At 33.4% G+C, this 72,089-nt stretch overlaps 1 protein-coding gene across 2 annotated transcripts; it reads right to left on the bottom strand.

Moving 5' to 3' along the window:
- Nucleotides 1–16,566: 16,566 nt before the first annotated feature.
- Nucleotides 16,567–66,902, bottom strand: LOC118197647 (uncharacterized). Of its 2 annotated transcripts, XM_035369185.2 has the most exons (13): nt 66,778–66,902; nt 60,364–60,394; nt 60,177–60,255; nt 49,391–49,535; nt 32,957–33,373; nt 32,257–32,308; nt 27,743–27,777; nt 22,834–22,881; nt 21,634–21,731; nt 21,389–21,518; nt 20,897–21,107; nt 19,799–20,065; nt 16,567–16,730 (listed from the first exon to the last, which is right to left on the bottom strand). In XM_035369185.2, exons 1-13 carry the CDS (start codon nt 66,788–66,790, stop codon nt 16,703–16,705), a joined length of 1,554 nt encoding a protein of 517 aa, XP_035225076.1. In that variant the 5' UTR covers nt 66,791–66,902; the 3' UTR covers nt 16,567–16,702. The 2 variants fall into 2 exon arrangements, with proteins under 2 accessions (XP_035225076.1, XP_035225078.1); XM_035369187.2 differs by lacking the exons at nt 21,389–21,518; nt 21,634–21,731.
- Nucleotides 66,903–72,089: the final 5,187 nt, after the last annotated feature.

The raw sequence follows: 72,089 nt of genomic DNA, 5'->3' as shown, positions 1-72,089 counted from the left end.
ATCTGTTGAAACATATAATAGTAAAAACCTTTCTGCAGTACTAATATCAGTACTTTCAAAATTAAGATACCTCATACAGATTAATAACTGTTCTTGATGGCTGGCATCAGGGGGTACAATCAAGTAAAATAGAGAAATACTTTGCCCGTTTGACCTTACTTAAAATAATTGGCTTTATATTATTCCCTAATAATTTGTTTCATATTGAATTTTATCTGAAGCATGTTTTTAGTTTGAAATATATGCAGACATGATAGGATCAAATTTTGTGATCATTTCTATACACTTTAAAAAATTATTATTCCTTTCGAATAACTTGATACTGTAACCACGGAAAGGAGTAGAAGATACGCCTGTCATTGGCAACAACCTTGAGCACCTTATAAGGGACAGCGCGTTTCAGCTCTGTTTCTCCCCCCAATTTTGATGAAGAGCATCCTGGGGGCACGGGTCCGAGCGTCTCCCTCCCCTACCATCAACCTTTCAAGAGGACTTTCGCTTCGCATATTTAAAGTGCCCCATACCGCACAAACATTATACATTTACAAACATCCATGCCTTCTCCGAGATTTGAACCTGGGACCTTCGGCACCACACTCAGCAACACTAACAACTATACAGGTTGGGCGGCTTTTTATAACATAAATGTATGTATATTTTTTTCAATAGAGTGTGGGTTTTAACAAAGCACAAAATGTTTGCATAGTTAGACAAATTAAAAGATAAAATGTACTTTTTTTAAAATTTTTCATATTATGTTCATACTGCTCCATTTTAAATGCTAACCATAAGCAAAAGGCGTCACTGCATAAAGGCGCTCGCTAGATATTTGCACGACGACAACGATTAGGCTTGACTCTAGGTACCGTTGTTTTATCACAATGTGAGAAACACATAATTTCTGCAGATTCTTCATTATTTAATTTTTTTAAATATAATACACGGCTGTAATATTTGGTGGCAATAGTTTGAAAAGTGAACCGACACAAAATGCCAAAACGAAATTAATAGTCCTTCTGGACTAAAAATGAAGTTTTTGTCAAACGATTCAGGGCTGCCTGCCTAATGCCCATGCGCTACTTGTAAACATTCTGCTTTGTCCGAAACAGACTGGCGACAGTATTTTCTACTAATATGAAACACTTATTTCCTCAAATTTCATTAGAGATGTCTTTCTCATTCAATTATTTCACTTCTCACTTCCCGAGATGGGAAAAATTATTAAAACAGAAAATATCTTCATTATAATTTAAAGATATAGAAAAACATAAAACACCAAATACAGTTAAAACAATTAAAAATAGTTTCTGCGCAAAACAAAACAGATTTTTCGGTGCACAAAACTGAAAGTTCACTTTTGATCTCACTCGGCAAAAAGACATTGACTTAATTTGTTGTGGACGCTTTGCTAAGTCAATGTATGTAATAACTTCAATGATAATTCCAGAATGCGTTAAGCATAATTTATTTCTCAATAATAAACTTTGTTGTGAATGTTACTTTGTTGTTGTGAAGCTTAGTTTCTCTAGATTAGCAACAAATCCACTATTCTGCCAAGTTTCAAATGTAAGCAAATATGGCTGCTATGACAAAGAAAAATTAGGCTTAGCCGCACTTAACCCTCCGAGCATTACGGGTTTAGACCTGAAATTTCAAAGTTCCTCAAAATGTCATGAATAAGTGGTATTTTCTTATTTTTTTAATTAAAAGACTAGTCTCTCACTTTGTACCTTGATTCCTTTTCTTTCAATATACATCCAAACTGAAATCGGATACATTAAAAAATCTAGCAGAAATTTTCATGTGTAACGAATAAAGAAGCCAGCCTTCTATACGGAATTTTCCGGCCGTAGCTTTGAGAGGGAGTAACAACTTTTAAATTGTTGATACTTCTACAACTATCAGGTTAACTATAGGCACACAAACCTTAATTGGAAGATAAAAACAACATAATTCAATCATTTTTAAAGCAAAAAATGCATAACTGACATATATATAAGCATAAAGAAATTGAGCAGAGTAACAGTGTGTGTATATATATATATATATATATACTTTTGGTGTGGCCGATTACAAAAAAAATTGGAGGTGCACATCTACATGGTATAGCAGTCCTATGTATAAAATTTCAACGTTCTTGAGGCTACTCGTTTTTGAGTTATGCGAGATACGTACAGAGGCCACGAAATCTCTTCAAAGTTCATTTTAAATCAGTTTTATAAATCTTTTTTTCGGAGGGGGGTTAGAGTCCTTTTATTCCGTCCTTACGTACAGATGTCACGCAAAAACATCGTTAAATTGCATTCGATAGCGGTGAAACTGGATATTTTCCTTGAAATACGATGCCTGAAACTTTTCGGAATTACAATACTTCCTTTTTACTTCGCGCAAGGAAGTAAAAAAGGAAAATTTTCAAAGTATATTTTTTGCTTTGAAAAAGTAAAACTTTAATTGCTGCAAGAACATTGGTCTAAGGAAATACACGCGACATGCTTTTCTATTCTATTTGTTAATGACATACACACTCATAAAACACAAAGGGAAAAAATAAAAAATTTTGAAGAAATGAAAGTTAAATTGGAAATCGTTTATTTCTGTCCTAGGATGTGTATAATCATAAAATGAAAACAGAAATGATAAAATTTGAAAACCTGAAACAATACTATAAACTGCAATTGAAAATGATTTAATATTGCATTTTATTTTTTTAAGGCATGTTAAATGATAAAAAAGAATTAAATCGTAGAATTAGTAAATCTTCAACAACACTGGAACCTGCAACCGAAAATTTAGATCTATACGATGTGAAATAGCTGAATGGGCAGAAAAAAACGAATAAAATTTTAAAATTCAAAACAGCATTTTGGCATCAGCAAGTAAGAAAGATTTAGTCTTCAATTTTATTTCTTTTTCCTCTGCATACCTGCCAACCTCTAAAAATAAAAATTCAGAAGAACATGAAGAATTAATATCATGCTTTGATATTGAAAAAATAACAATTTATACAAATAGAAAAAAGAAAATTATAATTACATTAGTAAATCTCATTTAAGTAGTAACTAAAAAATTTATTAGGAAACATAAAACAAGAAATTAATGTTACAAAAAAAATTATTGCAATGAATTTAGAGTGCATTTTTTGGCTTTAGCCAAAAATTCTTTGGAAAATTCCTGTCATAACAATTAGTTTCCTCACAACATTTAGCAATTAAAATGTTTTCTAGAGTTTTTGGTGAAATTGAAAAACGAAACATAGTTTTGTTTTTCTTTACAACACTGAAGACTCTCTCGCACTCAGCATTACTGTGTGGAATTACGAGAATAGCACATAAAAACTCTTGCTAGTCTATCATATTTTGGTGTTCCATGAACTCTTTTTATTCTTTTTAAGGCACCAACGAGGACATCAAGTCTATCTTCTCCAGAACTGGCAAAGTCTTCAAACTGTGCAGCAGAAAATTGGTTCTGTAATTCATCTAAAGCATCATTATGGCATTCATTTTCCTTAATTGTTAACAAAAATGGAAATTTATCAATAAAAAAAACGAATCTTTTCAAAAGATGAATTTTCAATTTGTCAAAAGATGAAACATCCATCTGAAAAGTTGACCGGCATGATCGGCAGCGCTTAGCGGCATGTTGTGTTCGATGAGGAATGCAGTAAACAAACACTCTGCCAAAATGCATCCGAATTCGTAGCCAATTTGAAAAAAAATCATCCACTTTCTTTGACGTTGTCGAAGCCGAAGCATTAACTTCATGATTTTTAGACTTAACATGCTTCACAATGTCGCTTCTTCCACCGTGACTTATTATGAAAGCGCACACGTTGCAAAAATGCATAGCTGAGTAACTCCCTTGCTGCTGAAGCGAACGCGAAAAAAATAATCTGGCGCCCACAAAGAAAAGTGTGAGAGAAACAAGTTCAGCGCATTGTATTGGCTGGTTAAGCGGCGAGTTGGGAGAAACCGCAGGTTACTGGATTCGAAGTAGTCGGCGGTAAAACACGATGCAATTGGCAAAAATCGCTGAATTGGCGAAAAATTCTAAAATTTCGACCAAAAATCACTAAAAACACTTGAAAAAGGAAAAAATCGTAAAAAATAGATTACGATCATAAAATCGTAAAGACAAACGCATTTTCGTAAAAATTACGAAAAATTCGTAAAAGTTGGCAGGTATGCCTCTGTAATCATGAAAAACACTAAAATTTGAAGAAACAACAACGGAACTTGTATCCAAGTGTTTCGGTCTTCGAATTTTTCACATGCAAGGCACGTATAGTTATTAAATAGGAAGAGGGCAATAGCAAAATTTAAAGACTGGAACAAGCATCCGGAAATAATTTTTTCTTCGATTTCATTTGTTTTTAGGGCATGTGCAATCATGAAAAAAAAAAAAAGTAAAATATAAAAGGAGACAACTTTAGAACGGTTTAATTCCGTTTTTCAAAATGCTTCTTGTTCCCGCGAAATCGGAGAGTACAGTCCCCCTCCCACAGCTCCTCAGGGATGTCATTAAGAGGTGGGCAGTTTCTTTGTGAATAAGTTAGTCTTCACATTGTTAGACTAAAGATGCGTCAGTTTAGGCTCCTCTCCAAAAATTTAGCTTCATTCTATATGCAATTCTGTTACAATATTAATTGTTATTTTTGCATCTTATCTTAATCAATATGGGTTTTAGACATTATTGAAACTAAAAGGAAAAACCTTTAGCCCTTTATAAAGTTTATCAATATCGAATTCGGAATAGAAATATTTATTAAATAATCATTTCTATATTCATTGGATTTGCGAACTACATTTGCAGATTAACGGGAGGAAAAAAAAACACAAATATTTGTAGCAAAAACAAGAGTGAAAGAAGAAAATGTTCCATAATATTCTTAAATTTACAATGTAGAAGTTGGAAAATTATACAATAAAGGCATTGACATATTAACCAGAAATCCGCAACACAAACATCTCTATATAAATATAGAAAAAAGTGCTGAAGGATATGCTCGAGAAGCTACTTGTAGCAAGATTTAGAAATTCCTAACGAATTATTAGCAAAAGATGGTAACTTTCGTTACTCATTGTTCGATGAGTTAAAAGAGAGCTGAATTTTTTCCTGTGTTCTTTTGCTTACTCCTCGAAGGCTTCAGGAGATAGGGCTGTAAGACGAGACCCACACACTGCAGCACACAAAACGGGAGGAATAGCGAGAGCACTTTTAGGGAACAGTACAAAAACATGCACCATTCTTCTTACAGCTGAGTTGAGATTCGACCTGAACCTGATTGTCGGTGTACCTGTACCGTAGAGACCGGAATATACCATCCCTTCCTTACCAGTGAAAAGGATCAATATAATAGTGAAGGTGTAATGGTTTACGCAGGCATTATGTTAGGGCAGTCGCACATCCTTACATGAGTTTGAGAAAGCCTCCTTTACAACTATGAGGTATAGAGAGATCTTACAGCCCGATGTTCAACTTTTCATGGGATGATTTGGTCCTGGGTTCTCGTTAAGGCTTAACTGGTCGAAGACTACCTGGAAAGTGCAGAAGTTCACCGCATGGATTGCCCACAATAATCTGAACTTTATCCTATACATCATGTACAATACTTGCTCTCAAGCATAATACACGATAGACAGTTTAAGTTTCCAAAGTCATCTGTTCTTTTTTAAGTAAAGGAGAAAAAAGGCTTCACCTTCCGTATCAACACATAATCAAAATTCAATTCCTGCTGAGAATGACACTGTTAATTTGCTATATACAGCCAATAACATGATTTGCAGGAAAGTATTTCAGCAATACTTAATTTCATCCCACAGCTAACTAGCATGAAAAACTAGAATTTCTGGGCTGTCATTTCGAAAAATTCTTCAAACTAACTTAACTGTTTCAGATTACTAAACTATTTATATGAATTTGATATTTTAAATTCTCTGCACTTTGGTTAATTTTATTTATAATAAATAATTTTATGCAATAAAACTTAGAAAGCAAAAGGCTTTTGTTTATTGTTTATTAAAGTATTTCAACTGCTGTAATTTCGAGATGTTACATGACAGGTAACAAGTTACAGTCTTAGTTTTCATATTTTAACACACTGACTGCCACAGCAAAACTGTCATTCTGTTTTTTCTAGTTTTCTTGTCAGATTACTTTCACATGCATTCAGTAACAAGATCTTAAACTTCTGCACTTTATTAAGTAACTCACATAGCTTCAAACAATACAAAAAGTGATTCACATTCAAAGCACACAATTCTGAAAAAGTAGGTCGTTGTGCATCATTGGTGAGGCACATGGATGCCACTGTTAAACGTGACAAAGGGCTGAAAACACTTGTTTACAAGACAAATATGCATAAAGAATGTAGTTTTCATACACGTCAAATATTTGATGTGTACAATATCAAGATAAATACTTCAACAGATTTTAAAGCAGGGGGAAATTAAAATATCCAACTTCATTCTTCCTTTCTCCTGTACCAAAAATAAAACTGACTATACAGTGTATATATAAGCATAGAATAACTGCAGCCTGTTAACCCAATTATAACTTTTTAAAATGGGAGTGGAGTTTGATCAATGCGTACACACATGTGTAGGCAGAGTAATGTTTTGTTTATCAGCTTTTCTCTAAATTACTGATGCTTTTAAAGGCAAAGCTTTTCTCTAAATTACTGATGCTTTTAAAGGCAAACTAATTACAAGGGAAATAAGAAACCACTTCGAGTTCAAGAAAGTTGTCGCACTACTGTAGGGGGAGTTATTAATATATCTACTATCGCATGGTATTATTAGAACTGTAATATGCCATATATTGATATAAAAGAAAATTAAACACAAATACAATGATTAAATAAAATTGAATTTTCATAAAAATTTTGCAAACGTAACCTGCACAATTTTAAGTTTTATTAATTCCATAAATTTCCTTTGTTTTAGAAAAACATTTTCTTAGTAAAGGAAAAACTGAAACCAGCAAGATTCAATAGCAAACAAAACTCTTGCAATAAAGCCATAACTTATGTCATTCATGTTTTTTCTAGCTGCTCAACAGAATTTCTCTGCAGCATCTGGACAATTACTTTGCAGTTTTTAACTTCTATAGCACTTTTTGTATTTTTCCATGATTTGCAGCAAGAACGCCCACTGGTCCATAAGCAGGATGTTCTACATGTTTACACTTCTATAGTTATATGATATTGGGTCAGTACTTTCGAACAATGATTATGAAAACAAGTTGCATCCATCAAAAATCTGAATTTTTTTTTGGCGATCTGCTTTTTAAATCCCTTTCAGAGTAGTATTTGTAACATTTTACTTAGCTCACATAGCAAACATTAATATACCATTTGTTGATACAAAGCAAATGCAAAACTGATTAACTATTGATTGAAGTTCCATATATCTACAGTACCACTGTGTTCAAAACTTAAGCAACAATGTAAATTTTAATCTAGCCATAAAATTGCAGAAAAGGGTTTCTTGCGATCAGTACAATGAACACACAATTCAGCAAAAAGGTCATCCACCAATGACTCATACAGCTTCAAGTAATATATTAGGAAATGTCAGGTTGGTGTGGTCAAAAAGAGTATGATAAAAGGAAGGACGGTGATGCAAATTAAAGACATTTGCAAGTAAGTTCTTTCGTGACATATGGCTAGTAGAAATCACCTGGATGACTTCACACCTGAAAGAATGATCGGAAAATTGGAGGAGGGGCAGAGTGTAACAAGTGTAGCTTGAAGAGTTCGGAATCAACAAGTGTCATTTCACGCCATTGGGAAGCCTTCTGTCAAAAAATTTTATCAACTTTGTACTATTAAAATTTTTTGATCATTAAATAGATAAGTGAAAGTTCACTTACCTTCTAAATAGGGCTGCCCTGAACTGCCTGCTTTTCCTTCTTCTCGGTATCCGTCTCTATGATGAACTTCGAAACACAGCTATAAACTTTTTAAGAAATTTTAATTCGTATGAAAGATATCTACAAAATATTTACAAGTTATAATGATTACAAGCATAATTTATACGGAGACGGTCTATCTTTATACATCTGTTAGACGCGTCAGCCGTTCAACTGATTACTTTTAGTCTTTTTCGCCAGAGGGCGTTCGTGGAAGTAAAGTTCTAGTAAGCAAACGCGACACTCCCACCTTGAGGTCCAGTATCAACAGAGGATGGACCTCAACTGACCTGTAGTTCAAGTCTTTTGAGATTTCGTCATACGTCGAGTTCTGTACCTCACTAGCATATCCGACTCAGGTGAAAAGTTGAGTTCAAGAGGTATGAGGTTCTTAGTAGGTCTTATAATCTCCCCTTGTGCAGTTTTCAGTTTCACTAATCTAATGTGTCCGTCGTGGGATGGAAAAATTTCCACGATTCTAGCTAAGGGCCAGTTTATCCTTTTTTCGTTGTTGGATACAATTACAAGATCACCAACTTTCACAGAAGATGGTTCGCGGATGAATTTTGAGCTTTGTTTTAGTTGCCCTAAATATTCTGATCGAAATCTTTTCTCAATTTGGCTCTGTAAAGGTATCTTTTATTGATGGATTTAGAATCCAAAAGATCTAATTCAGGAACTACAGTCTCTGGAATTTCTGTTAGAAACATTGCTGGGGTGAGAGCTCTTAAATCCTTTACGTCTTCTGACAAATACGTGAGAGGACGGTTGTTCATAATGCTCTCGCAGTCACAAATGATTGTCAACAATTCTTCGTAGTTCAGAGAAGATTTTCCTAGTACCTTTCGAAGAATTCTCTTTAGTACTCCAATTAATCTTTCCCACCACCCTCCCCACCATGGCGAGGAAGGGGGGATAAATTTCCATTCAATTTTCTTAACTGTTGCATTTTCTAAGATAGAATTCCAATTTATGGTCTTAAACAAATTATTTGATCCAACAAAATTGGTTCCATTGTCAGAGTATACAGTGACAGGTCTACCCCTTCGAGCGATGAATCGCCTGAACGCGTGCAGGAAACTTTCGGTTGATAGAGATGAGACTAGCTCTAAGTGAACTGCTCTATATATTGCGCAAGTAAAAATGACGATCCATGTTTTTTTGCCTCCTTTTAAAATTAAGGGACCCGTCAGATCAACACCAATAATCTCAAAAATTAAAGCATCTCTTATTCTGTCTTCAGGTAGAGGCGCTTGAGGAATCTTATATGAATCAGAGTCGAACCTTCGACATCGTACACAGTTTTGGATAACCTTGCGTACGGTCTTCCTACTCTTTATGATCCAATATTTTTCACGCAAAGCGCACATAACGAATTGTACTCCAGCGTGACTTAGCCTTTCATGTTCAGATTTGATCAGTTTTAATACTAATGGATGTTCTGAGGGAAGTAAAACTGGGTAACGAAAGTCAGCGTCATCGTCTCTCTGAAAGATACGTGTCTTCACTTTTATAAGGCCATTGGAGTCCATGATAGGTTCTAGAGCACGTATTCTTTTATCTTTCAATCCTTCGAAAGATTCTCGTTGGATGAGTCGGAAAACCACTGTTTCAGCTCCTTTTAGTTCTTCGACTGAAATTCTCCCATGAGTTCTTTCAAATGGTGGTGTTGTAGCATTTTTAATGAATCTAAAGATCCAAGATACGACCTTTGTGATCTTTTCGAATTTTGAAATATTGTCAAAAAGTTTAAATTTATCTGTATTCGTGTTATTGCTGGCTGAAACCACAGTTCGTTTTCTCTCTCCATTTACTATATCGAAGTCAGGATGTTCTCCATCTGCAATAGGCCACTCTTCTGGAGGTCGATAATCCAATCTGGTCCTTTCCACCATTCGGATTTCCTCAATTCTTTTGCAGAGCAACCGCGTGATGGCAAATCCGAAGGATTAAACTTTCCGGGAATGTGATGCCAGTGATCTGGGTTACTCAATTTTCGAATCTCATTTACTCGATTGGCTACAAAAGTGGACCAATTTTCTTTCTGTTTTATCCAAAAGAGAGCATCTGTGGAATCCGTCCAGTAAATAGCTGGTACCTCTTTTAGTTTCAAGTCTTCTCTTATTGTATGAGAGAGCCTGGCTCCAATAGTGCAAGCGAGTATCTCTAGTCGAGGTATGGTGAGTGCTTTTAGGGGAGCAACTCTCGCTTTAGATTGTATCAATTGACAAGTGACCCCACTCTCACCGCTGTGTCCAAGAAAAATGCAGGTCGCATACGCGTCCTTGCTTGCGTCCGAAAATACATGCAGAGTGGTACTTTCGTCTATTTTGGGAAGCAATCTAGGAATTTTGATGTCTTTCAAATATTTTAACTGAGATGACCATGTGAAAAATTTCCTTGCTAGATCTTTCGGCAGATTAGTATCCCAGTTAATTTTCTGTTTCCAGCACTCTTGCAGAATCAATTTAGGCATGAGAGTAACTGGACTAGTAAACCCAATTGGGTCAAAGATTTTACTCAATTCGGAAAGAACAGATCTTTTGCTCAATACAGGGTTTTCTTCATATTTTACGTGACAAGACAAAGTATCGTCAAACAAGTCCCATTTCAATCCCAATACTGACACAACATCTTCATAATCTTTATCAGAAAGGTTTAGAATTGAAGTTTCATTTTTAAGTCTATTATGTTTCCAACCTCTTAGGTCAAATTTTGCAGTAGCCATGATTTCTCTAGATCCTTTGATAAATGAGTTTAATTCTTCAATTGATTCCACGCTCGCTACGAGGTTATCCACATACATGGCTTTCTTTAGCTTTGAAGCTATTTCCTGATGATGTTTTGGTACATTTTCCAAATGGTAGTTAATTGTGGCAGCGAGTAAAAAGGGGCTGGCGTTTACGCCGAATACAACCCTTCGGTGCCGATATATAGTCAGTTTTTCAGGCTGTCCTTTCTCCCACCATAGGAACCAGAGAAAATCTCGATCCGCTGGATTCACACCTATCTGAAGAAATGCTCTTTTTATATCCGAAATTACTCCATACTTCCCCTCTCGAAATTTTGGGGATCAATTCAAGATAATTAGGACCCTTTTCCAGGCAGTCGTTCAGAGATACCGAATTTTTCTCCTTTGCAGATGCGTCGAACACTGGTCGAATTTTCCCGAAACACTGCTCTATGTGGCAGAACTTATACTAAGAACTAAAATTTATTATGAGTTTTGAGGGTGGAAAAATTACTAAATAGATATTTCTAATATATCTTTCATTGCTAATATGTCTTATTATGTAAATTTTTTAGATTGCTTTTAATAAAAGTATCTGATAATTAAAGATGTATATTCATAACATCTAGAATAATTAATAAACATCCTATAATAAAAGACTTCCAATTTCTTTATTTTACGCATGTTATTTTCATATTGAAAGACTCGATACATATTTAGTAATTTTATAAAACACTTTTCTGAAATCCTAATAAATAATAGTCTCTCATTAATGTGAACGACAGCAATTTAGTTACTATATTCTTCTTGCTTCTACCAGTTACAAAAAATTATTTGCATTCCACACAGATTACTATTTATAAAGGTGCATTTGCTTTTATTAATAAAATTAGTTCTTTGAATTATCCTTGAAGATTGACTTATGTTCGAACTTTTAGAAAGAGAGAGCATAAATTTAGAGTTGTTAATATTTTGCTGATATTAAAATATTACATAACACTTCGGATATTAACCTTCTCCAGTTTAACTCTACTATCTATAATCTAATTAACTTGAAAAAACTCAAAATGTTTGATTCGTGAACAGGTAAGTAAAATATTCCCTTATTAGGAATTCATTCATGAAGAGAGAAGGATTGCATTACATTTTTATAGGTAAACTAACAGATATTTATTTTAAAACAAAATAATTTTCGGGACTTGCAATCGATTTTTCTTCAATCACAAATATAGGGAAAATAATGGAAGATATTAAATAGATATTCATATGCCAGGGTTACGTTCACTAGCACAGATTTTATGTCAAGTAATATATCAGAATAAGAAAGGAGTATATTAAGTTTATATTTATATGTATATATGTGCCCTTTGATCTTTTCTGCCTCCGAAATATTGATAGGTTCAATTATTCCCTCTTCTACCCAATCCTTTAAAACAGTTTCGTAGGCTTCTAAGGAATTCTTTGTCTGAAGGGTTTTCACGCAAGACTTCAGACTCTTTTATGCAAGGATTCTATTATCTGGCAACTCAGGATGAATTTGAAGCCATGGAAGTGATACCTGATATCTTCCAGCGTCATCTCTTTCTAAAGTACGGATGAAATAATTTTCTGTAGCCTTTTCTATTTCTTGTTTTGTTTGCGAAAGAGCTGGTTCAGTTATTCCGATAGAATCAAGAGACCACAAGTCACAAATTTTTCTGTCACTAATGTGTAGTGATAAATTCTTTCCCTTTACCTTCGTTCTCCCTAATATAGTCCAACCAAGGTGTGTATTCATCGCTACTAAACTCTCCGTTACGTGTTTTACTTCCCCTGTAAACAGTTTTCCGACATAATCTGCTCCTACAAGCACGTGTATTTCGTTAGGGTGTTTTTCAAATAAACAAGAATTCTCATTAGTTACATCACTGGGAAAAATTTTGTAACCTCTAAGTTTCTTTAAGCATTCCCTATCCTCCAATTTTGGAATACGTGAGCATATGGTTTTTTGGCTGAAAACTTCCATTTCGCATGTGAATCCTGTTTCTGGATTATTTAACTTAATCAGATACTTGTGATTTTCCCTTTTTTCTATTCCTCCAAAAAGCCCAAGAGTCACACTTTCCTGACCTAAAGATTTTAGTTTTAATTTCTCCGCAAGAAATGTGCTGATATATGATCTGCTACTTCCGGTATCCAGAATTATTCGTATAAAATTGCTTTCACCATCTCCGTAAACACTGACAATTAAAGTTTGCAAGATTACACTTTCATAGGATGAATTATTCGTTAAGGCCTTATTTTCAACTTGTTCTTCCTTAATTTCTCCGTTTTCGTTTTTAAAACACATTATAGTGGCATGTCGTTGTTTACATAATTCACACCTTATTCTAGAAGTGCAATTAAAACTAAGATGCCGTGGGTGTAAACAGCGATAACATATTAATTTTGCTTTGCATTTCTCCCTTTTTTTCTCAGTAGACCATAAAGATGCTTGTTTACACGTTATAGACTCGTGATCAGAAGAGTCGCAGAAAACACATGGTGTTTGTCCCCCCCGCAAACTTGCGTTTGTCAACTCCGAAGCTGTGTGTTTCGCAATAGGTCTGGTTTCACTCAGTTTGTTATGCTTTTGCGGCGCCGCCTTTGGCTGGACCGTCTGGAATGTACGTTCCCGCGCAACTAACTGTTCAGAAATTCCACTAGGTGACTCAAATCGTAATTTGATTTTCGAACTGTTTTATTATACTCCAAAACCAAATCTGCGGGCAATGTTTTAAGCAAAATAGGCGTTAATATAGCTCCATATGTTTCTGAGGTCATATTTAATGATTCAAGACATCGAATGTTTCTGTATATAATTGAATAACTTACGGAAATTTTGAATGTCATTACAATCTTTTAGAGGTCTTATTTTCAGTAATTTATCTATATGGGCGTTGATTTTCGAACTGTTTTATTATACTCCAAAACCAAATCTGCGGGCAATGTTTTAAGCAAAATAGGCGTTAATATAGCTCCATATGTTTCTGAGGTCATATTTAATGATTCAAGACATCGAATGTTTCTGTATATAATTGAATAACTTACGGAAATTTTGAATGTCATTACAATATTTTAGAGGTCTTATTTTCAGTAATTTATCTATATGGGCGTTGATCAGTACATCTTTATTTCCAAATCTTTCTGTGAGGAGTTTAACTGAAGTTTCGTAATTTTCTTCGGTTAAATCGAAACCGTCAATGGTGTTGTAAGCAGTACCTCCCAAAAAGGATTTCAAATAATTAAATTTGCTTATAGCGTCAAGCGTTTTATTTTGATGTATGGCTGATGAAAAAGTGTTCCAAAATGTCAGCCATTCGCAGCTCTCGCCATAAAACTTCGGAATCGTAAGTTTAGGAAGCTTCACATTATGACTTTCGATTTTAACGTTTTCTATAATACTTTCACTTAACTGTTCAGTGCTTCGTAACACATTAAATTTTTGTTGTTCTATATTAATTTCTTTCAATTTTTTGTTAGCTTTGTATTTAAATGTAGTTATTCTTTCACGATATTCGTCAACACCGTTTAATTCCTGGTCTAGATCCTTTATGTTTATTAATTTTTCTATATCGGCATCTATTTGTTTTAACTCGTTCGATTTTTCATTTAAGAGTTCTAAGGAAATTTCTAGTTCCTCTGCATTCACTTCTGTTTTTGGTAATTCAGTTTCGATTCGGCCAATTAATTTTGTAACGGCAGCCCTTATGTGGCCGCATTTCCTTTTCAATGTATCGATGAATTCCGTCATTGTTTAATATTCAACAAGCATCAGCAATCCACTAATTATTTATGCTTATGTATTATCTATATAACTGATATCAATTTAGACAGTTTCAATAGTTAGGAAAACCGCAGTTACTGGCAGTCCCTGTTCGAGCGCCATGTTAAAAATTTTTATCAACTTTGTACTATTAAAATTTTTTGATCATTAAATAGATAAGTGAAAGTTCACTTACCTTCTAAATAGGGCTGCCCTGAACTGCCTGCTTTTCCTTCTTCTCGGTATCCGTCTCTATGATGAACTTCGAAACACAGCTATAAACTTTTTAAGAAATTTTAATTCGTATGAAAGATATCTACAAAATATTTACAAGTTATAATGATTACAAGCATAATTTATACAGAGACGGTCTATCTTTATACATCTGTTAGATGCGTCAGCCGTTCAACTGATTACTTTTAGTCTCTTTCGCCAGAGGGCGTTCATGGAAGTAAAGTTCTAGTAAGCAAACGCAACACCTTCCAAACCATAGGTACAGCTGTTAGAAAGGTTGGTCGTGGCTGCCCCAGGAAAAACGGATATAGTGTCCTGCAGGTGAAAAGAGCCCGAAACCAGTCAGCAAATGTTTACATCAACAGGGCGACAAGTGCCATGGTGTACTATGTCCAGACACTTTCACAAAGGTGGCTGCCTATTCACTCGCTGTCCTGAACGGTCATCCCTTTGAAAGTTGGCATCAGCACCACGGTTTAGAATGGTGCAAGGAGCATAAAACCTGGACATCTCATCAAATGGAGTTGCACCCTCTTTACGGATGAGAGTTGTTTTAGTGCCAAAAGAGATTCTCAACGCCAATTGATTTGGGAAGAGGTTGGGACAGTTTCATCTCAGTAACATAAAAAGAGGCCATTACAGTGATCCTGGAGTTCTCACCTGCGGAGGCATTATGCTGAACAGGCAGACAGAAATCCAGACTTTTAACAGAGGTTCTATAACCAGAGATTGCTATTGCCAGGTGATTCTTCCTCATGTGTGTCTGCTCCGAAGTGAAATTTGAGCAGACCTTCGCTCTTATGGATGACAATGCATAGCCACACCGGTGCAGTTCAGAAGCTATTGGAAAGTGAAGATATCACTTGAATGGATTGGCCAGCATGTTACCCTGATCTAAATCCCACAGACCATGTGTGCAATGTTTTGGGGAGACGCATTGTGGCACGATTACATTTTCCGGGAAACACCCAACAACTGAAACAAATGCTGATTGAGGAATAGGAACTCTTACCTCGAGATCTGTTGGGACAATCTGGTGCTGAGAGAGAGTGCAAAGCAAACACTGCTGTAAAGAGAGGTCACATCCCATACTAAGGAACATCTGCTTGTTGTTCTTCCTCTTATACAGACAATCATGTGTAATAATGCTACGAGTTCAATAAAGCCTTTCTTTGTTTGATTCCATACTGTATGTATTGCATTCAATTTTGCACAACTATGCTTTCATCATCATTTAAATACAAAATGCTGTCTCTCATGGAGTTATGGCAAGTTGCTTTTAACTTTTGCACACCAATGTAAATTAAGACAATTCAGATCAGATGTTTTCAATAAGAAAAATTATGTCATTAATGCGACAAAATCAAATTTGTACAGCTAAATTTTAGAAATTCAATGAATTTAATATATTACTGGAAAACATTTTTTATAGGTAAGAGTTTAAAAATTAAACACAAGATTATGCATTAGCCATTTCATTAATACCACACCAAGTATGTATAATTACTATTGAAATCACTAAATGAATTTAAATATCAAACATTAATGACTGCTACAACATTATTAGTAAATTTAAGCAGCTGCATGAAAAAGATATTTAATGTACTATTAGCTCTTAAATTCAAAATTATACTTATCACTCTGCAATTCATACAGAAGTTCTTAAACTCCTACCAGTAATTTAATCAGGACAAAAACAACTTTATAACTTAAACATTTTAATAATTAAAAAACCTCAACAGATGGAGCCCAAATAAATTTCAGCCGAATGCAAGCTTATGACAAAGATAACAGTTGTATGAAAGTACATAATTTCTATCATATCAAGAAAAATAACCCTTTAAATTATTCTGAACAGTTTTAGAAGACTGTGTATTTATTGAGTAATAAACAGATAAAAACAATCAGGTACAGAAAAAGAAAATTTTATTAAAATTTACACAATGAAAAACTTAAATGATGACATCATGACAATGATAGTGCTTAGTAAGTCCATTTAATGAATTCAAAATTAATAAAATGCTTTCCACTATTCCACTAAATCATTAGTATGGTCTCTGTCTTCTGTCACCCCTGAAATAATAATAAAACAATTATTAGCATTGCCAAACATTACAATAAAAATATAAAATTTCTCACTCACTACTGACAAATTTTTCAAGAATATAAAACATGCTACTTTACAACAGAATGAGATAGTATTTAAAAGGTTTTTCATAAAATCCATTTACTGAAAACTCTGCGGCTGAAACTGACTTTTGGTTCAACAAGACTAGCACATGAATATAATAATCGAAATATTAAAAAATTACTGAAAATTCTAATATTAAAATTTTATTAATGCACAAAAAATTGTGAAGAATCGAGTTCCAGTTCTGAGTGCTGTCATATATAAGCTTCAAGTTATAATGGTGGATCTCCACTATTCGCCATTTAGGCAGATAGCACAGACAGCAAGTAAAATTCTGAGAACGACTGAATGAAGTTGGGAGCTGTATGTACTCCCGATGCTTTGCCGCAAAGCAGTCTCCACCATTACAGACTAAAGGCTGTGTCCCTGATTGTTCAGGAGTGTGTTTTTGGAGCTGTCCTGAGTAATACTGGCTAATAAATTGTACATTCATTCTTCATCGAGTGTTGTCGTCTATTACTACAAATCTACAAACCCGTCCCAAAATGCAACAATATAATAACTTAAATGATAATTCCAGAATGGATTAAGCATGATTTAATTCACAAAAATAAAAGGCGTTACTTATTATAGATATCACAAAGCTACAAATATGGCTGCTATGGTAAAAAAATTAGGCTTAGCCACTTAAACAATTTTTAAATTGCTGATAATTCTACAACTGTAACATGTCAGTTAATTAAAGGTATAAAAACGTTAACCAGAAGATAAGAACATACATTTTTAAAGTAAAATATACAATTTCCCAATACATAAGAATAAAAAAAAAAGAGCTCACAGAATAGTCAGTATACATATTTTGGGTGCAGCCAATTGCCACAAAAAGGGAGATTCACAACTACATGCTATAGCAATCCTATATACAAAATTTCAACATGCTGAGGCTCGCTTTTGAATTATGCAAGATATACAAGTACAGATGGAAGAGAAAAATCCCTTCTGAATCCATTTTAAATCAATTTTATAATTCATTTGGGAGGGAAAAGAGTCTTATTCTGTCATGCAAAAACATTGTTAAATTGCTTTCGATAGTAGTCAAACGGATATTTTCGTTGAAATATGGTAACCGGAATTTTCCGTTATTACAATACTTCCTTTACTTTGTACAAGGAAGTATAAATAAATAAAATTTTAGCCTAGCTTACCTTATCAAATTTTTACAAAAGTATACAGCATTTCTTTAACCATAAAGCAAAAGTTAGTTTAAGGGGATTGGTACCTTTTGAACAGGGTTGCCACGCTACCTGGAAAACCAAAGTCGGGGAACGTCATACGGCAATCCCAAAAAAAGCGAGTTTTGCGCCAATGTTGGAAGTGACCACTTTGTTGGCGAATTATGTATCGGTTGAGCGTCATTTGGGCAGCTGGTGTAGAGCCAATTTTCGCAGCGCCAATTGGATTGTCTTTTAGAAAGACAAAGCAAGTTTGGTTTCCAGTAACCTCGAGAATCCTAAGACTCGAATGTGCAGTGCATGTTGAACTAAAGAAAATGCCTCACCAAGAGATTTGGTGACAGAACCTGACGGCAAGAATTTTCCCCTCTGCGATGTATACAGAAAATTATGGAGCATGTGTTAGAAGAATAATTTATACTCAGATTTTCATACTTTTTTTTGCTCAAAATAACTACTCTCTATTAATTAATTTACTTGCACGATAAAAAATTTCCTTTTTCTTTAAAGTTTTATGTACTCTTGATAAACTTGACCTTCGTTGACAGATATTTCCTGCATAGCTGTTTCTCTCTACGTTAGAACAGAGCCATTCCTGTTGCAGAGAAGATTTATCTTAACAATACATATTTTTTATTCTAACCTTCATATATAGTACACACGACATTATGATGAGTAGTAACAACAGTTACCTCTCTCTGTCTCTGTTTAAGAAGGTGTTGGTCAGTAAACCGGTCATTTTGGTGTTGGCAGCATTTTTCAAAATTGTACCAAGGTCACAGCGAAGACTAGACTAGGATTTTACAAAATCTTTTAAACTTTTTTTTTTCATTTTGCAGTAAAATAAAATAAATAGTAATCAGTCATCTAGGCTAACGTTTAATATGACTATATTCACCAAAATATCATTGATTATTGTAATTCAATTTTTAAGTAACTAACTTCATTTTAATGTTATTTACATCATTTAATGTTCTTCTTTCCTCTAAATTTATTATTAGTTAATAATACTTTTAAATTTCAGGCAAATTTCTAAAACTAAATCTAGATGTTATGACATGCTATCACGAAATTGAACGCACATATTTTTGCTTATGTATGCCGCTAAATAAATATCTGAATTTATTTTAAAATATCATTAAATAGATTTCTTTCAGCTGCAAAATGTCTGCAAAAAAAAAAAAAAAAAAAAAAAACACTTTTTAATCCAAATTGGGCAGATTCTAATCTCAATCTTCAGTGGAGGAAACAATTATAGCTATAATAGTAATGCTTTCGAGATTATACATATAATAAGTCATACACAATTGGCAAATTTTTGTGTTTTCAAGTGGTACCATAAATTAATTTACATCTCAGCGCAGCCAACACGCACTATGCGGATAAGGATAGACTGGAATTTTCACTTTCATTACAACACCTTTTTGTGTTTGTGCCTTATCACAAATAATTTCAATTTTTGAAGCATAGCAAATTTGATTGATAATACACTTAGAAATATTTGCTGAGCTCAATATATATAAACTTGCCAATTTAAAGGTGAATTTTTCTCCCCAACTTCACTTTGTTTTTAAATCAGTTTATTTATGGAGTTTGCTGATAGTTGTAGTCTTATTTAATTACACCTTTTATTTACAGTGATTTTTAATAATTAAAGAAGTAGACTAGACTAGACTTGAAAATTTAGTTTCACAATTTTGGGTTACAGTCTTCTTGAAATGTAAATTTATGATTTTATTCATTTCTAATTGACCATGTATAGATATTTTATTACTTACCCTGGTCCCCCTCTCATAGGTCCACCACGACCAGGACCTCCACGTCCGCCACCAAAACCTCCACGGCCTCCCATTCCTGGAGGACCTCCTCTGCCACGTCCACCACGATCACCGCCACGTCCACCTCTCATTCCACTTCCTCTGCTACTTCCACCACCTGGGCCTCGTCCACTATCAGGAGGCAAACCACCTCCTACGCCTTCAGGTCTAGGCGCATGACACCTGTTACATTCCACTCTCCATGAGAAATTATTGTTTCCACAGTCTCTGAGAAAGCATAACATTTTCAATAAGAACAGTTAATGCATTCATATATGTAATCAATTAGCAATAAAAATTTCAAAAAGTAATCAGAGTAAAAGTTTAAATAATATAAAAAATACAAAAATTATTCCCTGCAAACCAAAATAGCAATGTAATTATATAAAATAAAAATATTAAATCAAATTCCAGATGTAATTTAATTTGTGCATGCACAATTTAATGTAATATAAATTTATAATCTGACTCTGTTAAGCGACAGCCACATTGATATTTGCATTATTTATTACAAGGACAAAACTGAATTTAACATTCTGCATAAAATTTTCTCAAAACTAACTTTTAAATATAGTAATTATGCATGCACTAATTCAAGGAGGCTTAACTTGAAAAAAGAACTTATTTTGCCCATAATGAACATTCCCATACAGTCAAATTATTATGGATATTCTGAAAATATCCATGTCAGCAACATAAAATTGGTCATCTTGCTATTTTAATAACATACCATTTTAAGTATTTTGCTAAGATACTGCTATCAAGACTATTATTCTACAATGTAAGTACTAGTGCAATTTTATAGAATTCAATGAATATCCATACTTATACACAAGGCTTTATGATGTAAATATGGCAAAATGACAGTAAATTTGTTACTATATTCTTATAGTTGAGATTACTATAAGAATTTTTAAGTAAAGGTTGATTGTTGAATGAAATTAAAATTATTTTCAATAAGAGAAATTAATATCAAAAATGTGATTACATTTAATAAGAGAATTAAAATTTTGAACACTCACATTACCACTAATGAATTAAAACATAAAAAGCACTTACGGATTAAGACATTTCCAGTCTCCATCACGACCTGATCCTCCAGAGCTTCTATCTCCTCCACCACCACGACCACCATCATCTCGACCTCGAGGTCCACCGCCTCGACCACCACCTCTGCCTCGTCCACCTGGACCCCCAGGTCCACCACCAAAAGGTTGTGATTTACGTTGTGCCAACTGCACATTGATTTTTTTGCCTTGGAAATCCTTTCCTAAGAATATATTATTTTATATATACCAAAAATGAAAACTGCACACATAACAGTCAGGAAACAAAGCTTTACATTAAAGTCATGCTTCTTTAATATTAGTACTCAGTTTTCTTTATGCTAATCTCAATGCAGGTTTGTCACCTGTTCACTATTAATTAATTCCTTACACATTATCTACTCAGCTCCTTATACATTTCAAAATTATATATGATATAAGATACATTAAGAAAAACTGAAAAAGAGCTGCACCTGAACTATTATGTTAAAACATCAAAAATTACCTCCAAACCAATTAATAGCAGAACTTGCAGTTGGGGGATCATCATATGTAATTGTAGCTTCTCCTTTACCTTTCCCCGTTAGCTTATCTTTATAGATCCATATTCTTTGCTTGCCAGTTCTCTTATCCATCTGTTTTAGAAAATTACCATATTAGAAATTTTAATTGGCCAACATTATTTATAACATAAATTGAAGCAGAATAAAGATTGGTCTGATCAACTATAATTAGCTAATTTATACTTACTTTGATTACACCAATAGCTCCAAAATAATTGGAGAGGTCATCCTCATTGACACCTTCGGGTAGGCCAGACACAAAAACTGTATCCTGAATCTCTTCACCTGAAAAATTATGAATTCATATGCAACGATTTCACGAGTTAAATATTATAAGAGCCTGGTATACTTGAAGAAACGTGATATCATTTCTTTGTACAAGGAGCCGAGTAAATAACTGTTCACACAACTGGTTATATATGATTACTAACTGAGAATTACAGCTTTTTCACAGCTTAATTTACAAATTCCAGTTTAATAATTAGTTAAATATGCAAACTTTTCCCCAAAATCATCCAACTGCAGAATAATTTTACTTTACCAGACACTCCTCTTTTTTTAAAACATTTATTATTTTAAACATTATAATTTTATGAACATTAGTGAACTTAAATCTACGAGCTTGGAATTTAATTTGTGAAATTATATATTAGGCTATTTTTAATGGTAACAAAAAAATGGTATGAACAAACACATAAAAAAATTTAACTTTAAATGAAACTATACTCCCTTTTCACGAAATTAAATACATAACTAAAAAAATGTTGAAACTTCCGATTCAATTTACTTTCATTACTGAGAAAAGGCAGAAGAATGATTTATTCACTAATTAAAAAATTACTGTTTCTCGAGCTTTTTCGTGTTATCTTTACAAAACATTTTAATTTTCAAATAAATTTTACTTTTATTAGCCACATAAAGAACAGTAATTACTTGGAATATTTATATTGTTAAAAAGTAACTATACAAAAAAAAAAGTTGGGGGCTTGCTAACTGAGAATTACAGCTTTTGCTGAAATTTTTAATATCAAGGACAATGTCATTAAATATAAATTAATGTTCTCCATAAACAATTAGCATTAAAAGGCAAGTTTGGAAACATTTTCTCAAGCTTAAAAGCACTCAATCATACATGTAAAAGAAATTTAAATCTTTTTAAAGCTTTGAAGAAATTTGTTAGACGCAGATAAACTAAACCTAAACACCACGAAACTCCACACTATATAATGAAATTGCCTTGTCTGCAATTCAGCTTAAATTCCCTCCAAGCAAGAGCAGAGCAGTGGCTATTTATACACACAATGTTTATAAGTATACCAGTAATACAAATGTCTTAACCATTCAAATATTATGAATAAGACAAAATGCTTGTGGAAAAAATAAGTACCTCCATAGTTTCCACCTCCACCATTGTACTGGAATCCTCCTCTACCTCCTAAAAAGATTACACAGTTATGTTACAAGTTACTAAAATACAATTCACTGAGTGTTTAGTTTTTTTAATTTTAGTAATAAAGTTGCTCCAGCATGGTCTTAAAAACAAGCACTTGCGGGAGGTGGGGCATTAAAATAGTGCATTTTTTAACAATTGATAGTTTAACCATGAGCAATTTTATTACTAACATAATGGCATAAAGTAATTTAAGATTGTAAAAATGTACTATTCTTATTATTCAAAACTTTAAATTAATGAGACTTTTTTAACTCTTAAAGAATTAAGGTTTTTATACAAATTTCAATACCAAAATATTATTTTATAAAAAGAAAATAATGTCATACGTAAACCTAACAGGATTCAAACAACACTCATGCAGAAATCTTCAACCACACAAATTGATGAAGAATGTTATTTTATTACAAATAAATCACACCAAAAAGTAGGAACTCTTTTTTTGAATTCAAACCATGCTGAAATCTAATTTGTAGTTGATTCATTCTACTTTCACATTTTATGTAATACAGAACAAAGTCCGTAATCCGGACTCGTCAGGACTTTGGCGATTTCAGATTATAGATCATCAATTTAAATCTGGTAAGATGGCATGCAGAAATTATACAATTAAAAATATGAAACCATAATTTATGAAATAAAGAGCAATTATGATCTAAAGAGTATCACAATTTACCAAAAAAAGCTTAATATTTATTTGTTTACTTTATTAAACATTTCTTTCAATGCAAGTTGTTTAAGTTGCTTCGTTTTTTGTTCTAATACTTTCTCTTTAATTCTATAAGCAGACATAATTTCTTGTTAAGTTACAAAGTTCCACTGTTCAAGTCCTGTAATTGCTGTGTAGAGAATACCGACTTGTCAATCGAAATTTTTTCATTTTCAATAACCTCTCTGTCACTTTCTTCACTATCGAAAACAGTATTTTCTGGGTTCGTTAATTGGGGCATTGTCGTTGCAATGAAAAACTGTTACATCATCTTCATTTATTACCACTTTTCCACATTTCTTTACAAAATCCAATAATTGGAAAATTTCACCTTTAGTTTGTGATGTCCAAAACGTTCAATTTCGCGGCTATCATCTTCATCGTCTTCACCATGAAATATGGTAGCTGGCCATAAATTATGCCAAGCATTTTATAACATATCTGGAGACACATCCTCCTAACGCGCAAACGTAAAGCATACAAAAAAAAGTTTTCGGCTTTGAGGTCCGGATTATAGATCATTCCAGATAACGGACTTTGTACTGTGCACTGTTTTTTTTTTTTTTTCAAACTTCCTTTTTTTTTTTTTTTTTAATCTTTAAACCACCTGGTAGATTTTCATATAAAAATTGCAGTGGCTATTCAGTGACTAAGAGAAAACATTACTACATGTCTCATTTATTAAATCCCAATATCTTGCCAACGGAAGTAAAAATCTCATACAGCAGTTTTTATGGATATCCAATGACCCCTGACAATACTTAAAAATAACTTGACAAAAATTGAAAATTAAACTTACAATACCAGAGGAATATGACAAAATTAAAAACATTTCCTCTGCAATAATGTATTATGTAAAACAATTCACCCGTTTTTTGAAAAATTTTTGTAGCAAAATTGAAAACACACAGCATCTAGCAAAAACTTTTAGAACTCAATATAAAAAATGCAGCACAGATATGAAATTATTTCATGTGTGCTATAATAAAACAACCTTCCAGTTGTTAAAGATCAACAAATTATACATCAACCTGTTATCACTTCAAACCCCTTCTAAAAACAGTTAAATTTTCACCATAACATATCCACTTATTTTTATTTCCAATTTTACATATTATGTCATCCTCTCCTATATAATATATGAAGTTTACTGCATTACAACAGATCCGATACTCATAGCCATAAATACTTTTGAAAGAATGGGTCAAATAACTGAATAAAATTACTGATTCCATGACTGCAAAAGTAATTAAAATACCATTTTATATTTGATTACACATTTCTCTGACATTATAAAACACTAGATGGTGGTGATTAAAATACATGCAAAATTTTGAACACGAAAGTAATGCTTAATAAATAAGCTACGATATTCCAAAGAAGTTAAATGTCACAAAAATATTTACAGTATGTTCTACTCTCCAACTCTATTAGAACACTTTCTTCCATACCATTCAAACAAAACTCAAGTTATCCTATTATTGCATATTTTATATGCAGACGTATGATCAAAGGTTAAGTGAATAGTAACAGTCTATGGGAAATATTTGTATTATTTTCCCATTTTTCTAATTGACTTAGAACAAACAGAACATATTACGAATTTGATTTGTAAGGGCAGATATGGCAGCTTTCTTTTCCCCCCTCCATGTGCAAAAGGAACTTTTATTAGTTCAGTGGCTTCAATACCAAGACAATACCTTGAACTTATGTCATAGATGGCAACTTTTAAATATTAGAAAACTCAAGTTTTTGCAGCAACTAAATTTTAAGCTCACTCCAAATTAGAAATCTGATTTTAAGCCAAACACATAAGCTACTAAACTACTTAAAACAATTTTAACACAAAAATTAAAATTTAGAATAACAAATTAAATATTAAGATATGGCTGGGGCTAATTTCATTCAATTTTGTATTTATTATTCTAATACTACTAAACCAGTAGGGAGGAAACATTTTATTTAGATAACTGCTTCTTAAACATAATAAATTTATTTAAAGAATTGTAATTTTAAGATGAACTAAAAGTACCATACTCTTTACAAATTTAAATACAACTGCCCACATTAATGTTAGTCTTCATAAAATGCTCTACAAATATAATTATCTACTGAAACACTTCAAACCGAATAAAAGTAGAAAAATTACTCTGAAAAACATATGGGGAAAAGATCTTAAAATGAGAGCTGATATAACATAGCTTTTAATCATCAAAATTTCCTTTACAGCATATGCTTTTTCTTTGACAGTTAACTTTACACGGCTGGCATTTGAAAGAGAGAATCAGATATATTAAGAATTGAGTCTTGGAGATTCACCAGAACGCTTGGATATGCAAGAACAAATCTGGAGTCTACCGATTTTACCAGGAATGTTGGCATCTCTAACAACAAGATTTTGTTACATATTTAACAGCCATCATACATATCAGTTTTTTACTTATCTGGTTTTTTTTTTGTGTTTTTTTTTTTTTGATAAATCCATGAAAAATTATAGATGCCACTAGACATGTGGATACATAATGCGATTTTCCCGATACACCATAGACAATTTTGACCAAAATTTTTTATAAAGCACAATAACACAGAAATATATTCCATCCATTTACTATAAGCGATATTTAATATGTTATTTCCATAAGGTAGAACTATAATTTGTATGCTTTTTTCATCTAATACATCAGTCATGAAAATCAAATTTGCAGTAACACAAGTGCTCTCGGTAATTGTGCAGAGACTTAAGTTCATATATTCAGATATATTTCAACATTTATGAATGACATCTTTCAAATTTTATGGGCACTATTTCAAAGACTTACAATCCCCCTTATTTAAATGCAACTGGTGTGCAACCGTATATGTAAATTTTCCCAAAAGCTTCAAAATTTCATAAGAATATATATAGTTTATGACTTTGGGAAAAGCTTTTTTATGAAAGGAAGACCACAGCCAAAATACAGCTATACATTTTAAAGAATTTGATAAATGAGAACCTAGGTGTCACATACGCAATTAAAAAAACAAAAACATTCAAAACCAGATTGTGTTATGACAACATTCTGAATAGTTGACTTTGTAAAAATATTTTTAATTCATAAAATTTAATTACTATTAACAATATATTAAAACTGAAAAATAAAAAATTCCACATATTTGAATCACATTACAAATAAAATCAAAAATAAATCTTACTAAAACTGTTTTTCAACTTTAAAAGAAAAAAAAGTTTGAAAAATTTAATTATACATATCTTATTTAAATCAATTACAAATTTAGCTTCCATATGAATATGCTTATGAGATAGCTGCCAACCTCGAAAATGGAAAACTGAAAATTTGCAGGTTTTCCCAAACATTTGGGGAAGGAGTGACCACCAAATCGATTTAAATTTGCTTTATGCATGACTCAAGTTACTCAATTATTTATGATTTCTACATAAAATATATTCATATTTAATTAGAAATTCTGAATATTATGTTCCTTGCTTGTTTCATTATGCAATTTTCTTATACTTGCAGACCGAGAAAATTCCGAGTAAGGAAGGGAAGCTGTAATTTATCAAAGCACACAATGAAAACTACACTTAGCAATGTACATACTCTGATGTAAACAAATATCTTATTACACTGGTTGATTCTTCTCAGAAATTTCTACAAATGTCTACTGGAAACTAAGACAGTTTCATATCAAATACAATTTAATAAAAGTTACACCGAAAATCATTAGCGGCAGATAAATAATAATTTGTATAATTTAATTTTTTTAATTCAATAAATTTCATTTATTGCTGAAAAACAAGAACCAGGAGTTTCATGATTTTCCAAGAGACATGATGAAAACCTGAGGAGTTGGCAGCTATGCAATATGTGTTACTAAATGATTAAATTTAAAAATATTAAACTAATGATACAGAAAATGTTTCGATTATGATAAAACTAGCATGCAACACCTTTTGTTTACTGAGAACATTGAAATAAATAATTTCTACTCAAAATCTGATATGAAAATTGTAATGGCAGAGATGAAACAGATGATCAACATTAGACATTAAAATCTAACCAATTACGTATTCTTAAAAATAAAAATGACGAACAAGAGTAAATGAACTTTTATCGGACCACACTGTGGCACCGTTACCTTTATTGAAACCTCCCCGGCCAGGACCTTGGTTACTAAAAACGAAGCAGAATCAGTGTAAGCATAACTTCATAACTTGACAACTTCAAGATGACTTCACTCATTTAACTTCAACACTTTATGGAGGGTGTTTAAAAACACCTCACTGAATGAATAACTAGTAAAACAAGCTGCTTGGCAGTGAAATACAGAAAACTGATAATGAATTTTTGAATACAAATGAGTTAATGACACATGCAAAAATGTCTACATATTATGTTTTAAAGAGAATGATCTTCAGGTTCATTAAGACAAAAAATTAAACAAAGAAAACTTCATATTACAAATGAGTTGAAATTTTTAAATATAAGTTCTAAAATTCATTAAGTGAAAAAGTTACGAACCTTTAAGCATTAGAAATCAGATTAATGTTTAATGTAATGAATTGTATTGTGCTGGAAAACTTACCAATACAAACCCATACACATCTTCTTGCAGGAAAATTTGGTTTTTTACAGTTCAGATCTAAGATTATTATTATTATTATTTTACCTTGGGAATGAAGTCCCTAACTCGACTCCACCCCCTTTTTTTCCTTTCAATGATTCATGATATTTAAGAGAGAATTTTGTTGATTTTGCAAAATGAATACAATTTACAATACACAACTGAATTTCATTGGTTTTCTTACTGATGCCCCATTTTTAACAGGCACAAACTAATATTTTAAATAAGCACACTGTTCAAAGTTCAGGGAGAGTAAGTTTATGAAAAGAAAGAAGTAAAAGTTTATCAAAGAATTTATAAATTAATACATTATAAATATATAAGAAATTATTAAATTTTAATTATGGCAATCATTAACAATTATTAAAGTTAACTAATCAATAGCTGTAACGAAAGAGTGAAGGTCATATTAGGATATTCTGTACAAAGAATTTTCATGCATATTATAAAATTATGTATTTTAATAACCTATTAAAGACTTGAAACAGAAAGATTGTTCCTATCACCAGATAAATATACAGGAATAAATAATAAACCTTTTACTTTTTTGTTAAGTATCAGATATTTTAACATGGCTGTAGTGAATAAATATTATACACAAACTTTGCAAAACCAAGAGTGAGGTACAAAATGTATTAAATCTTAATATCAATAAAAAATAGCTCCTGGACATCATAAATTACACATTTAGATTTCTTACATTCTTTTAACCACTAAAGTTTAGAGAATACCATCTCATCAGTCCAAATAATGAAATTCGTACCATTTTCACACTTCAGAAATAATGAAAGTAAATGCATCTGTAATGTTCACATGTGTATAACAAAACTGCAAAGTTTGACATCAAGAGAAACATGGGTGATGTTACATTCCCAGATGTGGCAAAACTGAAATGACTCAAAACCCAGTTATGGTCACACAGTTATGAGGATTTTTTCTTTAAAAACTTCACTATATTTTATATCAAGTAAATCAACTTCTAATCCATCTAATACAAAAATTGAATTATTATTGCACTAGAAGAATAGAAGCTTAATAATTTTACAACAAAAGAAACAATGCATAACAACCCCTATACATTAAACACACTAAATTTTACTTTAAAATGAAAGTTATCATAATACCTTCACCAGTACAATAAAACTGACATGGTAACTAATAAAAGAATAAAGATTCAAATTATTTTTCTTTTCAAGTAAAAAAATAACACCAGTTAGAACCACAAATTGAACAAAATACTGTATGTTAGCATAAGAAAATTTCTTATTTTCCTATTAGAAAACACTGAAAAAAATATACCAAAAATTTTAAAAATGAGTCTTTAAAGACTTTAATTTTATTTAATTTTAATTCTTTTATTTTTAAAGAAATATCAAGAGCAAAATAATGGAGTAGCTGAAGGTTCAGACAAAGAGTTTGCCGCAATACTTCCTACAATGAAAAAAAGGCAGTAATAACAGAGGGAACCATTTTTAACACGATTCTATTTTAAGTACCTGAATAAAGTTAAATCAAGTCTTTTACATACTTTTATGCAAAAACTTTCTAGGCAGAAAATGTACATTTTAATGTGTTGCTACTTTAAAAGCCAGTAATTCAAACCTATACATGCTGCATTAAATATATATGTGTGTGTGTGTGTGTGTGTTAAGTATGTATAATTCATTATTCAAAATGCAAAATTAAATAGCTGGATGTAATTTTTTAATTAATACATAACTTTAAAGTAGGTTTAAAAGCAACTTTAAGTTGATGTGTGCACCAAATGCTTGTGTATTTCAGTAGTTTTCTTTTGACTAGTAGCAGCATTTGATGGGAAACTAATGGGAAAATACAGAAATCTTCCTACTAATATATGATATAAATAGCTCGAACAAAATAAAGTGAATACCAATTTAGTAAATATTTACTCCCCCCCAAAAAATTACAGCATATTTTTTAAGAATGGCTCGCAATCATAGCTACTAAAGCAAGCAATAATTTGCTCAACAAAATAAAATGCATTTTGTTCTTTTTTCTACACATAATTTTAGTCATTAGTTAAATCTTTGTATATAAAAACATGAACATACACAATCTTTTAAATCAATACCTACATGTGCATGCACTTTTTTTTTTTTTTTTTAAAGAGCAGATTTCACTAACGCACAAACACACAAAAAAAGATAAAAACTTGCTATGTCAGAATGCCTGTACATCTCCAGCAAATAAATGCCCACTCACTGAAATTAAATCTGAATTGCCTCAATGAGAAAATTTTCAGAAGATAAATACCACAGGAAAGATTTTTTTTCTTTTTTCAATACAAAAATTCTTTAATCATTTTCTTATAACTGTAACAACAATCATTTTTCCCTTTCTAAAAAAGAAGCACCATTACTTTGTTCATAGCAGTTGTCATGTACACCTGATTTTATTAATTAGTTTATATGCCATCAAAAATGCTATATTAGTTTAATCATAGTTTTAACAACACTGCATTTCGAAGAGCTATCATGATAGCTGACATTATTTCAGTAGAACTCCATCAGTATACTTATGTACTTGCTTGGAGTAGTTGCACACAACTAGTCAGCTATGCGTTTAATTAAGCAAATGCGAGAACATAATAATGCATAAAAACACATACGAGAATACAATAATTTGCCAATCAAGTGATGTAGATGACATTCTTATGCTGCAGAAAATAACACAAGCAAGTAAATTCTGCTCTTCTTTTTGGAACATTCTACATTCCTACAATTAAACACATAATAATGTATTCTAAAAATGCATTTGCAGGGCAATAAGAAGGTTCTAGAAACTGGAGCACCAATGTAAAATTTTCAGCTTCGAACATTAATACATTTAACAGGGCAAGAGAGTGTACTAGCTGCTAGCTTATCTGAAGCTTTATAATGAATTTTGGCAATAATAAATCCAAACTTCACACATTTCTTAAATTTAAAACTCGATGAGTATGGAATATCTTCATAACAAGTTAACTTAAAAATACAGAGAATTTGGAAAACAACAATTTTATATTACCCACCCAGAGCAAACCTTTTAATGAGAATAAAATTAGCAAATTTTAGTTAGCCTTTGGCAACTTATAATGTGTTAAGTTAATGTATATAATCATTTAACAGGACTTAATATATAAAAATTGGAATCTTCAATTTCAAGAGATAACCTTTTCTTAACTGTTGTTATTCATCTTTTGGGAAAAAGGGTCTTATTTCTGCAGTTCAAATAAGTTCAACAGTATATGCTATATAATCCAATGATTTGGGATTCCTATGAAGAAACCACAGCAGCTTTAGGATTTTAAGCGTGACTAAGCCTTAGGAGGGGGAGAAGTATACACTATAGCAAATAGATGGGCAATTTCAAGAATCTATCTATAGCTTGGAAGCAGCTTAACAGACCGACACTTCACAAATTACAAGAGAAAACCAGATCCTAAGAATTTATACAATGGAATAACCAAATGCACGAGTGCCAGTTCTATGCTTTTATCTTTAAAGGAAAAGTGAAACTGACAGTATATAAAATCATGATATGCAATGCATGGAAACCAAGAGGTATAACTTTTATGAAGTTTTTTTCAAAAGAACTTTTCAAATGCATTTCACCTACATAACATTTCTTGGGCAATTTATAGTCAAACCCTAGTGAAGACCACAATCTTATAAAAATTTATAGTCTAGCAAAAACCACACTTGACATACACACAGAAGAAACCTCGCCCAAAATGAATCATAATTGCATTATCATGAATACAGCTTATGTTTTACTCAAACTGGACATGTAAAATACTAGCTCTTAACACACAGCAATTCAGCACAGCATTTACTTCTAAAAAAATTATAAATAGGCTCTACTAGTATTTGACAACAAAAAGCTTAATACCACATGAATTTTTTGACAACTAAAATTCCCCAAACAAGATTTGCAAATGCAAAAAGATTAGTTTCACAGATATCAAATCCATCTAAATTTTGACAACTAAATTAGGAATTATTTATAGAAAAGTATTTCACACTCACCCATAGCCACCACCTCCTCCTCGGCTGCCTCTATCATATCCTCCTGGACCTCCTTAACAAAAATAGACATGTCATGCAATTACAAAGTAATCAACATTAATGTAAACATTAGAATTATCACTATTATAAATTTAACAAACAATAATAAGAAAGTGATAAATCACTAGCTATAGAAGACATACACATTAAAGCAAGAAATTTATCAGTTACTCTTTGCAAGTATATACAGTACAGAAAATATAATTTGGAAATATTAGCCTAAATATATATTTAAAACAGCTCATGGAAGATGCTTTACTGTTAGGAGTACCTAATGAAATTGTTTCCATGCAGTTTAAACCATGCTTAAGAGATGGAGAAAAGGAAGAAGACATAAGGCAAGTTATAAAGGCAAAAATTACAGCAGATTCACCATTTAAATCTGCTAATAAAAATACTCATGCACAGTATACTTTTTGAAAACAAGAAAAAAAAAAGGAAAGAAATCCAAGCATTTCCAAAAATGCATCTTTTTAACAGCCACCACCAAATCAATTATTCCAATTATATAAACAAGTTCTACAATATCCAAAACATTATGTTGTCAGAAAAAAATTATACCAAGAATACTTTTTCAAGAAATCCATTCATGAATACAAATGAATTCTCTTTCATCATGACTGTTACAAAAAACGTTATATCTTTTCATCACAATCTTTACCTTGAAATCCACCTCTTCCACCACCAGGTCCACCATAGCCCATGGGAGGGCCTCCATATCCATCAGTACCTGGACCTCCAGCCATAGGTCCAGGACCACTAGGTGGCATTGGTCCACCATATCCACCAGGTGGACGATTATAATCTCCAGCAGGAGGGCCACCATAACCTCCAGGTGGTGGTGGCATGCCATGACCAGGGGGTCCTTGAGATGGTGGGCCAACAGGCGGTACAGTTGAAGCACCAGTTGATGGAGGAGCACCAGCACCATATGCAGGAGTTGGTGGAGCAGCAGACGAACCTACACCACTGCTGGGAGGCTGGCTACCATAGCCTGTAGGTGCAGAGCCACCATATGAACCATAGCCTGGAGAACCTGAATAAGCTGACTGGCTCTGTGGAGCTGATGCAGAATAGCCTATAGAAGCAGAAGACGATGCAATTTCATTGTAGGCAAAAAAAAAAAATATTTCAAAGCCATCCTGCCATATGTATTAATAGGTGCAGGAAATCCTGCTTACATAGCAGGTACGATTGTTGCTGAAGATTAATTTTTCAAAACTTGTGCATGGAATATAAAACTAGAATTAACTTGCACTATCTTTAAAACACAGCCAAAACTTTCTTTCAAAAGTTTGCAAGGAAGCATTAAATAGGCAAAAGCCAAAGATGGAAATTATCAGCAAAACATGAACAATTCATTCCCTTTGCACCTCAAAATACATAAGACATTCAGGAATTTATTCACAAATATTTAGCACATACATAAACTGTCTACAGAAAGACAGTAATTCTTTTCAACTACAAGAAGCAGAAAATTCTTTATGGACAACACATTAAGAATTTCAAGCAATTTTATACACAGTATCTAAATATTTATGATTTTTAGGGCTTTTCATAAGATATATAAGCATTGGCTGCCTATTTCACATACTGCACCTTCATTCTATTAATGTTTAACAACCTTAAAGAATGTGCATGCCTTTCATCTCAGGAGTGAATTTCTTAAAACTAAAGGACTCTTACAAATAGAATTAACCTGTAATAACTTTTTTGTTTAAGCTAAAATTATGAAAATTTTCATCACTGAGTAAAATTCGCTTTTAATCCTAGCAATGTTTCATTCCAACAGAGGTAATACTCAGAAATCTTAAAGGATAATGTCATGTTATTTCACCTAGGAGTACCTAAAACTTTGCTCACAAAAATTCTATATGGCTCGGTACTTGAGCGCAAGTTTACCCAAAAAAAAAAAAAAAAAAGGTTGTTAAATAAGATATTTTAGCTTATTAAATCAAATGTATAAAAAACCAAATTAAAGTACTCAAATATTTTATTGCAAAAACTGCAATAAATCAACATATGATTTCTTGTTAATTACAAAAGTGTGATATGACTTATGTTAAATAAAACCCAAGAGAAAATTTGAATCTAAACAAATACCACAAAATTAAAGAACCTTTACTAATTTATGCCACTTGTGATCAACACAACACGCATTACATTATTAGAATTATTTAGTGTCTTGCATTATTAAAATTCAAAAGAATTGCTTAAAAATTGATATTTTTTAATAATAATAAATTTGCAAGAGAAATATTTAATAAATTTAAACATCCTTTAATCATGATGAAAATCTAAACAAAAAATATTTAAGTAGCCCTATGCTTAGCCATATATGTGTCCTTGATAATGCAGCACTGGTGTTATCTTTCACGGTAAAGAAAGATGCTTATAAGAGCAGGAAAGGGGAAAAAAGAACACATTTAATTTTTTTTAATTAAAGCCACTTTTCATACTTGCATTTAATTAAATTTAAGAACAGTTTTTAATACATCTGAAATTACTTCAGACTCAAATAAAATCTAGTAAAACTCTGGAATCTTCAGGTTAATTTTACAAAACATACATGTAACAACAATTCAAATACAGGGTGTTTATAAATTCTTAAACAGGCTTTATTCTGAAATACAAGTTATTTACATGAAAATGCAAAATAATATAACACTAAATTAGTACAATTAGGTGTGCCCCCCTGGCACAATTGCCACCATTCCACTACACTCCAGAACACCTTATGTAAAGTTACTGGTGTAATTTCAGCTGCTGCAGACATAATTCACTGTTTTAATTGTTCAATGCTGCCAGTCTTCAATTGGCACACTTTGGACTTGACAAAACCCCATACGAAAAAATGTAGGGGAGTTAAGGCTGGTTGATTGTGCAGTCCAAAGCCATTGAAAGCTCCAACCAATCCACCTATAAAGAAAAGTTTCGTTTAAATAATTACACACAATAATGGCAAAATGGGGAAGTGCCCTATTCCACTGGAAGACAATAGTGTCAATAATGTTATCTGATACTAGCTGTGGCTCAAGATACTGTTGCAACATATCAAGATAAATTTCTTCAGTAATGATTCTTTCATGGTTCACAGAGCTTATTTATTCCAATCCATACATTAATTTCAGGCGAGTCTCTTTGAGATTTGTATAACACGTTTGGTTGTTCATCAGCCTTCATTCGGCAATTATGCCTATTAACATGGCCACAGAGATGGAATGTGGCTTCATCGCTAAAGAGAACATTCTCATTATCCATATCTTCCAACAAATCATAACAAGTGACTTGCCAAGCTCCACAGTCCCCAGCTTCATGCTTATGCACAGTTTGAATGTGATGAGCACCCTTGTTTAAATGACAGCATAGAGCAGGGGTTCTCAATCACTGGTGGTATGCAAAGTATTTTCAACTATTAAATTTAAAAACCCAAAATCCTGATTGAGTTTTTTTTCTCTAACACTCCTATCTGTGCTTTGTTCAAGAGTGGTGGCGGCACTAAAGGTTTTCAATTTTTGTTTAGGTGGTACTTATTAGTCAAAAGGTTGAACCGCTAGTGTAGTTTTCTAAACGGTAGTAATGCAAAATGCCGAGTCTTCATGTAGATGCCTGGGGTTATGCATAATCGCTTTTTTGTTCAACTTGTGTTATTGAAAGTCTCTCAGAAGGTCCACTCTACCAGTTTGCTTGAATTTGTTTACCGAAGTTTCAATAGCTGCTCTGCTAAGGGCTTGTTTTCTCAATTTGCAGGCGAAGTCCTCCTGCATTTGTTGATACATTAATCTGCACGTAAGGGCACAAACAATGGCTATTCTCTCCCCTGCTGCCAGCATTTTTTTCAGATCGCCTCCAAAGAAACTCGAAGTGGAATATATTTTTCAAAGATGTATAGACTTTATGAACACCCTGTATTTCTGTTTTTGGGAAAAGGCAAATACAGTGAAGAGATTCATTTCAAGAATAAACAAACAATACTCAGACCACGAAGTAGGCTTCTTGCATTCAAAGTTAACTAGAATAATCAAAATATTTTTTATGAATGCTTTTAATAGTTAAAACTAATAGTTCCAAATTTTTTAATCAAAGCATATCATGGTTTCTTAGTTTCCAAATATTCAGGCAAAACATGAAGGACAGTTTTTGAATGTTCAATTACTTCAATTTTTATATTAATTCTGCATCAATAACTACTGTAAAAAATTCACAGAAAACAGAGGACTTAATTTGATATGCTTTGTTAAAACAGCCATTGCAAAAAATGGAAAACCAGTCACATAATATTTATTCTCTGGATTTTTTTTCAAGAAAATAGTTGCCAAAATTCAATCATTCTGAACAAGGGGTCCTGCACACTGCCACCTACATGTATTGGCAACATATTATAAGAAATAAAAGAGGAGCTGCTAAATATGGATTATATGTTACATTACTACTGTTCTACATACACAGCTTAAATTTGTTTTCACTTTAAAAAAGTGCACTACATTAACTAGCCATAGTGAATGTTATATATTATATTGTTATTAGAGTTCAGCATTATTTACTGGTTTCACACGTTTTGTTTTTTGAGGACTTGTGATTTTGGCAATTGACAAATTAATCTGCTACATACTGAGAATAATTTTAGCTTATATTCTCATAAAAAAAACAAATTTATATCACAATATATAGATATTTGAGGGATTTATGACATTGTGCTAAAATACAACAAATTCTTATTTAGGATTTGTATTTTAGCACAACACAAATGAAAGTTAATGAAATCTAAAATATTCCTTTATGGATAAAAATGAAGAGAAAAAGAATGAAATTGTACAAATGTAATGTTTAGACGAAAAATGGAGATACTGGCTTATTAAATTAGCCTGACAACAATTATAGTGCATTGTAAAAATTAGTAATCATGCACATAGCATAATCAAAATTAATCTATATAAAACAAATACCAAATGATATACTTGTCGTCAAAAATCTGATCAAGAAATAATAAACAAACATTCTTCGACTTGCCATCTTAAACAAAATATTGCTGCATGCATACAAGTTTCTAATGCTTTGAATGCACACAGAATTGACCACAGCTTAATAAAATTAATTTTCCTAAAAGAAACACTTCACAGTTCTGGAAATTTCCACAAAAATACTTGTACAGCTCTTCACAGTATACAATCAGGAATCACATTTCAAACTACAATGAATGTTTACCAACACAATGGAAAGTGAATTTCAAAGGCAACGCTTTCATTGATACCTCGACAGTACGGAGTTGCTCTGAACAACTGAGTGCAGATGTTCTTATTGTGTTATATGGGGGGGTCGTATACGACAACAGCTACATATGAAATCAATTACTTTTCCAATACCTATTACGGTGATAAAGAGACTGGTATGAAATATCGCGAAGTTCAGTGATTTTTGTCGATTTCTCACCAAACTGGCGACAAAAATAAGTCACCAAAACTTTTGCAAAGTTTGTGAGAGAGCCATTTACTCAATAATAGACTTGAACCTATATTTTCTCCCCCCCGGCAGCGTATGGTTTCGTCAGATTTTCATGTTACATTACACAGAAAAAATAAAGTGCCACTCAAATTATTTATTTGTAACAATACTTCCAGTCCCAACCCCCCCCACTAATAGCAATTATGAAACACTAACTATTTCAGTTCTAAGAACATATTTATGACAGGCAAATGTAATTTAAATAGAAAACACCTTCAGACAGATCTCATTTCACAAAACAAGTGACAACTTTCTTCAGGTACATACTTCACAAACTACCATGCTTACAAATATCTCAAATTATTCTTTTGATTAATGGTTTCACTTTCCTACTTGTGATGATTACAAGATCTGGAGACACTGATGGCCATAATGTGACATAATATTATAGTTACAGCAGTCATTCTACTCTGAAGCAAATTTTAAAAATCATACTTGTAAATTAAAGCATTTTTCAAGATTTAAGCCTATGTACTGATATATGAATTCCAGCTTTTTTATCCCATTATTCTATTCTTTTTCCTTTTACAAAATCAAAGCAACAGCTTAGAACCTTCAGTTACGTCCAATTTCAAGTTACAAGCACTAGTGAGTTTTGATTTTAATGATTTACAAGCCTACCACTGACTAATTCATCTACTTGGCAACAGACTTTCTGACATATGCTGTCTTTATTTTTGTTCAGATAAACAGCATATCAAGACTTTTTAATAACCAAAAATCAACGATATGCAGAAAATAAATATAGTAATAAGAACATTTAGCAAGAACAAAATCTATTATTTCACCTTAGTTGTAACATACCAACCAGTTGCTCACCCTCTTTAAAATATGCAGCATGTTTCTTCCTAATGCATTTCAATTTATGCATCTCAGACAAATCCAATTAAAATACAAATTTTTTCCCATAAAGGTCAAAAAGTTAAAGAAGGTTTAAACTTCTAGAATACACAGACCTTTATGCCACATAAAGTAAAAAATCTTTGGTAATTTGGTACTAACAAAATGTTTTGTTTCTTTTTCAAATATAAAAAGAAATCGATATTATCCATTTATATTAAATCACACAAGAGTTGACACTCATGGCAAAATTCGAGAGTAAATACAGTCATACGCATGCGTCAACGCATAAGGCTTTCATGCATGCACCCAATACGTTTACGCATGTGCATTTAATGTATAATGGATGGTATAAGCTAAGTTAAAATTATCTATTTCAGTTAATGTTGCAGCTTGCGTTGTTCCTTAATCTAAAAAAAAAGTGGAATTGCTGTAAAAAATGGATGAGAGCATATCCTTTGTTACTTTAACCATTCCGAAATCTGTTTATCAATTTCACCCTGCCTTGCAGGGGGGGGGGGAGGTTGCAGCAGTCAATGAACTGGAAGTTGATCTGTCAGCACTATCCTTATCTTCAGTTTATAATTCCTTACTAAATGTAGTATTTCATCTCGATGTATTCCGTCTTTGATGTGATTTAAATCAAATTCCTCATCATTATAAATATCACAAGTACACATCAAATAGTTTTCTGGTTGCTATTTTCTAATTTCGACTATGCGTGATATACGCTTTACGCATGCGCGCGTTGAAAGAAATGTTTAATAAAGTAAACAAATAAATATTAAGCTTTTTTTTTGTAAATTTTGATACCCTTTAGATCATAATTGCTCTTTATTTCATAAACTACAGTTTAAAATTTTTAATTTTATAATTTCTGCATGCCATCTTACCAGATTTAAACTGATGATCTACAATCCGGAGTATCAGTTACATGATGCAATTCAAGGTTTAAATAGTTTTAAACTAGTTTTTTAATGACTTAATTTTATTAGATTTTTTTACTTCCAATTCAGGTATATTTCAATGAAAATAACTACTTTGACCACTCTTGAATCAATCTAAACAATGTTTTTGCATTACATACTTGCCAACCTATGAAACTCAAAAATCAGGAGATTTTTCGCAATGTTAAAGACATTTTAAATGATAAAAATATAGTTTTTAATAATGAATTAACTTTAAATGGTAACTAATTCTTAAATGCAAGCAACACAAAAATATCTTGCACATAAAAAACATTTTTATTACTTGCATCGTTTAAGCAAACAAAAAGACACTTTAATCAGTTTTCGTACAAATGTTATAAACAGTGGCAGGTTTTGCTTTCTTTAAGATAGAAACTTCATTGTTTTGTTGATAGCAATCGCCACGCAGGCTTGCTTTTCCTAATAAAAATTTTCCTAATGTGTCATCACTAATATTAGATCTAAATTTAGTCCTCGTTTTCGCAACAACACTGAATATCCTCTCACACTCTGCATTACTATGGGGAACTGTCAAGATGGCCAACATAATTCTAGACAGTTCACTATATTTTACAATTCCATCAGCACCTTTCAGTTTTCCAGTTAAACTCCACTGGGTGTCAATCCTAGCTCATTTTATAACTTTATCCAAGTTTTCTAATTGTAAACTGCTGTTATGCAGCTGTTGGAACTGTTTCAATTTTTCCTTCCTTTTAAAACTCCTTTCAAGATAATAATAAATATCAACAATGTGTTCATCCGCATTTATTGGTATAAAGAAGCTGCCCCTTTTTCAGCTGCTAAATTTAAGAGGTGACAGGTACATCTCATAATATGAAAATCTGAATTTTCCTTTCTTAAGATGCCTGCAACAACAGTCTTCAAGCCTATCATTACTGGTGCATTATCGGCATACAAGTGCTAAGCAAATTATCCAGAGGCACTGCATTTTCTTTTAAAGTTTTAATAATTAGCTGTGCTATATTAACGCCTGTCGAATGTCCTTCTAAAGTGGGGACAGAAAGTACACTTCACTCCATTTCTGAAGACTCTGAATTAAAAAAAAAAAAGAAACCACAATTGGATACAGTTTTGAATCGGTATTATTACTTCCATCCGTAAAGAGGCAGAACAGAGTTGTTTTAATGCAATCAATAACTAAAGATTTATTTTTCAAACCCATTTTTTTAACAAATGCACCTGTTTTGGTCCTTGCACTTGAGTATTTCTTAGCGATTTGACTATCGGGAAACATTTTTCTAAATAAAGATGCAGATGTACTGCAGCGATGCATTCAGTAGCAAGTTGTCCTCCAGTAAAAAGGCAGAGAACAGACATTCTGCATTAATAACTTTTTGGTCCTTTGTTTCCGAAGAAAAATTTAATTTTTCTTTTCTTTCAAAACAATTTATGTTGTTCTTGTGTTTTTGTGTACGCACATGTTTGAGAACATCCGCCCTTCCACCATCAAAATCCAAAACTCGCAACGACAGGCGGTACACATCGCAAATTTATTACATTTCCTTGAGGAAATTAGGGAAGGAAAGTCAACTGTGTACGATTTTTGAAACGTACACGAGTCTTTCACCTTTCTCGCAGGCATAACAAAAGATGGTAATTTCAAAATTATTTCCGAAGGCACGTGTACTCACACAACCCAGGACAAATGAACGAAATAACTAAAGAACGTCCAAATAACAGCTTGATTTATCCTCATTGGCTAATATATGCCAGATGACACGCAGTGGAGCTCGATACCCATTGGAGAACTGGAGAACCCACGTTTCTGGATACGTATATGCTCTCACTCACAAAGCAGAAGTTATCTGATTTGCAAGGTTTTGTTTTAGATATAATCTAGAGAAAATTCAATTGCTTTCAGACGTCCAAAATCACTTTTTTTCTTGTTCATAAAACATTAAGGGGACAGTACACCTTTAAAATTTTCAAAAATTCGATTTTTCAATGCAATTGTTTTTTTCATACGTATTGAAAATAATGTAAATATCGAAGCAGCTGTTTTTCTTACACCCGGTGGCAGCTGCTGTAGTGTTTGTTTATAGTTTTAAAGGGCCTCAGTTTGGATTTCGTGTGCTGAAAGCCAGCCATTGCTATTTTTAAATAAAAATATGCCAGTGGAAGAAGAGATGAAACGAAACCTTACTTCTACTTTAATTTTGTTTTGATACGCTTATCACGTTGTAGTAGAAAATGAGAGCTAAGTTTAAGAACGGTGATTTGAAGTTTGTTGCCTTGTTTATAAGATTTTACCCTGGTTTATTGTGTGTATTTACTGATTATATTAACTAAATAGTACGCTTTAAATACTCTTTACAAGTACTTTATTAATTTAGTTATGAATATGGATTGTGAAACTCCTAAACGTTCTTCTGGCAAGTGTCAGAAGAAGCGAAAGTTTCATGGTAATCGTTTCACAACACCAGACAAGCAAAGCATTTTTGTGAGTGCTTCAGCAAGAAAACTTAATTCTAGTTGTTTTGAAAACGTAATTGTTGATTCTAAATTTAAAGGATATAGAATTTTGGATATCGAAATTTTATTCAGTAATATTTCCAAGTATCTGTGTTGTAAACAATGTGGATCAGATGTACAAGTGTGCGAAAACAACACTAATGGATTATCTTCAAAATTTTTCTGCTTTGCGATACTTGTGGTGAACTGACTTCTTTTTATTCTTCGTCTATGATGGGTGACAAGAAAAACATTCCAGAAATTAATGAAAGATTTATGTATGGAATGAGATGTATTAGTCAAGGTCTTGCAGGTATGCACACATTTTGTGGTGTAATGGACTTACCACCACCTATCCAAAAATCTGCATATTGTAGAAAATTAAGAAAAATGCTGTCGACAACTTCAAAAATTGCTGAAATGTCTATGTCGTATGCTGCGAAACAAGAAATTGAAGCAACCGGCTGCTCAGACCTCACAGTTAGTGGGGATGGATCATGGAAAACGCGCGGCCATTCATCACGCGTGGGATTTGCGAGTGTAATTGGTGCAGAAACTGGTAAAATTTTAGACATTGAGGTACTTTTATCATACTGTAAAGGTTGTGAATCTTGGAAAGGGCCAAAGTATGGAGCACAATATCTTTTATGGAAAGCAAATCATGAACAAAAATGTATAAAAAATCACGAAGGATCTGCAGGTAAGATGGAAGTTGATGGAATATGTAAAATATTCAATCGTTCCATAGAAAAGCACAGCGTCCAATATGTCAGCTATATTGGGGATGGTGATACGAAAACATTTTCTGAATTGCAGAAAAATCATAACTATGGAAGTGATATTGTGTTGAAAAAAATCGAATGTGTTGGTCATGTACAGAAACGAATGGGTAATAGGTTGCGACAATTAAAAATCAATATGAGAGGAAAACAATTGGCTGATCATAAGCCACTAAGTGGAAAAGGTCGATTAACAGATAAAGTTATAGATCAAATCACAACGTACTATGGTAATGCTATTAGGAGCAACAAGGGATCATGCATGGATATGCGTAACGCTGTGTGGGCTATATTCTATCATAAACGTTCTACCGATGATGAACCTCTTCACGAATTTTGTCCACTAGGTGAGAATTCATGGTGTGCGTTCCAAAGAGCAAAAGCTGCTGGTTCTGAGAAAGGATTCCAACACAAGAACAGCATGCCAGCTGCAGTGATGGACTGTATAAAACCTATATTTAAAGATCTTTCAGATCCCAAACTTTTGAAACGTTGCCCTGGGGCAAAAACACAAAACTCCAATGAATCATTTAATTCCCTTGTGTGGAAACTATGCCCCAAAACAAGCGGATCGAGTAAACTTATCGCACAGCTTGCTGCATATGAAGCAATTATATCATTCAATGATGGGAGAATAGGTCGACTTGAATGTATAAAAAGAATGGGCTTTCGTGTAGGACAGTATGCAATTGAATCAGCAAAAAAAGCTGATAAAAGTCGAATTTTTGATGCAGAAATTAGGAGTTCAGCTATGAGTTTAGAAAGTCGCAGAGCAAAACGCATGGCAAACTGTAAAATTTGAAACTCAGAAAGAAATAGAGGGCATTCTATATGAAGCTGGAAAATTTTAAAGCTGCTTTATATTTTCTTTAATAAATTAAAATATTCTATAATACTTGTGTTGTATAGATCTCTATTATATAGGCTATGATCAACTTTTAACTATCACTTAAATTTTCTTCTTTTATTTAAGTGAATTTGCAAATTTTGTATTTTTTTAAAGAATTTAGCTTTTTTTTCGAAGATATTTGTGCCACGTAAGTATACATAAGAAGTCATATTTTTGTCATTTTTTTGATGTTTCATTCCAAAATTTATTAATACACTGGCAAATAGTCATAGTTACATGTATAAAACGTATTTTTTTATGAAAGTTCAAAATAGATTACTTTATTCATAAATTTATACTTTAATTGCATTTATCTCAAAACGCTGTTTTTACAACTTGCGCGCAGGATATTTCCAAAACTATTTAAGTAACTCTTTTGCAAATTTGTAAACACTTAACAACAATTATGATTACCCTTGTGTTCTACTGACATTGATATACATTGTAAATTAACACTTTTATGACCATCTTAAAAGCAAAAATTATGCAAAATTAATTTTTATATATATATTGTAATATTTAAGAATAAAAATTTTAAAATAATTAATATATAATAGAACAAAATTAGAAACTAAATCTTTTCTTTAATTTAGCATTAAATTTCTTACTAAAAAATAAATATAAAATTAAATATCTGGCGCGCAGTGAAAAGTTGAATTTTCGAAAAATGAAAACATAATTTTATTTAAGATAATTTTTAAGTATCTAAATATTAAATTTTCTTCATTAATTATTTTTTTATTTTATTATAAATAATGGATCTACATACTCTGAAAGTTTTATGCATATAACTGGAATAGTTGTTTTTTAAAAAAATGAGAAACATTGGTCAAATTTTGAACATTTTCGGATTGTTAAAGGTGTACTGTCCCCTTAAGCCAAGTTCCATAAAAATCGTGAGAAATTTTAAGAATAAGAAAGTCGGGAGAAATATATTGTAAATCGGGTTGGCGGGAGAGCGGTCGAAAAGTGGGAATCTTCCGCCTAAATCTGGAGAGTTGGCAACTCTGGCATTATATCTGCAGAGATCGAATGCAGGACCAAAACAGATCGTAAAATGGATTCAGAAGAGTTTTTTCATGTGTCATGTTATTTTACATAGCTCACACACAAGTTGTCTAAGAACGTTTAATTTTTGTACACAGGACCGCTACAGCAAGCAAGTCACTACAAAGTCTCCCGTGTATTCCGATACTAGCAAGTCAACAAAATGCCAGAGTCCATTTCCTTCCTGGTGATTTTCCTCACCATGTTACGGTATGGCTCATTGGGTTCAGAAGTTTTAAATGACACGAGAACAATCCTTTTAAAGCGACTAAAGTAGCTCTCCAATCTAAATGCACTTTCACTTTGTTTAGCATTTAGCTATTGATGCTATAATCTTGTCCTATGGGGACAAGGGCGAAACTGCACAAAGATCTATAAATCAGATCACTTAAGTAGGTTATTGTTAAAGCTGTAACATTCATTCGGCAGGGTGAAGAAAATCCTATCCAATAGATTCATACATGGGCATTTCAAATGTTTGAGGGAAACATTCAGTCTCTATCTATGTGAAAGAGTCAAATTAATATAACTCTATTCTGCTTAGAAGGTTTCCCGCAGAGGCATCCATTTGGGGAGACGACCCTTGTGTGCTTTGTTGTTTTTAAATAACCTTAACACGTTGAGCGTGGTGCCAAATTTACTGTTCTTTCAGTTCAGCCAGCAGCGAGCTAAGCCGTATTTTTTTAAGAATGTTTCAATACATTTCATTAAAACTAAATTTGATCACATTTCACTAAGACTATTTTAACTTTAATACTGTTGGTCTCACGGGCCGACGACAGCCAAACGAAAAGTTCGCTGTCGGTCCCCAGGGATTGGCGCTGCGCTCAACGTGTTAATGCATTTACATTTTCAAACATGATGCACTGAACTGTCAAAATTTCAGCTAGACGTAAATGCTACTGCAAGCACTTTGCTAAGTTATGACAACTCTTCAATGTGCTATCAGCTGAATTTGCCATATTGCACTTGCTGTATATCTTCCCACCCACCTTCCACAAAATACCATTCCTGACCATAATCTCTTATTTTACACAAGGCACTTCTAAGCTGTAGTTACCCTCCCATCATTTGCAATCGTGCTCATTATGCACATGATTGTAAGATAAGACCCAAGATGAGAATAAGGGGATTTGCAAATTTAACTTTACCTTTCGCAGCAGTCTGAAATAATTATTAAAAATAAATACATAATCATTTAAAATATGAAAATATCAAACATTATTATATTCCAAAATGAATAACTACTTTGATTAGAGTAGACTGAAGGGTGCCCCTCGTTTTATTGCGAATTTGTTGTTTCATTTATGGTAAGAGTAGTTGAATGTTACGGAAACCTTATTAATTGACTGGTGTATAAATGAAGGTTTACTTAGCAGCCATTATAAGTGTCCCGTTTGTAGGAAGCAAATGCATAGATAGTTCAGATGGTTTTAAATGGGTTTGCCGCAAGAAATGCCAAAGACAGTCCAGTCCAGCACTATGGAGGATATTTTTGACGGATATACGGATTCTAGTTTAGATAATTTTAAGAAATTTCTGGATGCTGTTGAGGAATTTTGTGTGCCACAGACTGGAGATGCAGAAATATCTAAACAAGGTAAGTGGATATTTGCTTTGTGTAGTGCTTAGATTAATAAGATGAATTCCCTTTTTTATGTTATTTCATTGTTTGATTTAAAATGTTTGAGATTATGCATTTTTTTGTTTGGCTCGCTCTACTGTAGAAGTGGGTGCTACTTTTACTTTTTAAGTGAAAACAGATTGATGTGTACATGGACGAAGTCAAGGAAGTGAGCAATGGCAAGTTTGTGCAATTCTCTGATTTTTTTTAAGCGAAAATAGGTCAACGTGTACATAGATACTATGTCTGTGCAATTCTTTGACTTGTTATTTTGTTTTTTTGTAGAGGTACAAAAACCACCTCTACACAGAGGCCAAAATAACAAATCAAAGAATTGCACTAATTTGGTATCCATGTACCACCAAAAATTGACAAGTGGAACCCATAAATATATATGTTTACCCACTATTTCAAAGCTACATGACCACAGTAATTAACATGTATTCTTTAGCTGATAGCTTATCTCCTGAGCACTTGAAAATGCACAATCTTGTATTAAGACAATTTCTCACTATCTTTATACATCACTGCTGGCAACACCAATTAGTGATCAAACTAAGAATAAATTCTATCTTGAAAATTGCAAGAAATCTGAAAAAACAGCCATAATTTTATTTTTAAATGAGTCATTAAAATATGAAATGAGAAGTTCTTTGCAGGCAGTTTATAGGCATTCTAAACACATATTCTCATCTCTTGCCATAACCATCATGCTAAATACATTTTCCTGTAAATTATATACTTACAATTTAGCATTAGAAATGACTAGTAATCATGCACCAATTTCTGCCCACTATTACAAAGGCATAGAAAAACTTCAGGAACTATAAATCAATCTAAGAAATAAGCAGCCACTATTTTTTTTTTTTTTTACTTCCTAGCACAAAGTAGGATAATTGAGAAAAATTACCCTAAAAGTTTCAGATTTCAACCATTCCCGAATTCCTTTCGACTACTTTTTTGCACAACTTCAGTATATGGACAGAATAAAGGACTCTTCTTTTGAAATGGACTGTACAATGCCCACGCCTGTGATGTCTATACATATGTATATCACTAACTCAAAACATTAGCACAGAACATTGAATGTACATGGGACCGCTGTAACATCTAGTTACGCATCTCCCTCATCTTTTGAAATTGGAAGTAATGGCTAGCCTACATTTGACGGTGCCCTTGACAAGTGTTTGTTTCATTTAGGAGAACCTGAGTAAAGGGTGCCCGTTGGATTATCGCCAAGTTGTTGTTTCATTTTTGGTAACCTGAGTAGTTGAATGTTTTGAAAACCCTATTTTGACGTAATTGGTTGCGTGAATTTGACTGACGGAAAAGATTTGTAAGGGTTTGTTTATGTGTTGGATAGGAAGTTGCTTATTTTGTGGTTTACACTATAAAATGGTTGAATGTGATAAGATTAATTTGAAATTTCTATAGGATTTGAGACGAAGAGAGGGGGGAAGCATTAATTGACTGGTGTGTAAATGAAGGTTTACTATGTAGCAATTATAAATGCCTTGTTTGTACAAGGGAAATGCATTATGGTCGAACGTAAAGATCTTTCAGATGGCTTTGTCGCAAGAAAGGTTCAAATGGTCACCATATAAAGCATTCCATTAAAAAGGGAACATGGTTTGAGGAAAGTTTTTGGATGCTGTTTAGGAATTTTGTGTGCCACAGACTGAAGACAAAGAAATTTCTAAATAAGGTAGGTGGCTATTTCCTTTGCATAGTGCTTTTTTATTTTATTTTATTGTTTGATTTAAAACGCAGTTTGAGATTATATATTTTTTGTTCGCAATGCCGAGTTTGTGCAATTTTTTTAAAGTGAAAATAGGTCGATGGGTACATGGATACCGACCGAGTTTGAGCATTTCGCTTACTTGCTATTTGGGCTTTGTTTAGCAGCGATTTTTTTCTACAAAGGTAAAATAACAAATCAAAGAATTGTATAAACTGTGTCCATGTACCGCCCAAAATCGCCAAAGGGGAACCGTCAAATATAGTTATACCGAAGTAACAAAAGTGTATTCACATATGTAATTATTTATTTTTGCAATAATTTATTACAGATATATACTTCTAATTACAGAAGTGTTTTACATGAACAAAATATTTATATTTTGGCAATTTCAAATTAAAAAACATACACTATTTTGGGCAAATAATGAAATTTAACTTTTAATGCAGTCTCCTGATTCCTGTATTTATATTTGGGAAAATTTTATACTTGTTAACTGTGCAGAATTTAATAAGCACTCAAGGAAGTAATTTAGTATCCAGATCAGATTTTTTATATGCAATTGCAATCAATTTCAAAGAGCTATTCCTTCCCTCCCTCACTCACTCAAAGTTTCATTTTTACCTGAAAATATCGCTGGCTTCACATATAGAAGGAATTTATAGAAACTATTACAGTATGCCGTATGAGAATATGGACAATACAGTAAATTAAGATTTATATATTTTCGATTACTTTTGTTAGTAATAGTACTTACTATAACTCATTAGATAAAGAAACAAATGACTTGATATTTAACTAATATGAGGCTCAATCAATGATTGCAGAAAACTTCTAACTTACTTTCCCCCGACGTAACATTTTAAGCCTTATTTTTATAGCTAATTTAAATTAAATGTAAAAATAAATTGAGCTTATGCATCAATGAAGTAAGTAATATTACCTCTTAAAACAATTACTTATTTTTATTTAAAACCTTCAAACTTTGATATAAAAATTCTTAAAATGTTACTAACATTGACACTTTTTCATAAATTCTATAATCATAGTGAAAAATCAATCAAGCCAAAAATAACACATTATTAAGAATAATTTGTTAGTACTAATCGTGCAATGCCAATGTTTGGTACAGTATTTGATTACAGCAGCACAATACTTATTCACTGTCAAGCCCACAGCAAATAATTCTTATTTTATATTAATATAATAAGAAAACTTCCTAGAAGTAAGACTTACTTCCTGCTGAATATGAGGATGCAGAAGGTTGTTGTCCATATCCATACTGCTGTTGGCTTGACCCATACTGATCAGTACCATAACCACTGTATGCAGAACTGCCAGTAGGTGCAGATGAACCTCCCCAACTAGCAGCAGATGAACCCTATGAAAATTATTCAAAACAATTACAGATAAATATACAAGATTATTAAAAATGGAACTTTGCTACATATTTTTAAATTCATATTTCTCTAGCCTAAACTTTCAATTATTCATGGAACATAATTCATACTTTGGAACAGGTTAATTTAACAACACACACAACAGGAAACATACATCAGCTAAAAAAATGATGTAAACATTAAAATTTGTGCTGTGATGAAGGAACAAATGCGAAAAGAAAAATATTTCTACATTTTTATATAAAACTGTAATAGTACAGATGTCAATCATATGATCATAAAGGATCATGTCACAGAGATATCAATCTGCAGTGATTTCAAATCTTCCGAAGAAAGAGCATTTATCCCCCCAGCAAAACTGAATACAGTCAAAAGTCGTTAATTTGGACACCCATAATTCGGAATGATCTATAATCCAGACCTCAAAACTAAAAACTTTCTGCGCATGCGCCGCGTTGACACATGCGCATAAGAACTTTTACGACTGCGCATATGAGTGTGCGCAAGTGCAGAATACGTTTTCGCGTGCGCGTTTTATGTATAATGAACGTATAAGCTAAAATTATCTAATTATCTATTTCAGTTAATGTTGATGATTGCGTTGTTCCTTAATTTTCGAATTGGAATTGGATCCGGCTTATTAATTTTTGCAGACTGTAAGATCGATTTTATAAAAGTAAGCTTAAACTTTCGATTATATCAAATAGAATTTCCGATATATATTTGTTAATATGTAAAGGATCTAAAGCGAAAGTATGTTTTGAAATCCGAAATCTGTTTATCAATTTCACGCGCTGCTTGGCGGGGGGGATCGCCTCTGGGGGCCCGTAATGAATTCGAAGTTGATCTGTCAGCACTATCCTTATCTTCAGCGCAATGTTTTTATTTTATTTGGCTTATAATTCCTTACCAAATGTAGTATTTCATTTCGATACGCTCTGTCTTTGATATGATTTAAAACAAGTTACAAGTTCCACGTCATTATAATTTGCTTTCGATAGCGAAGAAAGTAACAGAGGTTATTGAAAACGAAAAAATTTCGATTGACAAATTAGTCGGTGTTCTCAACACAGCAATTATAGGACTTGAACAGCGGAACTTTGTAACTGAACAAGAAATTATGTCTGTTTAATAGAATTAAAGAGAAAGTATTATCACATGAAACGAAGCAAAACTTAAACAACTTACATTGAAAGAAATGTTTAATAAAGTAAACAAATAAGTATTAAGCTTTTTCTTTTTGCAACTTTTGATACCCTTTAGATCATAATTGTTTTTTATTTTATAAATTACGGTTTCATATTTTTAATTTTAGAATTTCTGCATGCCATCTTACGAGATTTAAACTGATGATCTATAATCCGGAATCGCCAAAGTCCCGACGAGTCCGGATTAACGACTTTTGACTGTAATAACCATTGTGGATATTGTAATGCCCATAACCCGAGAAGGAGAAGGAAAAGACTAGCCAGCGAAATAATTAGTCCGACGGAGAGGTGGTTCGTTGGACGGAAGGAGAAAGGACGAACAAAAAGACGAGGGGGGCGAAGAGGACTTGGCACCCTGGTTGCCGGAGTTTTTTTTGGCGGGGGAGAATCGCCATTTTCTTTCGTCATGGAGAGATTGTTTTTTCTCATCCGGCGGAGACCATGCCGGACTTACCTATTCATGCTTGTACATATAATGTATAATAATCAAGAATTGTTTACTTATTAAAGTTTATTGTTAAACAAACAAAAAATGGGTGTCATCTATGCGTCGATCGACGGTGACATGTGTGAAGCAACTGAACCCTATGCTACGGTTTAACACAACGATGCTTATCGGTCTCGGCACGACTACCACAGTCAACTACAATGGTGGCAGCGGTGGGATCAAATGCTTCATCACAGGGGTGAGTACTGATTTTTTTTTTTTTAGTTCTCTATTCGATCGGATGCAGGGTATTTTATTTTTTTGTTTGGGTACGACTAAAAGGTGCAAGATTGTAAAGCAAATTGTAGGAGAATATTTTATCTGAAGTTAAATTACTTTTCTTTAAGTTTATTTAAGTTATATTCTTTAAGTTAAAATTATTCTGCATCAGGATACAAGTTTAGGGGTATCATAACACAGGTCAATTGAAATTCTGGTTTTGGAGCTTCGGAAATGGTGGAAGCTCGGTAGAATTTAAGTGTTATATATATATTTTATGTATGTAAACTTTTGTATGTGTTTTTGTCGTATGAATAAGTTAGGGAACTGTGTATTTAGTGAAGAGTAATTTTCAGTGATATTTTTTCTTACTGCAAATACTATTTACGGTTTTATTACTGTTTCATATCAAATGTAAAGTTATTCTGAGGTACTAAAATTTGTTAAAAGGATTGTTGTAACATTTAACTGACAGATGTCATTTTTTGTATCAACTCATAAAGTATGTAAAAGCTCAGATAATTGATTAGAGTGCATATATGCTTGTATATTTAAATTTTAGTAGGTAAAATAATTTTTTCAGAATAACTGGTTGATTTTTGTATATCTCTTTTACAAAAATAAGTGGCTGTATTTATACTTTATGACTTATGTTATAGTAATTATCAGTGAAGTTTTTGATTTTATTGCTTTGAATATTGTCTTAATATTTCATTATGGCATATTTAATGAAAGGAAAGAAGGCCGATCTTGTACTTCTGGCCGATGAATTAGGGGAAGAGGTCTCGGATGATTTAAAAATGATCGAATTAAAAAATATCATTCTGGGAAGTAAAAATTACGAAGAGGATATAGTTAAAGAGCTGTTAGCTTCGATCATTTCCGAGAGGAAAGATAAAGAAAATATAGAGCTAGCCGAGGGGAGATTACGCATAGAAAGCGAACGGATAGCATTAGAAAGATTAAGACTCGAAGCGGAAAACCGGAGTCTAAATTTGGAAGGTCCGGTGGATTCAACAATGAGTCCCAGAGTTAAAAGTTTGGATGAAATTGTGAAAACTATAAAATTGCTGACGGTGAGGGTTCCCGCAGGGTCAGAAGGCTGGAATTATTTTTTTAACAGTTTAGAAAAGGCCCTCGCGAGTGAGAAAGTAGCGGATAATTTAAAATCTAAGGTGTTAATGTGTTTGCTAGGAGACAAAGCTGCGCATCTTTTAACTTATTTAGAGGAAGAACAGTACGAGGATTACGAGGCTTTGAAAACCATAGTACTTCGGGAATACGAACCATCACCTAAGGCTTGTTTGGAAAATTTTAAATGGGCTAGAAGGAACCTGGATGAAAATTTTACTCAGTTTGCTACAAGATTAAATTCTATGTGGGTTATTACTGCAAATTGAGGGGAGCGACGGATCTGGAAACTGTCAATCAGTTAGTAGTTGCGGACAGATTAATGGAAACTGCTACTCATATTGGTATTAAGCAAGGTGAAAATTGGTGGAAACCAAAGGAGTTAGCGAGGGAATGCGATATGTTTTTTTCGGCTACGGGGAAATCTTACGCTAAGGGTTATAGGAAAGAGAATGATATTAAAGAGGGATTATCACCAGAGAGGATTAAAGTAAAGCCAAAAGAAAGCTATAAACTTGGTCCAGAGAAGCAGGCTTCAACAGTGTCAAATAGAGGCAAAATAAACTCTCCTCAGAAAAATTTCGCATGTTACAAATGCGGGTCAAGAGAACATTTTAAGCGTGATTGCCCTCAAAATAAAAATACGAAGGACAAATTTGCGAAAGTGAACAGAGCAAGTGCAGTAGATAGTGGAGAGGTTATCGAAACTCAAGAGAACAGAGTTATTGTTGCCAAAGCGGGACATTTTGGAAAGGAAATTTCTAGACAATCAATCGAAGAGGAGTTATGCAAATTGGATAGAGTGCAGGTTAGTGTAAATGGTCGGATAAGTAACGGATTAATTGATTCTGGCAGTGAGATAACGGTTGTAAAGGAGAGTATAATTCTAAATTTTAGATCTGGAAGCGGATCGGCAATTTATTTGAAGGGGATTTTTGGACCGCCGAGAAGGTGTGAGTTAGTAAAATTACCTTTAGCACTAATTAATGGAAAGGGTACAAATGTGCATCAGGAGATACTTTGCGCGGTGGCGAAATCTTTAGTTGAAGATGTTTTATTACCCCCACAGGTGTTATATATGTTACGGGACGAAAACACTTGTAAAGATCGACAGTTCAACGGAGACGGAAGTAGCAGTGGTTTGTTCTACGAATCGAAGGATTCCTCGAACGTGGGAGAGGCAGAAGCACCTCAGGGTAAGTTAGAAACGGACATTCAAAGCCACGTAGCTGCTATCCCAGATGTCGGAGCGCCCTTAGTGGAGAAAACAACTAATTTATCTCAGACAACGGAGTTTCGTCAGCAACAAAAAGAATGCACTGACTTATCTAAGATGTGGGAAAGAGCGAAAATGGATAAAGGAAATTATTTTGTGAGACGGTTTTCTTTTTCATCGGGACAAGATTTTGGGACAGAGTGCAGAGCAATTAGTTGTTCCTAAATGCAGAAGGAATGAAATTCTAGAGCTCGCGCATGCATCAGTGTTTGGAGGACACATGGAAATTAAAAAAACAGAGGATTCGTTATTCCTTTTATTGGGAAAACGTGAAAAGAGATGTCCAGGAATTTTGCGAATCATGTGAAAGTTGTCAATTAACAAAGCCAGTGAAAGTGAAGGACAGAGCGCCAATTACTCCAGTAGCAAGACCAGGGTTACCTTTTCAGGTTGTCAATGTAGATTTAATCGGACCTATAGATCCTCCTAGTTCGAAGGGGCATAAATATATTTTGTGCTTGGTGGACCAGCATACTAGATGGGCCGAGGCAGTGCCATTAACCACTCTGACAGCAAAAACTACCTGCGACGCGTTGCTGCAGATTTTCTCCAGGACCTGAATTCCTAATGTGATTGCGTCAGATAATGGTACCAATTTTAACGCAGACTTAACATGGGAATTTGAGAAAAGATTAGGATCCAGTCCGAGATTTTCGACACCCATGTACCCTCAGTCAAATGGTTTAGTCGAAAGGTTTAATCAGACTTTGAAACTTATGTTGCATCATATTATTAGAGAGGAAGGTCGAGCTTGGCATGTCCAAATACCTTACGCATTATGGGCATACAGGGAAATACCTACAGTACTACATGGTAACAGTAATAACAGTACTACAGGGGTATCACCTTTCCAACTATTGTATGGTAGACCCCCACAAGGACCGTTATCTATTTTAAAATCTACATGGTTAGGGGAGCATGACGAATTAAAATTCGATCTGAAGCCAATTCATAAATATTTGGAATATTTGAAGGAGCGGTTAAAACGTGCTGCTGAGCAAGGTGATCTTACGAGCAAAATCCAACAAGGTAGGATGGCGCAGTATTATAATTTGCGCTCTTCGAGTAAAACTTTTGAAATAGGAGATAGGGTTGTAGTCCTCATACCTGATTCAAGCAACAGGTTATATGCTCGTTGGCAGGGTCCTGCAGTGATAAAGGAAAGGAAAAACCCACATTCTTTTTTAGTAGAATTGGCAGACGGGAGCATTAAGCATATACATCAAAATAAAATAAGGAAATTCATTGTGCGGTCAAATGCAATCAATGTAATGTTTGACGGGGAAGAGTTCGGGGAGGTAGACAATATTCCCTCTACTTTAGACCAGGATAGTAGTTTTGAAAGCACGTTAAATAATCTCAGTACCGCTAATCTTAACAACAAGCAGATTAATGATCTAAAACTACTGTTGGGAAGGTACAAGAACTTATTTTTGAGACATGTTCAACCTGCTAGAGTAGGACAACATAAGATTGATCTTATGCCTGGAGCAGACAGGAAAAAACCTCACTGTTATGACATCCCAATGGCATATCGCAAGAAGGTGGACAAACAAGTCAAGGAACTTCTAGAGCTGGGTCTCATTGAACCGTCGGAAGCGGACATAGCCCATCCGGTTGTGTGTGTGGTCAAGAAAGATGCGACAATCAGGATGTGCGTTGATTTCAGGGTATTGAATTCGATCACTAAAGTGCCGGCATTTCCTATGAAGAATATGCATGAATTAATATATGTGGCTGGGCATTCAAAATGGCTATCAAGTTTAGATATGCGCAGAGGATACTGGCAAATCGGAATGGAGGAATCAAGTAAACCACTGACAGCATTTTCAACTCACAACGGGACGTTTCAGTGGAACGTCATGCCATTTGGTTTGGCAGGAGCGTCAGGTACCTTTCAAAGGGAAATGAATAAGGTTCTTTTCCGGTACAGCGATTTCGCCCAAGCATATATAGACGATATTATAACTTTTTCAAACACGTTTGAAGAACACCTGAAGCATCTAGAAACGATCCTTAAGATACTGGAACAGTTAAAATTTTCTGTCAGGCTCAGTAAGTGTAATTTTGCAGCTAAGGAAATAGATTACCTAGGACATAAGATAGGAAACGGCAAACACAGCCCAGATCCTAGTAAGATTGCAGCAATTAAAGTGCTAGAAAGGCCCACGAATAAAAAGGGAGTCCGTTCGGTATTGGGTCTCATGGGATTTTATCGCACATATATCCCGAACTATGCCGAGATAGCTGGATCTTTGACGGATTTGACGAAAAAGAATGCTCCGAATAATGTACGGTGGGGTCAAGTTGAAGATGCGGCTTTCCAGAAGTTGAAAGATATGCTGTGTCAGGTGATGTCTCTGTCCACGCTTGACTTTAATTTTCCATTTCAGGTGCATTCTGATGCATCAGATGTGGCCGTCGGTTGTTGTCTAAACTCAGATGCACAAGGGCATTTTAAACCAATAGCTTTTGCATCCCAAAATTTTCTGGGGCTCAAAAGAATTGGGCAGCCATAGAAAAGGAGGCCTGGGCAGTGTTATTCGGGCTCAAGAAATTTGATAAGTGGATTTTCGGAGGGACGGTGGAAACCATTACGGACCATAATCCTTTGAAATATCTCACTGAAATTACACCTAGGAGTCCAAAAGTAACGCGTTGGGCTCTCTCTTTACAAAGATGGAATTAAAAATCACTTATCGTCCAGGAGTACAACATCGAGCCGCAGATGCGTTGTCACGATTGGTGTGAATAATAGTACTATATAAAAAAAGAGGGGGGAACCACAGATATTCAGAGGTTCTTAATTCTTGTCCTTAAAATACTTTTCGAGATAATTTGTTTAAATGATGTTGGTAAACAAAAAATGTTTGTCTAATGTAGAATGTATTTATGCAGTTATGTTTAGTGTAATATTTGTATTTGTTAAACGAAAAAACATGGTAAGAAGACTTTTGTATCCTGATCAGATTTTGGTTTTTAAGTACCCCCTGCACCTGGTCGGGTAGGGGGCTGAAAAATTTCAGTATCCATGTCAGCCATCAGGAACTTTGACATTTTGTACGAAATCAAGTGTGTCAACTAATAAACCTCTGAACTCTGATTCTAACGAATTCGGAATTGATTAGAATGAACGCTGGGTTTTGTATCTAATGAACGCTGAACGGTTCGGTTGAACCTGTTGTGAAAATTAGCCTTTAATAGGCAAATCTTCATCTTGGTGGGGGCGTGTAATGCCCATAACCCGAGAAGGAGAAGGAAAAGCCTAGCCAGCGAAATAATTAGTCTGACAGAGAGGTGGTTCGTTGGACGGAAGGAGAAAGGACGAACAAAAAGACGAGGGGGGCGAAGAGGACTTGGCACCCTGGTTGCCGGAGTTTTTTTTGGCGGGGGAGAATCGCCATTTTCTTTCGTCATGGAGAGATTGTTTTTTCTGATCCAGCGGGGACCATGCCGGACTTACCTATTCATGCTTGTACATATAATGTATAATAATCAAGAATTGTTTACTTATTAAAGTTTATTGTTAAACAAACAAAAAATGGGTGTCATCTATGCGTCGATCGACGGTGACATGTGTGAAGCAACTGAACCCTACGCTACGGTTTAACACAACGATGCTTATCGGTCTCGGCACGACTACCACAGTCAACTACAGATATTAATCCCAAATTTGCCAAGAGCATATTCTCTCAACCCCTAGGATTAGTATGAAATTCAATCCACCTCGAGTGTGGTTTTTAAACTTTATAAAAAATATCATTCAGTGGCAGTGCTTAACCCTTTGAGGAGTATGTCCACTCTCAGCCACTAAAGCCTTTTTAACGTTCCGGTCGTACGTCTGCTCTCAGCCACCACAGCAAGGAACTATACGAATTGTATACTGTATGCATACATGTGTCAGTTTACACTTTTCCTATACAAAACTTAATGTCTAAAGAACCTATTCACGAACCAATATGGTGACGATGCTCCATTGATTGGAGATAACGTAATCTAATCTAAACAAAAGCTGTGACACAGCGCTCGCCATGCAAGACGCAGTGGCATGCCAGTGGTCTTTTGAATGTAATGAAATCGACAGCATTCGACGATACCTTGTAGAATTCCAAAGAATATTTTATAAATTGTATTTAAAAGTAATTAGACATTCTCTCTTCTTAAAATATTCCAAATTAATTTCCCAAAATTCAGCTAGAAGAGAGAACAGGACACCTATGCCACATTTTATGTTCGTCCGGAAATTGGTAGCAAAACTGGTAGGCGATTTTCGTGACGGAGCAGATTCAAAACCAGGAAGACCATCGACCTCCGATAAGGAAGAAAGACTTAAAAACTGCATACATTGCAGCACTGTGAAAATGGAAAATGTAAAGACTGTAGTATAGGTTCAAACAAAGATTAAGAGTGGAAGGCACCAAACCAATTATTTTTGTGATACATGCACTCGAAAACCTGGCCTGCATGTTGGAGAGTGTTTTGAAAAACATCATACAGATATTTTCAAAAAAAAAAAAAAAAAAGGAGAATTATAAAATAATATTTTTATACAAAACCATATCACTAGATTAGTGTATTGAATAAAGATATATTTTAAGTTCACGAAACAATTACTAAATCTTGTTTCTCCATCATAAACTTGCGTGTTATGTATCCCTGCTCTATCAACGGAAATTAATTCTGACCAGCACAGTACTCATCTCCAAATTTAATCCGACCGCAAACAGTCTAAATAAACTGAATTCATACACAGGATGAGTTCTTAAAAATTTCTACAAATGTTTACAGCAGATTAAGATAATTCAGATCAAATATATTTAAATAAGAAAAAATATGCTAAAATTCATTAGAGGTAAGAAAATGAAATTAGCACAATTTAAGTTTCATATTTATTACTAGGAAATAATTTCCGCCAAAAGGTGTGAGCCTCATGGTAAACCAGGAGTTGGCAGCTATACACAAGACTATACCGATGCTGCTAAGCCTGTAACTAGTGCTCTCGTCAGACATAGTTCAAAAGGTGTAGCTGCAGATGGCAGCAAAAATTTTAAAATTTAAGAAGGTACTAAGATCAGCAGAATTTAGAATTTCTAGGGAATTTACGATAAGCAGAGATACATGGATGGCCAATACCTAGCTACTGACCTGCTCACGCTCAAGTGCTTAATAAAGATAATTTCACTAAAAAACTTCAGCTGCCATCCAAATAGAATTATTTCTTTAATTTGAAGGTTATAAAATGTCCTGTGAAGAACAGCATAAAATAAGATTAAAATATTTATGATATATTTTAGTTATCATCTTGAAAGAAAGGTTATTAATTACTGTAATTAATTTACATTTAAATAACAGTAGAAAATAAATGTGTTTATGGACAAAAGATAAATTATTCCTAATCTGTTCTTGGGAGAAATTTACATATACAGTCAAAAGTCGTTAATTCGGACCTCAAAGCTACAAACTTTCTGCGCATGCGTCGGCGCGCAAGACCTTCACGGCTGCAAATATGCGTGTGTGCATGTGCATAATATGTTTACGCATGCACGTTTAATGTATAATGGACGGTATAAGGTAAGCTAAAATTATCTAATTCAGTTAATGTCGCAGATTGCGTTGTTCCTTAATCTTCAAATTGGATCCGGCTTATTATTTTTTGCAGGCTGTTAGAGCAATTTTATAAAAGTAAGCTTGAACTTTCGATTATGTCAAACAGAATTTCCGATATATATATTTACTAATATGTGAAGGATCTACCAAAGCGAAAGTATGCTTCGAAGTCCATTAAACAAAAAGTGGAATTCCTGCAAAAAATGGATAAAGGCATATCCTTTGTTGCTCTAACCATTCTGAAATCTGTTTATCAATTTCACGCTGCTCTGTAGGGGGGGGAGATCATAGCGGTAAATGAACTGGAAGTTGATCTGTCAGCACTATCCTTATCTTCAAGGCAGATGTTTTTATTTTATTCACTTATAATTCCTTACTAAATGTAGTATTTCATCTCGATGTACTCCTGTCTTTCATATGATTTAAATCAAATTCCTCATCATTATAAATATCACGAATACACATCAAATAGTTTTCTGGTTGCAATTTTCTGATTTTGACGTATGCGCGCGTTGAAAGAAATGTTTAATAAAGTAAACAAATAAATATTAAGCTTTTTTTTGTAAATTTTAATACCCTTCTGCATGCCATCTTACTAGATTTAAACTGATAATCTATAATCCGAAATCGCTGAAGTCCCGACGAGTCCGGATTAACGACTTTTGACTGTATAACATTTCTTAAATGAACTTACTGTATATGCACCACTACTTGTCCCACCATAACCACTTTGAGAATATGATGAATCTCCTCCATAACCACCGTATGAATACCTATGGAAAAATTACACCAAATTCAACTTACATTTATTTAAAAACATGCTTAAAATATTTATTACGTAATACAAAATTTAGATTTCTTTTAATCAAGCAATGACTTACCCAGTCTGGCCTGCAGGGTACTGAGAATATTCTGAAAAATTAAAGACAATTATTAAAACATGCAAATCCAATGCAATAAAAAATAATACTACCACGAAAACAAAATCATGTATACCAACATATTTTAACATGGTCTAAGTACAATGTGAGTCATTGTAATAGTATAGTGGCTGCCACTATACCATTTTCAGTCAATGCCGACTGATAAACAATATTAAAAATTGAATTATTTTATCCGATTTTTTCACAGATCCCCAGGTGGCAACATATCGATGAAATAGGACATGTATGGCAAAATGAAACAATGACAAAGCAAGCATAAAGCAAGCATGACACTTAAATTGTTAAATGAAAACATGATTATATTTTAAATGATACTATGCGGTCAACTAGAAAACTTTTTCTTTACTGAATTACCTAAACTAAAATCTATATACTGGCATCACCACATAAATTCAGAAAATAAGAGTAAAAAAATAATCCTCTGTCGCACCATTATTGTCTGACAATACGCATTTCTTTTCTACAAAAAAGACACTTAATAATGGCTATTAAGTAAACCTATATTTAGACACCAGTCAAATAATGCCATTTTCTTTCTTTTCAAATTGTACAGAACCTTCAAATTAATCTTACCACATTTAGCCATTTCACCGTCTAACCACAAAACAAGCAATGTACTTCATAACCAACACACCCCACAAGCTCTTACAAATCTTTTCCCATAATTCAAAATTTACCACAATCATGAAACCTATTATGTCATAATAGGGTTTCCATAACATTCAACTACTCAGGTTACCATAAATGAAACAACTTTGTGACAATACGATGGGCACCTTTCAATCAAACCGTCATATATGCATCAGTCCCAAATTTTACTAAAAGCCATCACATTGTTTGGTTTAAAATGTCAGATTATATATTTTTTTTGTTGGCTGCTCCTTTGACTTTTTAAGTGAATATAGTTCAATGTGTACATGGACAAAGCCTAGTTTGTGCAATTCTCGGATGGTGAAAATAGGTGGATGTATACATGGATAGTTTGTGGAATTCTTTGTCTTGTTACTTTAATTTTGTCTACGAAGCCAAATTAACAAGTCAAAGAATTGCACAAACTCAGTATCCATGTACCGCCAAGTTTCGCCAATGGGTGCCCTAAAATATACTTTTACCTTAATTTTTCTCGGGTTTTCATCCGCAGAAAACCCATTGGCGCCGTTGCATTTTTACTCGCCAAGCTCGATGAGCCGAGCCAAAAACGTGATTTTTAGTGTATGTAAATTCAAGTTAGCAGACAAAACAGTATATTAAAGCATATAGTAGTAAAACTTCACAGATAATAAGCATGTAGATGTAAAACTAACCAGTTAAACATGATATACGAAAATAAATTTGTATTAAATTCAAGTTAACACAGAAAACAATATATTCCTTACACCAGCAGTGGTTTGCTAATTTTGATGACCATGGTGAGGCATCAAACTATTCTGTCATCTTAGATAATCAATAACATTTTTTATTTCAATTTTATCATCTATTTATGTTACACCTGCCATCCTCTGAAAGGTTATTGGGTAAAAACCTAGTATACGGTGCAGCCTTGGCGCGACTTTGAAAATTATCGCCAACACCAAAAATGATCCAAAGAACGTCTATATATATATATATACTATACACTATATACTATGCATGTATATGACATAGCATATACTATGTTTAACTATATATTTTCTTTGAATGACCTGTTAACTACTCATCGCAATGTCCGGTTTTTACTGCTCATCACAAAGTCGCCAAATCCCGTGTGCACCGCATACTTGGATTAAACCGGTTATTGTTAGAAAATTGGATTAAACCGGTTATTGTTAGAAAAGCATTATTATCTTGTTAAAATTTTACGCCATAAAAATTGATTTATTCTCATAATTTTAGATGACAATAACCAATAGTAAAACTAAAAGCATTACTTAATTATTTAAAATGCACATGCACATTTTTGCGATCCACGAAAACAAATTATTTTAGAGGTTGGAAACCTCATGGTTCTTAAGAGCTGTTAATAATTAAGAACACAACGTGAACAGCCATGTTACAAATTAGCATTCACCCCACCGTTCATCGTGAACTGAGAACCGGCATCTATCTACGAAAATATTTCTATCTATTCGTTGTTAAAAAATTCAAAAAAATAATAATAAATAAGAGATGAATAATATAAATCTGCATATGCGAACAACGACAGTGATAATTCAACAAAATGAAGGCAAGAGGAATGGTTGCAAACTTCGAACAAGCAAATAGGATAAATCTGATGGGTTACCAGGTTTGAACTATTATCGCCAAAGTTGGCGATGTTTACATTTACCGGGTTCTCTGCGGAAGTGCTTTCTTTTTCTCACCTATTTTTTAACAATCGAAGCAATAACTAGATCTTCATTTAAGGTATTTTATAACCTTCAACAGAGCATTTTTCTCAACTCTAGAAGCACTTGCTTTTCCCTTAAGAAATGGGTTCCATAGGTCGAGGTCTCTAGAATATTTCCCTAAAGATAACCAGCTGTACATACATATTTCAGATTTTTTCGCATTTCAGTATTATGCAGCTGTTGAAATTGTTTTAATTCCTTCCTTTTAGCAATCTTTTCAAGATAATAAATATCAACAATGTGTTCAACCACTTATTGGCAAAGAAGCCGAGCCTTTTTCATTGCTAAATTTAAGGTGACAGGTGCATTTCATAATTTGCAAATATTTTCTTAAAATGCCTGCAACATCAATCTTCAGACTCTCATACAGCACCAAATGCTAACAATTATCCTGAAGAATTGCACTTTTTTTTAAAGTTTCAAAAATTACAAATGCTATTATTATTAATGTCTATCGAAATTCTTCTAAAGCAAGGACAGAAAGTAAACTACACTCAATTTCTGAAGACTTTGGATTAAAAAAAACGAACAATAATTAATTAGATCAAGTTTCACATCTTTATAATTGCATCTATCTGTAGAAAGGCAGAATGAACCTGTTTTGATACCGTAATTCCGTAGAAAGGCAAAATGGAATTGTACGGAAAGATACATCCATAGAAAGGCAGAATGAAACTGTTTTGATACTGAATTGTAAGAATATAAATCACAGATTTTTGAAAATGTGCAAAACTTACTTATTTGGCAAACTGGTAAACTTCTTGAAAACGTAACAAATTAGCCCAGTGCAATAAATGCCAAAGAGAAACGGCTTCGTAATAAATACTTAGATTTGTATTTAGTTAAACGGTACTTTTCCGTTTTGCCGGCGCAAACGACAAAGTCGCCAATAATGGTTTAACTGATGCCAGATGGAATATCTTCACTGGTAACCTTTTACGCCTCAGTTTCAAAACAAGTTGAAGCCATTTCTATCAGATTGTTTCGTTCAACACTGGTATACAATAATATAGAATTTTTACACGATATTTAAATTTTATCCCCTAAGACAATTCACAGTAATTAAGTCAATTAGAACGCAATTACACCGCTCATCCGAAGGCAAAATCAAGTGTTAAATTCATCAATTCTAATGAGAATGCACTAGCGAAGTAAAGCACTGCCGTTTTACATAATTTCTGAGCTATTCGTACGAATTGAAATAATTCTTACATTTAAACTTGTATTCCAAATTAAGAGTTAACTTGAAATTAATGTAGATAATTCCTGAGAGAATTAGATTTTAGTAGTGTAGTTTACGTGAGATGAGATCAATTGGGGTCACGTGATACGAACCGGCGAATCAGGATTTTGAACCATGAAATCATAGTAAATTTTTAATGTCTTTTTACAAATTTATTGTCTTTATTTATTGGCTTTTTACAAAATTTTAAACCATATTAAAATGTTTATGCCTTCAAAATAAAAAAAATTCTTAGAATTAACATTTTTTATGTTTATACTGTATGTTGCCGCCAACAAAGTCTGCTTGGCGAGATTTGCGCTTGCGCCGGCGAAACGGAAAAGTACCAGTTAAATTGATGTGAGGAAGCATGAATTTATGAACAGAAATAGTCTCTGCAATGGTAAATGCTATTTCAAATTGCTTGCCTGTGGTTAAATCCCATTCAACCTTTCTATTGCAAAATATATTAATTCGTTATATTTTAATTCTGGTTTAAAATACTTTACTTAGTCATAAAAATAGATACTAAATATAACTTTTTTGTAATTATTTCAAACTGCTTAGATACAGCAAAAGGACTAATCTAAAACATACTAATCTGACATCAATTCTTCACTTCTAATATTTTTTTCTGCTCTAGTGTAGAATTGGGTGCCCTTTCGATTAGCAACAAATTTTGTTCACTTTTGGTAATGAAACCCCCTTTCTGGTTATGATAATAGTCTTAGCTTCCTGATTTTTTTAAGTGAAAATAGATTGACGGGTACATGGACACAAGAGTTTGTGCAATTCTTAAGACTTCTTAATTTGGTTTTGTGTAGTGGCCATCTTGAAATTGTGCCTTTCTGGCACTAATCTTGATGCCAAAAAAGAATTGCCAAAAAAACAAGGGGCACTCAAACTTTTACTTATTTTTCCACTACTTATTGCATGCATTTTGCTTTACATATTAATTTATTAAACTAAATGTACTCATTCTTCATATCAACTTCTTTATAAAATATAGTGTATTTCGATTTATTATAATATTGGTTTTGCGAGTTTATCTTACTTATCTTGCATTTTTATCAGGAGCCTACAGAACTTCAAAATGCTTTAATGAGCAGCTTCAAGGAACTCAAAGTTCTGTTATACAACACCAATTTAATAGGGACCAAAAATTTCAACAAGTACGTAAAATCCTAGTATACGGTGCAGCCTTGGCGTGATTTTGAAAATTATCACAACACCAAAAATGATCCAAAGAACGTCTATATATATATATACTATATGTGTATATACATAGCATATACACTATATATATAGTATATACTATGTATAACCATATATATTCTTTAATGACCTGTTTATTACTCGTCGTATATGTCGCGTTTTTACTGCTCATCATAAAGTCGCCAAATCCCGTGTGCACCGGATAATAGGATTAAATCCAGCTTTCACTTCCATATGTTATTTCAATTTACTTCTTCCAAATTGCACATTATCATACAGTGAAATGAAATACATAAATAGCAATTTTACATATTGCTAGCATGCTGAATACTTAATCAACTTTTCTCTTAATAGGAAAAATTGCATTCCAATCAAATATGAGCATAACTGCTTTGCACTAGCAAATGCACTATACAAAGAGTGCACATAACACAAACCAGCTTCCCACAGTCAAACATATACATGATGAACCAAAGATGATGTTGAACCCAAAATATAAACAGTAAAATTCTCTTCTAGACTTTTTTGGTATAAAAACTCATTCATTCAGTATTGAACAGATGAAGTTTAAGGAAATTAAAGGAAGAGCAAACAGTTTGGCATAGTCTTTGAAAAATCAAAAAATTTTTAGAAATAAAAAAAGTGGAAGCATTGAACTTTAAACTTAGATAATATTAGAATGCTGTACTATTTTCCTTTCTTCACTACCCACAAATGAGAAAAACGATGCTGGTATCTCAACTTCAACTGGCGACTTAGAAAATAATGGTGAAGACCTAAGTACACAAAGGACAATTTTACTATTTATTCATTTCACTTGCATTTAAAATTTAGAAATGAATTTTATATCGTGGCCATCACTCAGAACCTACTAATACGATTACTAATTAGTAAACTACTGCATTACCAATAACATAAAAGTTATTTAAAAATTAAGTTTCAAGATGGAAAGTAAAAAGCAACTTGTATCGTAACTTCCCTTACCCTGCACCCAAAAAGAAACACGAGGAGGCAACAACTTCTGAAAAAGAGTTCGAGAAAATATTGCAGTGATATTTTAATGATCTCATCAGTAGATGTACGAAATACCAATTACAATGCATCTGAAACTGATTTGTCAGAATACTATATTTTTAATTAAAAAATTTTCTCATGCGAAGTAGATATCAAAGAACGACTTAAAAACAAATCTCCAACACAAATTTAAACAGCATCAGATTTAGATAGAATTTTTAATAAAGGACAAAGCAATTACAAATTATTATGGCAAGAAAAAAAGTACTGCAAAGAAAATTAATTAATTTCACTTTAAAAACAAACAAAACAGCTTAACTTTTTACAGCCGGGAGAAAATGAGTTAATAAAAGATATATTTTCTATTTAGAAACCGGAATCCTGTACTATCTTAAAATGGCTTCTTTGTGAAATGAGCAAAATGGCGCTAACAATGAACACCAAATGAAAACTTACATCTCATGCAAAGGTACTGTATATTAACACTAAAAAATGTTATTAAAATAACATACAATGTTTTAAATCAATACTTACGTTGATCAGCCATAATTAATTAGAAGAATTAGTCTTTTACACAGTTATCACTACCGCCGGCAAAATTAGCTCGCTCCAACCGGCTTGCAAGGTACGAGATATGCGAAGTTAAAGTAGTAGTCTATCTTCCAACCGCGAATTCTCATGCGGTTATGCTCATACAAAACCGTTAAAATATCATACCACCCGCGATTCAATTCACCTATAGATGGCGCTTTCACATATTAGTATGGCGGATAAAACTCGGTATTTTGATTTGTGATCTGACTTCGTACATTCAAAAATGGAGTTACTTAGCTCTTCCGAAATGTTTGATTTTGTTCAAGGAGGCGTAAATTCTCGCTGTATTACTGAAGCAGAGAGCATTTTAAAAAGCTGATCATTTGGTAGTGCACGAAATTTTACTTGAAATCCAATGTACAAGTTTTGGCTTTCTATTTAAGGATAAGTTCTATAGCGTCTGATCGCATGAAATCGAAGGACATTTCATTGTTCAAAAAGAACAAATAAAAATTTAAAAAAAAAAATTCTTGTTCATGTAAAGGAGGAACTGCTGGCTGTTGTAGGAAATTGTGTCGCTGTTTTATTGTTTTGTGACAGGTAGCTGATTTTAACGTTCACTGATTGTAAACAAATGATTTCATATGTGTTTTACTTGGGATTTCTAGAAAATCTGTGCAGTCAAAAGTGTCTTTTTTTCCTCATAAAAATGATATTGAATCATTATATGTATACTAAAAATATATTGATCTATTATATGCATCCATTGTATTTATTATACACATGATAGCACTAATCATCAAATGCAATTTTGAGAATATCAACAAGCAAAGCACTTAAAAATAAAAAAAAAGACACTTGTTATAGAACTATTAATATTCTGTATGTATTATAGAAAATACATGCAATGAATAATACCATGACCAAACATTTCAAAAGAAAAAAAAAATGCAGATTAAGTATTACCTACCTCAGTACTTGAGAAAGCAATTGTGGCATATAACATGCAGTTAACTTTTGATTACATGATATTACAAGCATTTTCTTTAGTTTTGTCCTACAAGTGGTTTAAACAACTCAATACTGGTAGTTTAATCTCAGCTCAAATCCTGGTGAACAAGCTGGCTGTGCAGTTTTTATTTTTTTTTTTGGCATGTGTTTTGTGAATACGAACCAGTTTTCCCTATAAAGTTCTTCATAAAAACATTCTTCTTCAGGCTGATAACCAATGTGCTTAGCCATATTCAAATAGCCTAATCTAACCTTACCTTTTCTTTAGATTCTATATTCACATGTTATATCTTTATCTGTTAAGATTTGTTCATAACAAGATCACCAGCCTTCTACCAATCTGGCAGGAGCATACTCAAAACATGTCAAAACCATGTGATTTATAACAAAATCGATCATGTTGTCCTTGCAAACCTTTATAAATGTTCCAAATTTTCTTAATGATCTTATTACTTAGAAATGTGTTTATTGTTGTTTTTATATGAACAAAAGCATTTAAATACATCAATTTTAAAAATAATGGAAGTGTTCTTTTAATCAGTTTTGCTTTTCTAATGCTGTTTTTAATTAATAACTTTATATCTGAGCCAAAAATTCAAGAATAAGTCTATTAAAAAAATATGTGTGATAAGTCTATTAATTAATTACATTGTATGAACTTCAACATCTTTGAATATGAAACACCGAACTAACACTTTGAATATGTAACATTCTATATGAAAACACCGAGTCCATTCGAATCTAATAGAAGAATAAATTATACTTACGAATTCACAGTACGAGCTTCTCTGTATTATATTACACAAAGTTTAGAAACCAAGTCTCCACATGGGAAATCTTACACTGATATGATGGTCTTGTATTGAAACAGAATTGTAGCAACATAGATGATATGAATTACATTATGCCAAAGAATTATTTCATCCTAAATAAATTATAGAATTTAGTTTAACCAAAAACTCACAAAACAAAATTTCAGATTTGGGTTAATCTTTGGATTATGGTAACTTGGCGATTTTTTGGCTAAAATTTGGCGACCAACCCTGCTACAGCAACCTGCTAGTTTTTGTTCGGACGCCATTTTGTTTTCAAGAAGTAAAGGCATGTTTTTTTTTACTCAACATTTCCAGCAATCTGCTAGCCGAATTACGCTTATGCTAGAACTTTTATGGAATAAAAGTGCTTAATCATGACGAAGATTAGGTGCGAAATTGGGACAAAGGGCAGAATTGCCCACTGCTTGCCGCGTTTTTACGAATTGCACATACACGGTATCATCCATGTATACGTCGACCTATTTTCACTTAAAAAAACATCCTAGAATTGCACAAAAATGGCATTGCGCACACTCTTGACTGTATCCATGTACACTGCTAAAGTCCTAGCTAGTAACCTTTATCGCCTTACCAAAATGTCGCAAAACTACCTGTTACCATATTCCAAAGATTAGCCCAGATTTGTTGTAAAATTGGTGTCATGTTTTTCCCTATGCTATAACTCCACACATTATCTACATATTTTCTTGTCAGTCAAGAAGATTGATGGAAATATAGTCCTTTCAAAAATTATTGTAACAGATATTTAAGTTACATGATCAACAGAAACTATAGAGATATAGCATATAAAAAAACCTTGAAAAATTATTTGTGGAAATTTGGGAGGAACAGATGCTATTTATTTGGTTAAATAATCAACAGATAAAAGTGGTTTATTAAGGATTTCTCAGTGTTATATAAAACCACCGAGAATTTATGAGTACGTTTTGATATCATGCTTATCCATTATTGGGGCTAATGTACAGTCGGTCACAAAAGTATTCGAACACCGGTACCCTATCAGAAAATGACAAGATTGCGTTTTTTTTTCTCTTTCTCTCTGTGTGTCGGGTTATTCCATCCTAGGTTTTCTTCTCCCCCCCATCTTGGAAAAAACTGGAAAAAATTGGTTACGATCTCTTTTTGAATGGGGAGATGCCATTTTGAGAAAAAGCTGACGACCCTATCTTGGAGAATGAACATGACCGCTCTACACACCCTTTTGCTCTCTCTCTCTCTCTTTGAATTGGGAAGCCATTTTGGGAAAAAGCAGACGACCCTATCTTGGAGAAAGGAAATGAACGCCTCTCCCTCTCTCTTTGAAATGGGAAGCCATTTTGGGACCCTCTATTCTTGGGGACGGAGAAAACTGAAGTCTGCATTTCGCTGTCTCTGAATGCGGAAAGCCCTTTTGGGAAAAGCGGACCCTCTTCTGATCTTGGAGAACTGGAAATGAACGCTCTACACGATATCTCTTTGAATTCAGAAGGTATTTTGGGACCTTCTAATGTTGGAAAACTGAAATGAACGCTCTACACCTTCTCTCTCTCTCTCTCTTTCTCAGAAATGGGTAGCCATTTGAAAACTCCCTAACTTTGGAAAAAAACAGAAATGAACGCTCTACACCATCTCTCTTTGAAAATGGGGGGGTGTCATTTTGAGACCTCCCTCCCCTAAACTTGAAAAAAAACTGAAATGAATGCTCTACACTTTCTCTCTTTGGACATGGGTAACCCTTTGGGGACCCTCTCCTCTTGGTAGGAAAAAAAAAAGAACTGAAGTGAAGGCTCTACACAATCTCTCTTGGAATGGGATCCATATTTCGGGAAACGTGGATCACCTCATGCTGGAAAACTGAAGTGAACCACCAAGATTGGACTCTATATAATATTTTTTTTAATTGACATCATGACCCTCCTCCCATTTGTTATTAAAAAAATTGTTTTTTTTGTTTTGGTTTTTATCCCATTTCCGATGTGATTTCAGAAATGCAATTCCATAACAGTTCAATTTCATTCGAGGTTAAATGATCTAAAAAGTCTTTGACCCACCCATCCGTATGATTATTTTCTTCTCCTTCCTGTTGCACCAAATTTTGTAAGTCCATATAATCATTCCATACGGGAAGGGCTGGATCCTCACAAGGCTGTCTTGAAACACGTGGAGTCTCTTTGGAATGAGTGGAGGGATCTAGGATGTCTGGACCCGGCTGCGATTCTACCTCCATGATTTCTGGACCCGTTGGAACTTGTTTACCCGGCTGAAATTCTACCTCCATGATTTCTGGACCCGTTGGAACTTGTGAACCCGGCTGTGATTCTGCCTCCATGATTTCTGGACCTGTTGGAACTTGTGGACCCGGCTGACATTCTACCTCTACGATGTCGGGACTTTTTGAAGCTTGTGGACCCGTCTGACATTCTACCTCTACGATGTCGGGACAGGTTGGAGGAGAAGAAGAGGATACTGGAAGAGGTTCTGTCTGTGAGGAGTCCGAAAGAGGTTGCCTGTTTGAACAAGTCGGGGAAGAAGAAGAAGAAGAAGAAGAAGAAGCTTCTGGATTCTGAAGCGGATCTTGCACGCCAGGTAGGTTCCGGTAAGTCGACCGTTTTTTAAGAGGTAATTTTTTTTCTTCCTCCTCATCTTCAATTGTGATGACTTCAATTTCATTCCGTTGCCGGGTCGATTTTGTTTCGGGAAAAAAACGGTTTGGTCCAGCTCCTCTTATCATCTAAGGAAGGGATGGGTAAAGGTGGCGGAGGGTTTTCTTCTTCTTTTTCTTGAAACATCATCGGCGATTGGAAAGAAATCTCCTCTTTCAATTGTTTCCAAAGCGAGTACGAGCACCGATCGACGAGAAAGAGACTCTTCTGGGTTGTGACGATGAGATATTGCGTTTTCGGGGGAACGACATAGTTTTGAAAAGGTCTTAGAATATATTTCTTATATTTCATCCTGTCGCTGACTTTAAAACTTCTTTCCTTCAGATTGGGGGACGATGATTCGTAATAGGCGAGAGGAGCGGCTGTGGTTTGAACAATATGAACTTCGTCCTCAGCCGTCGTTCTCACTCCAAACGTAAAATATCGTTTCGTGAGAAAAATATTCTTCCACCGAAAACTCGTGCGCGGATCTGTATATCGCCGGTCTGTTTGAATGGGCCGTCTCAAAGCTCGATCCATCCGATTCCAAGAGAAGGGAGATTCCTCTTTCGTTTGTTGCGATTCGAATAAATTTCTGTATATATTCTGAACGAGCAGGTTGGAGGATTCGACATCTTGGTTGAAAGAAACGATCGCTTGATGAGGTGGTAAATGCGGAATAAATGTCGCACAATGACACGCCAAAAAAATTTTCAAGTTGGAGATTTGCTTTAGCGTCTTCAAATCCTCCCCGTTCGAAATCCGTTGAGTTGGAAAAACGTCTAATAGCGACATGGCTCCCAATGGAAAAGAAATGATCTCGCCCAGTACTCTCGTCTTTTTA

The sequence above is a fragment of the Stegodyphus dumicola genome, chromosome 8, assembly GCF_044657685.1.
Source record: "Stegodyphus dumicola isolate Sdum_Otavi_A_Nest chromosome 8, ASM4465768v1".
Classification (NCBI taxonomy): Eukaryota; Metazoa; Arthropoda; class Arachnida; order Araneae; family Eresidae; genus Stegodyphus; species Stegodyphus dumicola.
This window is presented reverse-complemented; position numbering and strand designations above follow the sequence as displayed.

Bases quoted from the DNA above. Each gene is read 5' to 3' on its own strand.
- LOC118197647 (XM_035369185.2), bottom strand. The intron at 27,778-32,256 runs GTGAGTGTGAAA...CTTCGTTTTTAG, and splicing joins GGAGGAGGTGGTGGCTATGG to TAACCAAGGTCCTGGCCGGG. The intron at 21,108-21,388 runs GTAATTTTTGAT...ATATATTCTTAG, and splicing joins TGCTATTAATTGGTTTGGAG to GAAAGGATTTCCAAGGCAAA.